Below are 72089 nucleotides of genomic sequence, written 5' to 3'. Positions count from 1 at the left end.
TGATCGGGTGTTTTACCGAGCCAGTATTGTAGAAAGGCAGGTAAATGATAGGACATAGAAAGTAGCTGTAGCTAGTTGTTCATTAATTATTCTCTGTTAGACTGTGAAGAATTAAGTTGTTTTCTTCCAATAGTGACCTTTTGGGATATTTCTTTGTATTTCGATTTTTAAAAGAGTACAGCTTGGGGTAAATGTTTTATGTATTGCTCGTTTAAATTAGTTAAGGAAGTGAGAGTTTATGCCATGTCGTAACAGTTTGGGGGCTTTCGTCCGAGATTTGAGCTGGTTTAGACAGATATGAATACTAAGCATCCCAATAGATTTAAACAATTGCAGGTTAAAGGTCTAGATCATTTTATAAAACGTAGATGATACAATATGATAATTTTCTGGAATTTGTGGTTGATTAATTTAGAAGTGAGAGAAATGCCTCTTAAAATTGCTAAAAAGGTTGTGGGACTTAAACATGATTTTCAGATTTGCAAAAAAAATTTGAGAAGAAAGGAAAAAAACGCCATAGTTATAGAATTAACAAACAAGTTGGATGTGGATTGAACCAAGCAGAAATGTAAAGCTAAAACTGTAACGGAATTAATCAAACAATTAGGTGTGTCGGTGGAAACAATTAAACTACAATTGAGGAGAAGGGTGTTAGCAGATAAACAAAGCAGGAGAAATGAAAGAGAGAAGGAGAGAGAAAAGAAAGAGAGAGTAAAGAAAGAGAAGAGAATGAGAGAGAAGGTTCTTGGCTGAGTAAAAGGAGAATATAACGAGAGAGAGAGGGAGAGAAGAAAGGGAGTGACATAAAGTGAGAGAACTTGAACTTGAAAAATTGAGACAGAGTCAGCAAAGTCAAGTTAACTGGTTGGCGATTAAAAAGGAAAGTAGTGAAATATACAAATATGTGAAGAGTCTGCTAAATTTTGAGGAGAATGATGTTGAAGCTTACTTTACTTCATTTGAAAAAAATGCCTGGGCAGAATGGGTGGCCCGAGGATTTATGGGTAATGCTAGATTAGACTAAACTGGTAGGCAGAGCAAGTGAGTATTTGCTGTGCTGTCAGATGAGAGTTGAAGAGATTCTGAAGAGGTTAAACAGGCTATTTTAAGTATATGTGAATTGGTACCACAAGCATATAGATAGCGGTTCAGAAACGTAAAGGAGGAAACAGGTCGGACTTATGTTGAGTTTGAAAGACATAAACATAGACATTTAGGTAGATTGGTGCATGCTTTAAAGACAGATAGAACCGATGAGACTAAAAAGATGGTTCTGCTGGAGGTCTTTAAAAATAAATAATTTCCAGAGATCATAAGAATTCACGTGGAGGAACAAAACGTTCGGGAATTGAGATTGGGAGTAAATTAGCAGTTGAATACTTGCTGGTGCACACGACAAGCGTTCGGCCAGAGTTTCATCCTGTGGGGGATGAAAGTTGGGACAAGGGGAGATCTTGCACTAACAAAGAGTAGGGAACACTGGTAAGACTTTTCCAAGGGTTACAAAAAGAAGCCCGAGAGAGTGGAAAGGTGGTGTAAGGCCTCAGGTGTTTTCACTGTAGGGAGAGGGATACAGACAATTAAAGTGCCAGTGGTATCACTGGGGCAAGTGGAAACGGTATTTACACTGCCAGAAGGAAGAACACGTAAAGTCACAGGGCTGGTCATGAAGAAAGGCACTATGGGAAAAGATGTGGTTATAAATAAGCTCAGCCAGTGGCGTCAGTGAAGGTAGCAAAGGAGACACCAAGAATAGCTAAGGAGGAGCAAGAGAGTGCAAAGCCTAGGCAGGGACTTGGTATGGAGTTAGCACCTGATCTCTGTAAAGAATTCACCTCTGTGGATAACATTTACTCAGAAATAACGGAGGGTGAAGGGGAAGAAATTATAATTTTGAGAGATACAGGAACTAACCAGTCGTTTGTAGTAAGAGATGAGGGAATTTGCATTTTTTCTCACCTTTTTAGCCGAAAGTGTAGAAAAAGGATGGGATAGACGGACAGAATTTAGTGTTGCCCTATTTCAGATTAGGTTGGAGTGCAAATTCATGAAGTAGCATTGGGAGTGATTGATAGATGGTCAGTTCCAGGAAATCAGTTTGTTCTTGGGAACGATTTAGCAGGGTTCAAGGTGAGAGTGACACCCCTGTTGTGGAAAAGCCAAAGGAATTCCAAGAAACCGAGGAGTTAAAATAGAAATATCCTGATATTTTCCCAGACTGTGGAATAACAAGATCCCATCATCATAAGTCACAGCACGAAGCTAAATCTAAAGACAAGGTTGAAGTAGTTGAAGTTCAGTTAGCGAACACTCTGTTTTATGTCATGTTGCAGGAAAATCCTGAATAGGCAGAGGGTCAGCCAGAGGTGTTTGGTTCTGAAAGGAGAAGGGACTTGCAACAGAAAGACAAAACGATAAAACATATATATGTAGATGCGTATCCCGAAACGGAGGCAGCGACTATTCCTGAGGGTTATCATCTGAAAGATAGAATCCTGACACAGAAATGGAGACAACCTCCTCTGCAGGTTAGGGCAGAGGAGAAATGGGCCGAAGAGCATCGAATTGTGTTGCCAATGGCAAAGAGACAGGCGGTCTTATGGGTAGCACATTAACTACTTGTAGGAGGACACCGAGGGGTACGAAAGACTCAGATTAAGCTACAGAAATATTTTGATTGGCCAGGAACGAACAAGGATGTGGTTAACATTTGCCAGATGTGTCACACATGCTAAATATCAACTACGCCATAGGTGGTAGTAAAACTAGCATGTTTGTTGCCAACTCCCGCATCTGAAAAACATTTCACACGGGTTATAAATGTTTGTGTAGGTCCTCTTCCGAGAAGTAAAAGTGGGAACCAGATCTTGTTACCATAACGGATGTGTCTACCAGATTTCTGGATTCAATCCATTACGGAGTATCAAGGCATGAAGTGTAGTATGGGCTAACCAAAGATATTCAGTTGGAGCAAGGTCAAATTTTACTGCTAAGCTGTTTGAGGAGGTTGTGGAGAGCTGAGGGAAACAGCACTTTAAATCAAGTGCGTATCATCCTGAATTCCAGGGAGTTTGAAAAAGGTGGCGTCAGATCTTGAATACCATGTTGAGAACATACTGTCATGAATACCCGAATGACTGGGATAATGATATCCCATCCATATTATTTACCATTAGAGATGCCCCAACACGAATCTACTTAGTTCACTCCATTCGATTAAATATTCGGGCATGAATTGAGAGGCTCTTTGAAATTCACTAAAGTAAAATTGAAATTTGTAAATCTCACACTAGTTTATTTATCGGATGTGAGGAAGAGATTAATCAAGTTGCTGAGTTAGCTAAAGAGGACCTAAACTGCGCACAGCATAAAATGAAGCAGTTGGAAGATATAAGTTCTGACATCAGACATTTGCAAGGGGATGACATTTTCGTACTATTGCCAGTGATAGGAGATGCCGCCAAACTAGGTTTAGTGGTTGCTATCAAACTGAGAAAAAGTTGACTCAAGAGAAATATCTAGTAAAGATACCAGATAGAAATAAAGTTGTCAGGTATGTCATGTGAATATGTTGAAACTGTATTGTACTGGAGAGAAAAAAATTCGATAAATGTGTTAGTTACTGCGCTGCAAAGCGAGGAATCAAATCCAGATGGTGAGGATTTTAATGCGCCTCAAAATACATTTTAAAATGAAGAAGGAGTGGGCTAGGTTAGGAAACTATCTGCCTTATGAACATAGAACACAGCTGAAAGGTTGTTACGGCAGTATAAAGACATTTGTAAGAATCAGATGAGGAGGACTAATGCTATTATACATGAACTATCGTAGGAAAAACAGCTCCAATAAAGCAAGACCCCCATTGGATTAATCCTTTCAAAGTCACACAGGTCCTGAAAGAGATGGAGGCCAAGGATATCATTGAACTGAGCCAGAGCAATTGTCATTCACTGATCATCTTTGTTCCTACACCAGACCATATTCAACGATTCTGCTTAGATTATTGGAACGTCAACGCCGTTAAAAAATCGGATTTGTACCGAATACTGACTATGGAGGTCTTTCTCGAGAATGTCTGAAAGCCAATTACATCACCATGATGGACTTATTGCTGGTTACTAGGTGATACCTTTATCAGATACGGTGAACTAAATTTCCACGTTTGTATCCCCAAATGGCCTATTTAAATTTAATGTGATGTCCTTTAGAATGAAGAACGCACCAGCCGCATTCAAAAGACTCATAAACAGAGTTGTCGCTGAGTTAACACACTGTGCAGTCCATTTGGACGCTGTTGTGAACTTTCGAACTTCCTGGAAAGAACACAGCACAGTTTGCAGAGTTCTTTGAACGACTACGAGAAGCAAAATTGATAATAAACAACAAAACTGAACTGACAAAAGCAAATTTGATGTTCTTGTGCGTGTCTGTGTGCGTGTCTGTGTAGTTATGTGTCCGTGTGTATAGGAGTGTGTGTGTGTGTGCATGTCTGTGTGTGTAGGAATGTCTGTGTGTGTGTTTAGTGTAATGATGGTCACCTGTAGAATCATAGAGTCCTGGAGACGTACAGTATGGAAACAAACCCTTCGGAACAACCCGTCAAATCCGACTAAATATCCCAACCCAATCGAGTCCCACCTGCCAGCACCTGCCCCATATCCCTCCAAACCATTCCTATTCATATACCCATCCGAATGCCTCTTAAATTTTGCAATTGTACCAGCCTCCACCACTTCCTCTGGCAGCTCATTCCATACACATACCACTCTCTGCGTGAAAAAGTTGTCCCTCAGGTCTCTTTTATATCTATCCCCTCTCACCCCAAAACTATGCCCTCTAGTTCTGGACTCCACTACCCCAGGGAAAAGACATTGTCTGTTTACCCTATCCATGCCCCTCATAATTTTGTAAACCTCTATACGGTCACCCCTCAGCCTCCGCCACTCTAGGGAAAACAGCCCCAGCCTGTTCAGCCTCTCTCTATATTTCAAATTCCCAAACCCTGGCAATATCCTTGTAAATCTTTTATGAACCCTTTCAAGTTTCACAACATCTTTTCAGTAGGAAGGAGACCAGAATTGCACGCAATATTACAAGAGTGGCCTAACCAATATCCTGTAGAGCGTGAGTTTTCCTCCAACAATACGTTGCTTTAATGCTAAAGTATAAGATGCTTATACCGTTCGCGAACCACAGAAGTATGAAGCTGATATAGTGAGGAGGGAAATCACTGACTTCCTCCGGTTCTCCATCTCTGTGTCATTATGACTCTCTCCCTTCCTCTGACCCCTCAGGCTCTTGTGGACTCCACTGACTACTAAAATGTACCTGACCGTCAGAGTATTCAAGAACAGAATTAACAGGAATGCAATGCAAGTGATTAAAATGATATCAAACCAGTTAAATCTCAGTCATCTGGGATCAATAAAATCCTGCTCTATACATGTTTCCGAAATGGCCACCACATCGAAGTCCAAGGTGCCAAGCCATGCTGCAAGTTCATCCACCTTATTCCTGTTGTTCCTGGCGTTGAAGTAGATACACTTCAAACTATCGTCTTGATGGCTGGTGCCATCTTGCGTCCCTGAAACTTGATTTCGGACGTCCCTACTCTCAACCTTTTCTATACTCGAACAACAGTTTTGGTTCCCATCCTCCTGCTGAATTATTTTAAACCCACCCGAGTAGCCTTAGCGAATTCCACACACCACCTCCGCCCCAAGGATATTGGTACCCCTCTGGTTCAGATGAAGACCATCCTGATTGTAGAGGTCCCACCGACCCCAGAAAGAGCCCCAATTATCCAAGAATCCAAAACCCTCCCTCCTGCACCATTTCTGTTTCTTTTTAATACTTCTGGTATCCAAAGCCCTTTTATTAAGTTTATTAAAATGTTTCATTTCCTAATCTACTTCCCAGAAATAATTCTTAGAATTGTGGAACCCGACTGTAGCGAAGAAGTCTGTCAGTCCGTCAAGTTGGTTTAATGAAATCTCGAAAAAATATGGTCTCTTCCCAGGTAGTTGTTAAAAGTTGTGAGGTTTCCTACCTCAACCCTCCCAGGCACTGAATTATCATAACAACACCACTCTCTGAGTGAAAGCCGTTTCTTCAAATTACTTCCAAGCCTTTTTATATTTACATTAAAATGTATGCCCTTTTGGCATCTGTCAAATGCCTGTCCAATTTAGTTTTCAAGATCTTCCAATGCGCTTTGGGCAGAAATGGCGAATGCTTGATCAGTGACTTCCGATTTGCACTTTACATTCTGTCTTTTTCAGTTAATTTGCTGCTGATTTTGGTTCTTTCGCGGAAAAAGTGTGGTCTTTCAAACTGCACAACCCGCTGTCTGTTGACTATGACAATGTCGGAATCACTGTTCATTCTCACTAACAGCATGCTGTAGCGATTCACAGACCATTACGACACCGGGTGCTTCCTCTTCCTCGGCTCTGTATGCAGTGCTGCCTCTGTCCTGATGCATGTAGCCAAAGACCGTCCTTTTTTCTTTTGATCGTTCTGCTACCATTTGCTGCTGGAAACTGACGAGTAAATATTGGACAAAGAAAGCCTTGGCTGTGGTTTTAGCAGCAACTGTCATTCTGCGCTGGTCAAAAATCATTCCATTCTATTTTTGGTTGGAACCTAGGAGGATAATTGACAATGTTCCGAGGTTCTGCCGGGCAGAGAAAAGTTATTTTATTGATCCCAGATGGCTGAGATTTAACTGGTTTGATATTATTTTAATCACTTGCATCGCATTCCTGTTAATTCTGTTCATGAATACTCTGACGGTCAGGTAAATTTTAGTAGCCAGTAGAGTCCACAAGAGCCTGAGGGGTCAGAGAAAGGGAGAGAGTCACAATGATACAGAGATGGGGAGCCGGAGGAAGTCAATGATTTCTCTCCTCACTATATACATCAGCTTCATACTTCAGTGGTTTGTGCACGGTACAAGCATCTTAGACTTTAGCAGTAAAGCAACGTATCGTTGGAGGAAAACTCACTTTTCCTGGCGGCAGAAATGCTGAAGGATTTGAGCTGCAGCACGAACACATTATTTTATGCACCTCCTCTGCCCACATTCAGAACGAAGCTCAGAACGCAACTGGTCATGTAAATTCTTTACTTATGATGGAAATACGATTGAGAGAGTTTGGAAGAGCGATTCGAAATGACCGACTGGCTATGAGTGATGGGTTCACCTGGAACACTTGGTTTTCACAGACTGCCCTGTGGATGAATGTTGAAGACTGGCACGAGGTGTCTCTGCCTTCCCCCTGCATGGGGTGGGCGGGGGGGGGAGGCGAAACGGTGCTGCACCATGATGATTGTCAGACTCTCTCGTTTTTTACAACAAGGGAAAGGCTCTGGGTGCTGATAATCTCCTCATTTGAGTTGCATATTGGAGAGGCACATTTGTTTTCGACAGAGTTTATTGAGTCCACCTCCTGTCTACTTACTTCACAAGGATATTGTTCTCTCTCTCTCTCTCTCTCTCTCTCTCTCTCTCTCTCTCTCTCTCTCTGCCTCTTACTGTCTGTCTTTGTTCCTCTCTTCCTCTCTCGTGCTGACCCCAGCTCTCAGTTTCTTGCTCAGTCTCTCTTTATCTCTGTTTGTCTCGCTCATGTGTCCCTCCCTCTCTGTATCGTTCTCTCCCTCTCTGCCTGTCTACTAGTCTGTCTGTCTCACTGTCTCGCTCTTTGTCTCTCTGTCTGTCTCTTTCTCTGTCTGCCTGTCTCTCCCTTGCTCTCTGTGTCTTTTCTCACATTGACCATGTCAGACACTTTTTGTCTCAGTTTAGCACATGTCCGCTTGCATTGACTCAAATCCAGTCCTGACCCCTTCATTTCCTGATCTTTTCCAAGGCAGTGAATTTCCGAACTCCAAGTGCACAGACACAGTTGGCAATATGTTTACACATTACTGTAACTACGTCTGCTAGAGTTTGATCATCTCCCATTCCTGTCACTGTGGCTGTGCGTGAAGTGTGTTTCATGCGTACCCTTTCAGTGTGTGAGGATCTCCGTGTATCTCTCTGTGTGGGAGCGGCTTCATTGACTTTGTGTGGATCTCACTCTGTGTGTGAGTGCCCTTTGGTTTTTGTCGTCCCTGAGTGTGACACATTATGACTGTGTTTATGCATCTGTGTGTGTGTATGGGTGGATGGGTGAGTTTCGCTTTGTGCATATTGGGAAGTACTTTGGTAACTGGCAATTCACGTGTTTATGTACTTGGAAATGTTATTTAGTCTTGTATGAGTGTTTTCATGAAGGTGTTTTATGCCGGTGTATATTACTATGCCTGTGTAATGTGCATATGTTGTGTTTGTGCCTGTGTGTATGCTGTTGTCGAGTTACAGTTCTACGACTGTGTGGTTTTGTGTGTGTGTGTGTGTGTGTGTGTGTGTGTCTGTTACTGTCAGCATGTCATGATGGTTCTGTTATTCGATGTGTGTGCTTCTCTGAGTGTCAGTGTTTTATTGTGGGAATCCGGGGTGTGTCTCTGTCTAGTTGTGATCATGTTTAAGCAGATGAGTGTGTTGTTCAGACAGTGTTTTGCCGTCTGTCTGTGTATCAAGATCTTTCTCTGCCCACACCCTCACACGCAAACATACACATAGACGCAGAATCACACCCATGCAGAGAAATACAGTCAAAATGAGACATAAGAACATGCTAACCAACAAAAACAACACACATAAGCGTACACACATGCAATCCACACACATGGACAGATGCACAATAACACAGTCAAACTGAAATGTGTGAACACATTTCTCTATATCGATGTGACTCTCTTTGTTTCTGAGTCTCGCTCTCTGTCTATATATTTTCTATGTGGTTGTTCAGTAACTGTGTTTGAATGTGCTTGTGTGTGCATAAGAAGTTTTTGTCAGTTCTTGTGGGTTGGTGCGTAATATCTCTTACTCTCTGTTCGTTTACATCTGTATGTGTGGGGATGTGGCTGTTATTCTGTGTCAGTGTAGAGATGTGATCCTATATCTCAGTATCACTATATGTCTGTGTGTGTGTGTGTGTGTGTGTGTGTGTGTGTGTGTGTGTGTGTGTGTGTGTGTGTGTGTGTGTGTGTGTGTGTGTGTGTGTGTGTGTGTTTGTGTGTTCGGCATTTACATGGGTGTGTTGCTTTCTCTGTAAATTTGTCTACATTTGTATGTGTGCATACATATGTATGTATACGTGTGTGTGTGCAGATTTGCTCTGATATCTGTGTTTGTGAGGGCGTGTGGGTGTTTCTGCATATATGTGTGTGTGAGAGAGAGTCGAAGTGTGTTTCTGTCACCCTCTGGTTGTGGTTCTGTCTTTATCTGATCATGAAACTCCCTGTCTTGGAAAACGACAAGTCGATCCGAGAGTAGGTCAAGCTGCATAGATTGCACTCAATGCCATATTTCTGGCAAGGTGGAAAATATCTAAATATTACTATCAGTAGCTCCTGTACACTGATAGGTGAACTGTTACTTCACTTCAAGGATCTAAGCCTAACGAAGCAAGACAGGGGAATGTTCAATGAAAGGCAATTATTCCGTCCACTTTTAACCAAGATGCAATATTGGAGCTGTTTGTGTTCATAAATAATTGTTGTTACATATTGAATCATTACTCCTTACAGTGTGGGAGTGTAATTTGGCCATTCATTCCATCGAATCGTTCTGGCATTTGATCATGAAGGATCTGTTTTTCAGTTCAAACCGAGCAGAGTTTCCTCATAACTTTGGATTCCCTGACCAATCAGGAACGATTATACCTCTATCTTTAATACATTTGTTATAGGCCAAATCAGACCCTCTCACAACATTTCAAGATGGTACGCCAGACCCCAACTTTTCTGAGCTAACTTGTTTTGAGCAGGTGTAATGTGAATATTCCAAGAGTGATGGAGCTTGTCAAGATTCCTCGCTTTGAAATATAACAACTTATTTACAGAGTGCCGAATATAACACAAACAAAAGAGAACAGAATACAGCCTAACAACCTATCCGAAAGCCCAACAGACTATCTCAAATTAATAAATGTTTCAAATTACTGAAAAAATCCCCATAAACACACATGTCAAAACGGGTAAAATCAAACACAGAGTCTTACAGGAGAGATGTCAGAGAGAGATTCAACATGGAACTAATTCTTCCGTGTAGCCATTCCTTTTACCAGTAGTCTGAAAATCTGACTGTTTGATAACACCTAAACAAACGAAACCAGATCAGACAATAGCTAAACAGGGAGAATTGGCCACTCCCCTATCATTGATGTTTTTTACACTTACAAGTTTTATGCCTGAGGCAGTGTCTGTTAGCTATCATAAAATTGGCCCAAAATCCCATCCAAACTGGACACCACAGAACAGTTGCATTTACAAATACTCTAAGAAAAAAAAATAAACAACACAACCTTGGTAAGGAAGCAGCACCATCACACACACTCAATGTCCTGGTCTCTACAGCCCTCTCCGACAATGATCAGTCCTTTCTCTGCTCGGTTTGAGCAGAAAGCCAGTGGCGCAGTGACACCTGCCCCAACAGCCCCTGTCACACATTTTCCCTCGATCACTACCGCACACGTCAGCACAGTCTTGCTGAGAGTCAAACCAAGGAAAGTGACAGGCTTGGATGAAGTCCCTGGCCATGCACTTTGGTCCTGTATGGGCCAACTGGTGGAGGTGTTCACTGACATCTTAAACCTCTCCCTCCAACAAGGTGAAGACCCAATCTCCTTCAAGAAGTCCACCACTAACGCCATACCTAAGAAAGCACATGCAACCTTGCCTTCCCAAATATTTTTGTTTCATCTGCAAAGTTGGAAACAGTGCATTAATTTCCTTCCTGCAAGTCCTTCATATACCCATTATGTCATGTTTTTCATGTATAATATACAAAATGGATTGCTATATGTTGGAGCTGTTTCCGTCTGTACAAATATAGTTGCGTATGAGAGCTGATTGTGTTTACATGTAATTTTATTGTGCATTGGAACTTAAATATTGTGAGTATTGAAGATATTTTTATCTAAATAATGTTGTATATTAGAAATGTTCATGTCTGTATGGAAATCCTGCTGCGTTTTGTTGCTGTTTCTATTCATACATCAATGTTGCATTAGTTCTTGTTAAAGTTGTGCTTTTCTTCTTCCAACCAACAATACGTTCTCTGACCATGTGGGTCTGGTGCTGAGCTTTTCCAGCACATTGGGATGAAGTTGCAATCTCAGCGCAAGCCAGAGAGGCGACAGCACAGAGCAGCGATAGTCACGTCTTAGCGGTTGGGGGAATGATAAAGCTGGGACATCTAGTCTCTGGTTATTGTAGAGAGTAATCACATATTCTGGGTGAAGTGTAATCAGTAAAGTGCACTGGGGAAATAGAGAGGGTTGAAATCAGATATAGACACGATTACACTCTGTAATAGAGAGATGATTCAAAGGAGAACAATGGGGAGAGGATTAAGTAGACAATAGGCGAGGATTAACTGGAGAGTAAAAGGGAGAGAGCTCAAACAGGAAAAGGGGAGAATTAAAGATAGAAAAGGGAGAAGATTTATTAGAAATTAACAGGGGAGAAGTATCTTAGGAATAAGAGGAACAGTCCTGATTACAGGGACACAGGAGGAGAGATGATAAAGGGGAAGCTGTAGAGAGTGTAATGAGGTCAGCCAAATAGATGACATTGAAGATGAGTTCTGTGATTGATACTGATAACCTGGTACAATCAGGGACGCCTGGCTAACAGATGTACACAGGAGTGTCAAAGGCAATGCTCACTCTATTACCCTCCTTTGTGCTAGCTGCGTCAGTGTCATGTTCTATGCAAGTGTAAACGCTGTGTGACCTGATGATGGATTATCTGCCTTTGTGGAACTTGAGAGGATATAATACAGAGCAGTAGGGAGAGTGTTGAATGCAAGGGTGTGATGTGTTTTTCAATGAAGGGGAAAGGGGAGGGGATTTAACACAGAGTATTGGAAAAAGAATTAAATAGACAGAAATAAGGAGGGGTGAATACAGGATAGCAGGGGCAAAGTTAAATACAGAGGAACAGAATGGGTTAAGTACGTTGTGGAGAGGATTAAATCAAAAGTAACAGTGAGAGGGCTGATTAGATGCCAATAGGGAGAAGGTTGAATACAGAGTGAAGATTAATGATTGTCATGTGTGCAGTTTAATAACAGCGGGCGAAATGGAGAGTAATTGTGAGAAGATTACATGCAATGTTTTGGGGACAGGGTTCAACAGAGAGCAACAGGGAGTGGGTTGATTATAATGGAAAAGAGAGGGTTAACGACTGGAAAGTAGAGAAGATCAAATAAAGACAGCGATCGGGTTGATTAATGAATAGTAATGGAAGCCAAATGCAGATTAATAGGAACCGGAATAAATACAAGGTAGTGAAAACAGGAGATAGGATACTCATCAACACTTAAATACAGGCACAGATAATGAGAGAGAGAGAAAGTGAAAGACAGATTAATCAGGAGGGAATTAAACACTGGGGAAGAGAGTGGATTGCACACAGGATAATACAGGTGCTTAAATACCGGGGAATAGAGAACGAATGAAATGCAGAACAATAGAGAAGATTTCCAGCTTTAGTCAATGTTGGGGGGAGGAACATTGCCTTCCGATGAGCTACCAAATGGTCACATCCTTTCAAATTCCCAAAAGTCAACATTGAGCCTTGCTCTCACTCTGTCTATTGACACAATTAGTTACCTCCCTTTTGCATTGCCTCCCAGGGTCAGTTCTCTCCACATCAACGACTATTCCGCATTCCCAATCCAATTGTCATTGAACCTCACACAAATTCCCATTCCTCACACTTTCTCTTTACCTCATGCCTTCCTTTTTCAAGTAGAACAGTGTGGACTGACGTAATGCCCATCTGCGGTTCTCGTCCTGAAATGAGAGCGGATGAATGGCCTTCTGCTGCTCCCCTTTGCCATCGCAAAAAGGCTGAATTGCTTCCTCCAATTCTTTTGATATTAAGTCATCCTAGTCTGACATACTGAGAAACTAGGCCACTGGTTTCAAACTTCCACCTATGGTCTCCATTAGACCCCTCCCACACTAGTGATGATCGCCTACAACGTCTTCCGTATGGCAGAAGGTACAGAAGCCTGAACACACAAACCAGCAGGTTCAGGAACAGCTTCTGTCCAGCTGTTATTAGACTATTGAATGGACTCTCTTGACTTAAGTAATGCCTCCCAGGATCACTTCTCTCCACCTCACCGACTATTACTCGTTCCCAATCCAATTGTCATTGAACCTCACAAAAATTCTCATTCCTCACACTTTCTAACACTGATGTCTCTTGTCCGCACTGTGCATTGTATACTGCATGCCCCGTCAAAATATTCTTTTCTGTACATCGTTACTTAGTATGGTCTGCCCGTACTGTTCGTTAACAAAGCTTTTTCCCTGTACCTCTCTGCATTTTACAATAAATCAATCAAAGCGAATCAAATTAAACTCAGCCATGCCGATCAGATGCCCTAAATTTTCCCATTTGGCCCATATCCCTCTAAACCTTTCCTATTCATATCCCCATAGAGACTTCCCAAAGGAGAAGGTGACTACACCAGAAATGATGGGGACCAGAGGTGATAGAATCTTCACTGACTTTTTGTTACCTGTATTCTTTTAATAAAAAAGTTGTTCGAGCTGTGAACTGAGAACTGTTTGCTGAGAATAACTTGTGGCCTTTGAGACTGCTTGGGGTAAAAGGAACAGACTAAACGATCTTTATTTTGTTTGTGAAACCAGGCCTTGGGGCTCATTGTCGGATGACTCTGGCTGAAAAGGGTTTCTGCTGACAGAGTGACCTCGGGAAGAACGCCCTGAAGATCAACAAATCCTTTGTTTTCAGTTCATATGACTGGAAGCGAACTGACAGTGTGGCCTCGCAGATGTTCCTGTCCTCTATCACGGAGGTCTTGGACGACAGCGGATGGGAGAATCTATACCAGCAGTTACCACTGGATGAGCTTCCCAAGGCCCTCAAGTCCTTAGAAAAGAGTCCAATTTCCAGAAGTGATGGCTTGCCACTTGAGTTGTTTTCACCTCTGTGGCAGCCGCTGGACATTTACAACAGTATGCGTCGAAGACGTAACCTATGTGAATCCAACAGGAAAGTTATCATCCCTCCCATCTACAATTCTAAGGAGGACAGAAAGGACTGACGAACGGTTTCACTGCTAAATGTGGTTCCCAGAATCCTCTTTGAGACGACCGCCAAATAGGTCAGGTCTGCTGTGGGATCAGTGATTCACCCCGAACAAACCTGTGCTGTACTGGGCAGGATGATCTCTGAGAGTATCGCACTCCTCAGCGATGTAATTGTCTATGTATGGGATAGTGAGGTTGGAAACCTGCCTTATCAGCCTGGACCATGAGAAGGCCTTTGACAGGAAATTGCACACCAACACATGGTTATACTCTCCAAAATTGGCTTTGGGAACGAGCGCTGCAATTGGATTGGCCGGCTCTGCACCAAGAGCGTTGGTGCATTCTCAGAAAATAGGTGGGAATGAGAAAGTTTCCCGATCAGTCCTGGAATCAGGCAATACTGCCCGTTGCCACCTTTCCTGTCTGATTATTGTCCAAGAGGTGACTGAATAATTGTTGTGATTAATTAGCTATTGCCTATCCACTGAGAACTCAATCCATTTTTACCAATTTATGTCTCAATTCCTTGTTCTTCTCTTTATTTGTACTGAGAGCTCTGCGTTTCAAATTCAATTTATTTTTTCTCCATCTAAGCAAACAATTTAAACATTTTATGATCATTCTTCCCAAATGCAATGATATTGTTACACAAGCTGTCTCATTTTCTCCGTAATTTTTGGAGAAAGTACAAGAAATTACTTCATCTGTGCTGTTGTATCAATCCAATGCTGCGACATGTGATAAATTAATCCATTCAACGTACATTGTGGCTTTAGATTCTGGGGTGGTTGTGACCAGTTAAAGATCTGATGTAGTCCCTTAGTCTGTTTCTGAACAAATACATCGCACATCATCATAAAGACAAAAGCAAAAAAAAAAAGATTAGGTTTCGACAGTAACTGCATCACTTATCGCATATGTTCCCGAGGATCTTCTGAAAATCAACTATTAACCCGTTGGCAATAACTCTGTCCCTAAATCTGTGAGGTACGGGAGGGAAGTGTTCAATCCTGAAGACTAGATTTCAGACATACAACATCGTAAGAGATGCAGGATGCGATTCTGTTGCTTTTCTCTTTCACTCAAATATTGTCTACTTCCCATGACCAACTTCGTTGACTTCCGAAATGAGATTGATCCCAGATTCCCAAACATCTGTGAGGTCTGACTGAACGTTCCTCAGTAACTGGAGCATGTATCCCCAGCTGGGAAGCAATCCTCATCCAATTGAAACCAAAAAAAGGAATAATGTATTCAGATCATCCCAACCTGAGAAACATTTCCAGTAACAGAGATCTCCAAAGCCCTTCCTACTGGAACCTATGTTTCCAGCCACATGTTCTTCGGCCTCAAAAGCAATCGGAGTTACCCATGGATCACCTTTTCAATTTCTGCGCAATTTGCTAATTTCGACTTTCAAAAATGCATTGCTTTTTCTCGTGGTAATGATTGTCATGAGGTCAACCAGCTAGACCTTATTGGATATTAAATCCCTGACTGCGGCTGTTAATCGGGGACAATCAGGGAGACAGCTGATTCTAAAGGGTGAATGCCAGGGATATTGAGATACTGAATACCTGATTCAGTGACAGGCTTCTGTCAAAGGCACTGAATTTGTAAACCAGTGATTATCAATGACAGGATGCCAGACTCAGAAGGGTCTTTTTGCCACCAAACAAAGTTGGTGCCAATGTGTACCAGGACTTCGGGCTCTTCACTTTCCACACTTGCCCGCTTCCACCCTTGTTCCACCTACAGTCCACCCCATCAAAAATTGTGCTGAATGTTTTTTCTGGGATTTACTCAATCCGAGGCACTGTTGAGACAATATACCATCCTGGACTCTGTCTAGTCAGAACTGATGATTCTGAAAGCGTCAGTCCGTCATTTCAGCTTTGTCCACTGCTGCTAATTCATGTTAACACATGAGCAATGGACATTATAAATCGGGGGGGGGGGGGGGGGGGGGGCGGGGGAGGGGAACCGGGGCGTTGGAAGTTCACGTCTATGCGAGTACAGCATCAATTCACCAGAATGATAGCTGGGCAGCAAGGGTTCAATAATGAGGGACTGAAATGATGCAAACCCAGGACTGAATTCCTCAAATTTATAGGGGGTGAGATAAGTAAAGTTTTCAAGAGAATAATGGAAACTACTGGCATTGAATGGAACGAAAGGCTTCTTGTTGACTCTTGATTTAAGACGAAGATAAGCATAAGATTATCAATGATCTGAAATCATTCCAAGACTGAAATGAATGAAAAATGCCTCACGTATCTCTACATTATATTGCACAGACTATTTCGTGCTCATTCACTCACTGAACCTGTCCTTCCACTTCTCAGCGTGCCTATCACCTCCTTGTCTTTTACCGTCCCACCCAATATTGAGCTGTTAACAATTGTCACACATGATCCCTTATTTCATTCATTGATAGAGATTATTCTTTTCATTTCCAACGGCCGCCAGGACATTAACCGCCTCAACTTGTCTACCCCCTCCTCCACTTCAACCTCTCTCCCTCACAACGCACAGCCATCCAATCCCTCTGCTCCAATCCCGATCTCACCATCAAGCCAGCAGATAAAGGGGGAGCAGTAATAATACGGCGCACTGACCTGTACACCACTGAAGCCAGACACCAACTCAAGGATACCTCTTCCTACCACCCGCTCGACCATGACCCACCCCACGTCACCAAACCATTATCTCCCACCCACAACTTCCAACCTCATAGTCTGGGAACCCTGCACTTCCCGATTCTACCTCCTTCCCAAGATACACATGCCTGACCACCCAAGCCGACCCATTGTCTCAGCATGCTCCTGCCCCACTGAACTAATTTCGACCTACCTCGACACTGTCATATCCTCCCTAGTCCAGGAACTCCACACAAATGTTCGAGACACCACCAACAGCCTCCACCTCCTCCAAGACTTCCTTTTCCCAGGCCCTCACCACCTTATCTTCACCATGGATATTCAGTCCCTCTACACCACCACCCCCATGACCAGGACCTCCAAGCCTTCCGTTTCTTCCTCTCCCGACGTCCCCAACAGTATCCTTACACCAACACTCTCCTTCATTTGGCCGAACTGGTCCTCACACTTAACAATTTCTCTTTCGAATCTTCTCACTTCCTCCAGACGAAAGGGGTAGCTATGGGTACCCGTATGGGCCCCAGCTATGCCTGTCTCTTTGTTGGCTACGCAGAACAGTCCATCTTCTGTAATTACATTGGCACCACTCCCCACTTCTTCCTGCGCTACTTTGATGACTGCATTGGCGCCACCTTATGCTCCCGCGAGGAGGTTCAGCAATTCATCAACTTCACCAACACACTCCACCCTGAACTTAAATTTACCTGGACCATCTTTGACACCTCGCTCCCCTTCCTGGACCTGTCCATCCCCCTTAATGACGACCGACTTGACACCGTCATATTTTACAAACCCACCAACTCCCACAGCTACCTGGATTACAATTCTTCCCAACCTACCTCCTGCAAAATTGCCATACCGTATTCCCAATTCCTCCGCCTCCGCCGTATCTGCTCCCAAGAGGACCAGTTCCATAACAGAACACACCAGATATTCTCCTTCTTCAGAGACCGCAATTTCCCTTCCAGCGTGGTTAAAAATACCCTCCAACACATCTCATCCACATCCGTCACCTCCGCCCTCAGACCCCATCCCTACAACCATAACAAGGATAGAACGCCCCTGGTGCTCACCTTCCACATTACCAATCTTCGGATAAACCAAATCGTCCGCCGACATTTCCACCACATCCAAACGGACCCCACCACCAAGGATATATTTCCCTCCCCAGCCCTTTCCAACTTCCGTAAAGACCGTTCCCTCCGTCACTCCTTGGTCAGGTCCAGGTCCTCCTACAAACCACCTTCCCATCCTGGCACCTTCCCCTGTCACCGCAGGAATTGAAAAACCTGCCGCCACACCTCCTCCCTCATCTCCATGCAAGACCCGAAAGAAACATTCCACAACAATCAAAGTTTTACCTGCAAATCCACAAATATCATTTATTGTATCCTTTGCTCCCGATGCGGTCTCCTCTACATTGGGGAGACTGGACACCTTCTAGCAGAGCGCTTCAGGGAACATCTCTAGGATACCCGCAACAATCAACCATACTGCCCTGTGACCCAACATTTCAACTCCCCCTCCCGCTCTAACGAGAATATGGAGGTCCTGGGCCTCCTTCACCGCCGCTCCCTCACCACGCGACGCCTGGAGGAAGAACACCTCATCTTCCGCCTCACTTCAACCCTAGAGCATCAATGTGGACTTCAACAGTTTCCTCATTTCACCTTCCCCCACATCAGCCCATTTCCAAAATTCCATCTCAGCACTGTCCCCCTGAATTGTCCTACCTGCCTATCTTATTTTCCAGCTATCCATTCCACCCTCCTCCCTGACCTATCACCTTCATCCCTTCCCCAGTCACCTATTGTATTCTATGCTACTTTCTCCCCACCCCCACCCTCCTCTCATGTATCTCTCCACCGTTCAGGCACTTTGTCTGTATTCCTGATGAAGGGCTTTTGCCAGAAACGTAAATTTTACTGCTCCTCGGATGCTGCCTGAACTGCTGTGCTTTTCCAGCACCACTAATCCAGAGATTATAAATGGCTGTGTCTGGAGAAATGATCGTTTTAGCAATCTCCAGTACCAACCTGACAACGTGACGATGACACATTTATTCCTGCTCTCTGTTTTCTGTCCTTCTTCAGTCCTCACACCATTTCCTATTTCCCCATCATTACAGGTCTTATCTCAACAGTGACATCTGCTCAAATATTTGCAGAATTTGACATTTCTGCACCCCCGTGTGTGCAAATCCCTCCCTGGCCTCAATCCACCGTCTCACTTGAAAATGTCCCATCCCATTATTAGTCAGATGTTTTCGACTTCTTCTCTGTGCATGTGCAATGCACTACATGGAACAGAGAATACCTCATCCCCATGTGCTGCTGCACAGATCGTGTGTGTCTCAGAGTCAGCTCTGAAACATGTCCAGGACACTTGTATCCTAGTATGAGGATCGGTATTGACTGGAACTTACATAACCTTTGAGAGAATTTGTCAGAGTCTAATTTTACTTGTTTCAATTCTTGCTGAATTGGAGATGTTATATTTGATTCAGAAGCTGTATGCGTGCAAGTTGAGGAATTGTATTACATTGTTGGGTTTATTACAATTTACAATGTGTCTCTTCCATTCACCAACTACAATTCATTCACAGAGCAGCCGCTGCTAACCAGGGAAGCCACATCCCAGAATTAAGTAGAACGTTTCTCAGAAATACACTCAACAACCGTAATTTAATTCCCAAATGATCAAAGGCAAGGGAAGGATGAAACAGAAATAAAATGAGATTCCAGTGTTGGATAGATGGTGTTGGGGTATCAATGCTGGTATACAATGTGGCACAGTGGCTCAGTGGTTAAACCTGCTGCCTCACAGTTCGAGCGGGTGTGTCTGGGTGGGATATTCTTTGCAGGATCGGTGAGCCCTGTGATGGGCCCTGTGAACTGCTTCCACATTGCAAGTATTCTATGATTTTATTCAACATACATTTTCTTGTGTTTGCCTTTGACCGATTGAGATTTGTATCATCCTTTATTCCTCAGTTCTCACAATACTCTCTGACAACTGGGAGTTCATTCACTGCTTTCACCTGCTTGTTACAATTCGTAAATAAATGTAATGAACCACATTGTAGTATAAGTCCCCCAGGTGATGCCTGAAGGTATAAATGAAAGGCTTTAAGATTGTATCACCGCGATATTGAGTACAGAGAGATTGCACACACAAAGAGATTCAGACAGAAAATGACTTTTTCATGTTATCATATACAGAAAATATTTGACACGATCCTTCTGATTGTAACAATTCCCGGTAAGTGCTTTGAACCATTGAGGTTATGTGAATGTGTGTGAGGATTCATTGCGGGTTCAGTCTGCTACTGACAATGATACATGGGCATGTTGTGCCCAAAGGTCATGCAGTGACAGGCAATCAGTTATTTCGTCTCAGATTATCGTCACACCATGGAATCCCGATCATCACAGATTCCGCGGGAACTGCCTGGGAAATTATTCATCTCTTCTGTGAACATTCCATAAATCTCAATTTCACTTGGAGACTTCAGGGAATTTCGGTGAAATTAAGAAAATGAATCACTTTGGAAAAATATAACTGGTAATACTTTTATGTAAACAGTGCAAAATCATTTAGTTTGCGTTTGGTTCTGAATTTTTGAGTGAATAAGCATTGGGCTTTTCTCTATATCTGAAGTTAATGGATAACTTGAAATTATTTCTGTTATCACAGCAATTTGTTTTAAAAATAGCATTGGTAGTTTGGCTGCGGGTTGATGGCTTTGTGCATGATTAAACCATTGTTTACTTTTGATGCTTGCTCCCCAGGGTGGTATTAATAGAGCCTGAAAGATTTGTTGGACAGTTCTGGAATTTGTCATTAATAAAGAAACTCTTAAGTGAGAAAGCATTACTTTCACTTCAATCACTTTTGTTATTTCGTTTAGTTTCTGCAAGATCCTGGAACTGGGTGGATGAATAGATCAGTGCTCATGCGAAGGAAATTAGAGTTTTAGTAAATTCCATTGCCTTGGAATGAAAATATTGTGTTGGTCCCAGACACAAATGTTGGGACAAGGAAAACTTCTGTAGAGATTGTTTAAATTGAGTAGATTGATACTCAGGTATGCGGTGGTTCCAGGATGAAATTCACTGCAGTTCCAGTCCAGAAATGGCAGTCGCAAGTCATTTAGCCAAATGATAGATACATGGAATCTGGTGTGAATATTATATGAAGGCTGTTTTCTTTGGAACGATACTGGGAGTTGTGTCTTATAGAAAATATAAAAGTCATATCCTTTTGTTTCATTTAGGCATTGTGTTTAGAATAATGAGAATTATACACGTACTGCATGTTCATTGCCTTTCAATCTGCGTTGTACGTGCATAGTTTGGTTTATTCTATTTTGTCATCATTTCTTTTGCAATAAACTTCTGTTTTGTTGCGGAAGTAACATTTGCAGCATTGTGTGTTTGAGATTCACCAAAAGATCACTTTGTTAAATCAAAACAAATAAGATCATGATCCATCAAGCTGAATTTCTGTCCAAGATCTGCGTTGTTCTGTAATTTAATCAGCTGGCGTTAGAACAGAAATAAGGTTACTAAACACTAAGACTATACTAACTCCTGAGAAGATGATATACTCACCCAACACTTCAAATACATTGTGCCCCAAATATATCCGTCCTGATTAATTGTATGCCACGGACCCTGATCAGACATCCACACTGAGATGTGATTCCATATTACCCATCCCAAAGTTACTACTCTCTCACTCTGCACCACAACCAACGCAAAACAAATTCCCTCAGTGCCGTCATACCTGTAGTACTGGAACTACATGAGACACTGCGTGGATGTGGTTTTGTGCACCGTTCTGGTCATCACCAAGCAGTGAGGACAGAATTGCACTAAGGACAGTACAGAAGAGATTTACTAAAATGGTGTTAGGTGTTGACGGGAGGTTTACTGAAGACGTGAGGCCCACCATTTCATTCAGAAGATGATCTGGAATTCGCTGCAAAATTTGGTGGTGGCTTGAGGGAACCAACCTTAACTCATTTAAAGGGAACTTGGATCTGCACCTGAAGTGTACAAATCTTCAACACTGTGGACCATGTTCCGGAAAGTGTGATCAGTACAGGTAACACGTTTATTCAGGTGATAGTGACATGAATGACCCCTTTCTATGTCATAACGTCCGTGTATTTGTGATGGGAGTGTAGAAAGACTGAAGAGTGTTAAAGTGAATGCACTTGGTGGGGGGGGGGGCGTGTTAAATGGCCTGTGTCTGTGTTGTCTGTTTCCACCATTGGAATACTATGGAGAATTAAATTGAATTTCAGAGGGGTCTGCTACCTTGCAGGTAATCCAAATTGAAGGACGTGTAAAGACTGTGGCTGGAAGAGCTGCTCTTTTTTTGCGGTATTTTAGGTGTCAGAGCAGACTTTCGCAAAATCATGGAGATGAAATTATTGTTTGAAAACTGTTGCATTGTTTTGGAAATTTGGGATAAAGAAGTTCCAAAGCAACACAATTATAAAAATGAGGAACAGAGACAAACTTAGAGACCACTGGTCAGTGAGAGAGAGGGTGTGCGAGAGAGGGAAAGCAACCGACACTGCTTTCTGACACACCAGTGAAGCTGCACAGCTGCTACATTTGCTTTTTGAGGTCATGTAATTTTGAGCGTTGGATTACATCTAAGGAAAATTAACAGCGAAAATCACAACTTGACTTGGAGGGACCTGTGTGGGAGAGTTCACAGCACAGCAGCAGACAGGTGCATCGTTTTTAATTGTAATCTTGCTGACATTCTTTTCGTAAATCTCCAACAGTGAATAGGGTGATTTTTTTTATTGTAGATTTTACTGAGATCTGTTTCTTGATTAAAATGTTAAAATATAAAGAATAGGCACTACTTTAACCTGGAGATGTGTATTTTAGAGCAGAAAGTCTGTGGCATTTTCTGTTTCTGTAGATTTTTAAGGTGCAAATATGGCCTTTAGGAGAGCGATGTCAGATTCCTGTCGAATATGGGATATTAGGGAGAGCGTCCATGTTACTGATGATTATGGCTATAGTAAATGAGTTTGGTTGTGAATGCTACCAGATCACATGGACCAGTTGGAGCAGCAGTTAGAGGCAGTGAGGAAATTCCAGGCGTTAGGCGGTGTGATGGATGGCAGCTACAGGAAGGGACATAAACACAATACAGTCTGCTGGATGGGTTACTTATAGGTAAGATAGCAGAGTGAGGTGGGTAGTGAAGGAATTTCCTGTGGCTAGCGCAATCTACAACATATATGATGTTTTGGAAAATGGAGGGGGTGATGGACTCTTAGGGAAATGTAGCAAAAACAGCCAAGTTTTTGATGTCAAGACTGGCTGTAATGTAACGAGGACTACGTCAGGTTCCATAGATCGATTGTGATTGGGGAGTCTCTCGTCAGAGGCTCAAACGATGTCTCTGTGACCACGAGTGCCTGTTGTCTCACTGGTGACAGAATCAAGGATATCTCAGAGAGGGTGCAGAATATTCTCAAAAGGAAATGGGACCAGCAGGATGAAATTGTTGACATTGGAATGGAAAAGGACGAAATTCTGAAATGCGAATATAAGAGGTTATGCACGAATTTAATAGCATCCAGGGGATGCAGACAATCGAAATGTGGAACTTGTTTAAGGAACAGATATTGCATGTCTTTGATAGGTACGCCCCTGTCAGGCAGGGAGGATGTGATAAGGAAAGGGTGCCGTGGTTTACTACAGAAATTGCATCTTTTGTTAAGAAGAAGATGGAGGCTTATGTGTTGATGAGGTAAGATGGTATAGATGAAGCGATGGAGAGTTGCAGATCAGCAAGGCACGATTTATAAAGAGAGTTAAGAAGAGCAAAGAGAGGACGTGAGCAGTCTTTACCAAATGGAATAAAAGAGAATCCTAAAGCTTTATATAGGTATGTGAGGAATAAAACGATGATTAGGATAGGAATATGGCCAGTCAAAGACAAAAATGGGAAGTTGAATGTGGACCCTGTAGAGATCGGAGAGGAAGGTTTCTCATCGGTGTGCACTCAGGGGAAGGACAATAATGTAGTGGAGAATAATGAGATACGAGACATGAGACTAGAAAGGATCGAGGTTAGTTACGCACAGGTGTTACCAATTCTAGAAGGAGTAACTCTAGACAAGTCCGCTGGGCCGGATGGGATTTATTCAAGGATTCTCTAGGAAGCTAGGGAGGCGGTATATGAGTCGTCATTGTCTACAGGTTTAGTACCTGAGGACTGGAGGATTGCAAATGTTGTGCCCTAGTTTAAGAAGGGCAACAGAGATGACCTAGGTACTTATAGACCAGTGAGCGTTACTTCTGTTGTAGGAAAGGTTTAGGAAAGGATTATAAGAGATAAGATTTATAAACATCTAGCAAGCAACAATGTGATTTCAGGTAGTCAAAATGGTTTTGTCAAGGACAGGTCATGTCTGAAAAAATTCGCTGAGTTTTCTGAGAAGGTGACCAAGCATATAGATGAGGATAGAGCAGTTGACGTGGTATACATGGATTCAGTAAAGCCTTTGATAAGGTTTCACATGGTAGGCTGATGGAGAAAATGCAGAGGCATGGAATTGGGGGTGATTTAGCAGTTTGGATTAGAAACTGGCTTTCTGAAAGAAGACAGCGAGTGGTCGTTGATGGGAAATATGCAGTTACGAGTGGTGTCCCACGAGGATCAGTTTTGGGATCACGGCTGTTTGTCATTTTTATAAATGACTTAGACGCAGGCAAAGGAGGATGGATTAGTAAATCTACAGACGACACGAGAGTGGGTGAAGTAGTGGACAGTTTGATAGAATTTTACAGATTGAAGGAGGACGTGGATAAACTGCAAATTTGGGCTGAGGTGGCAAATGGAGTTCAATGCAGCTAAATGTGAATTGATGCACTTTGGAAAGAATAACAGAAAGGCAGAGTACTGGGTCAATGGAAAGATTCTTGGTAGTTACCAATTCTAGAAGGAGTGAAGGTAGACAAATCCGCTGGACTGGATGGGATTTATTCAAGGATACTTGGAGTCCATGTGCATAGATCTCTTATTTAACTATACAAAACGCTAAGGTGTGACCACACTTAGAATATTGTGCACAGTTTTGGTCGCTCCATTACAGGAAGGAAGTGGAAGCATTGGTAAAGATACAGACGATATTTAACAGGATGTTCCCTGGTCTGGAGGGAAGGTGTTATGAGGAAAGGCTGAGAGAGCTGGCTCTGTTCTCATTGGAAAGAAGAAGGCTAAGAGGGGATTTGATAGAGACATAAAAGATGTTCAGAGGATTAGATAGGGTAGACAGGGAAAGACCTTTCCTGGAATGATGACGTCAGCTTAAACAAGAGGGTAAACTACAAATTGGGGGGTGATCGATTTAAGACTGATGAGTGAGGTATGTTCTTTACGTAGAGTGTGGTAAGGGTGTGAAATGCCCTACCTGCTAATGTAGTCAACGCAGCCACATTAGGGAGATTTAAACAATCCTTAGACAAGCACTTGGATGATTTTGCGATAGCGTTTGGGGACGAACTGAAAATAGTTCACAGGTCGGCGCAACATCGAGGGCCAAAGGGACTGTTCTGCGCTCTATTGATCAATGTTCTATGTTCTATGTTATATCTGGATTACTCTCAGTGTCAAAAGCTAGTGAGTATAGGAATAGGAGGACACACAGACGAAAGTGTGGCTGAGCAGCTGGTGCAGGAGATATGGGCTCACATTTTCGTGTCGTTGGAATCTTTTCTGGGTAGAAGTGACCTGTATGAGGCGGACAGATTGCATCTGAATTGGAGGAAAAAAAAATTTACTGTTCGGGAGATTTGTGACAGCTGCTCAGAAATATTTAAAAGAGTAAGGATGGATTGAGGAGTGTGAGGGAATGGGAGGCGGGCGCGTTGTTTGGGGGTGGGTCGTGTGGCCAGGGTGATATTGATGAAGGACTTAATTCTAAGACTGGTACAGGTGGGAAAATAACCAAGTCCAATAGACAGGGCATGAAGGAACAAAGCAGAGAACTATGTGGGACTGACAAATTAGATTACATTTATTTCTATATGAGATACTTAACCGAGAAGGCAGATGAACTGAGGACATGGTTAGGAACTTCGGACTGGAATATCATAGCAATTGCAGAGATGTGTTTCAGGAATGGACAGGACTGGCAGCTTGAAGTTGCAGGATAGAAATCCTGCAGGAAGGAAATAAAGGGGGACAAGAGAAGAAGGAGAGTTACATTTTTGATGCATGATTACATTACGGCTGCAGTTCCGAAGGATAATCCTGAGAATACATTCAGGGAAGCTATTTGGTTAGAACTGAGAATGAATTACCTTAATGGGATTGTACTACAGATCCCTCAATAGTCAGTGGGAAATTAAGAAACAAATTTGACAGGGGATCTCAGTTCTTTGCAAGAATAATAGCGTGGTAATGGTAGGGGATTTAATTACCAAACATAGACTGGGACTGACACATTATTAAGGTTTTGAATGGAAAGGAATTCATTTAGGGTGTATGCCAAACCTTTCTGATTCACTATGTGATATATCTACTATAGAATGTGCAATGCCTGACCATCTTTTGGGATATATGACAGGACAAGTGACTGAGGTTTGGTTGAGAAAGCACTTTAGGGCAGAGACTGGTCTGTTAGTTTAAAATAGTGACAGAAAAGCATAGATCGAATCTAAAAGTTACAGTTCGAAATCGGAGGAAGGCCATTAGCCAAGAACGTTCAAAAGTTTATTGGAGGTAATTGTTCTCAGAAAAAGGGACAGCTGAAAATCGGAAGCATTCAAAAATGAGATAACGAGAGTCCAAAAAGAGTATGTTCCTGTTAGGGCGACAGGAAAAGCTGATAGGTTTAGGTTTTGGTAAAGAAAAGGAAGAAAACATTCGTCAGGTATAGGTAGCAGTGAACGAGTGAATCCTTAGAAGAGTAAACATGCAGTAGGAGTACACTCAAGAGGGAAATCAGGAGGGCAGAAAGGGGACACGAGATGATTTGGCAATAAGGTCAAGGAGAATCCAAGGACATTTATGAAATACATTATGGACAAAAGTGAAAATAAGGAGAGAATAGGACCCCCTCAAAGATCAGCAAGGCAGCCTATGTGTGGAAATGCAGAAGGTGGGGGTGATACTCAACGAGTATTATGCATCAGTGTTTACTGTGGAGAAAGGCATGGAAGATATATGACAGTCAGAAACTTTTTCCCCGGGTACAAGAGAGTGTTACAAGGGGACATAAATTTCAGGTGAAGGGTGGAAGGTATAGGGGAGACGTCAGAGGTGGGTTCTTTACCCAGAGAGTGGTGGGGGCATGGAATGCGCTGCCTTTGGGAGTGGTAGAGTCAGAATCTTTGGTGACCTTTCAGCGGCAATTGGATAGGTACATGGATGGGTGCTTAAGCTAGGACAAATGTTCGGCACAACATCGTGGGCCGAAGGGCCTGTTCTGTGCTGTATTGTTCTATGTTCTATGTTCTATATAGAATGTGCGGAAATAGATGGTGACATATTGAAAAATGTCCATATTTCAGATCAGGATGTGCTGGATGTCAAAGAATGCATAAAGTTGGATAAATCCCCAAACCTGACCCGGTGTACTCTGGAACTCTGTGGGAAGCTAGGGAAGTAATTTCTGGCCCCTTGTTGAGATACTTAAATAATCAATAGTCACAGGTGAAGAGCTGGAAGAGTGTATTTTGGCTAATGTGGTGCCACTATGTCAGAAAGCTGGTGATGAAAAGCCAGGTAACTATAAACCGTTGAGTCTGACATCTGTGGTGGATAAGTTGTTGGAGGGAATCCTGAGGGACAGGATTTATATGTACCGTGTATTTGAATATGGAAGGAGTGATCAGAGATTTTCAGCACAGCTTTGCAGCTAGGAATTAATGTCTCACTAACTTGATTCATTTTTTTGAAGAAGTAACGAAGAGGATTGATACAGGGAGAGTGATAGACAAAGTCCATATGGACTTCAGTGAGGAGTTTGACGGTTTTCCTCATGATGAACTGCTTTGCGAGTTTATACCACATAGAAGAGAGGGAGAGCGAACTATTTCTGATGCAGAACTGGCGCGAAACTGGTAGACAGAGGGTGATGGTGGAGGGTTGATTTTTAGGCTAGAGGCCTGTGATAATTGGTGTGCGAGAAGAGTCGGTGCTGGGTCCACTGCTTTTCATCAATGATATAAATGATTTAGAAGTGAATATGGGAGGAATGGTTAGCAAGTTTGCAAATATTACCGTTTGCAGTAAAAGTTTGCAGTTAATTTCCTGCTGATTTTTTTATTCTTATTCGGCGGAAGTGCGGCCTCTCTAACTGCACAACGCGCTACCTGTTGGCGATGGCAACGTCTGATATACTATTCATTCTCACCAACATAATGCTGTGGCGATTCAGAGTCCTTTACTTCCCAATGTGTTTCCTGGACATCACTCCTGTGTGCAGTGCTGTCTCTGCCCTGGTTCGTGTAGCCACAGACTGTTCTGTCTGGTTCACTGTCATTTTCTCCTTTGATCGTTTTCTCGCCATTTACTGCTTGAAACTGAAGAGGAAATATTGGACAGAGAAAACTTTGGCTATGGCTTTGACTGCAACTGGCATTTTGCTCTCTTTAAAATGTATTCCCTTCTATTTTCGGTATAAATCTGGGAAGAAAATTGACAATGTTCCGATTTTCTGCATAACAAAGTCAAGTTATTTTACTGATCCCAGATGGCTGGGATTTAAGTGGTTTGATATCATTTTAACTCCTTTCATCCCATTCATTTTAATTCTGTTGATGAACACTCTGATGGTCAGGTACATCTTAGTGGCCAGTCAAGTCCGCAAGAGATCGTTCCACATATTACTTTAAGTAAGTCTGCTGAACTTTGATCATTTCCCTTTCCTCTCTCTGTGGTTCGGCGCGAAGTGTATTCATGTGTTCAGCTCTCAGAGTGTGAATTTCTCCATGTGTCTGTGTGTGTGCCATGGGTGGGGCGGCGAGGGGAATGTTCATTGCCTTTGTTGGGATCTCACCCTATGTGTGTGTGGAGGTATATGTGTGTGTTTTGTTTGTTACCATGTTCCTATATCTCACTTTCACTGTATTTCTGTGTGTGTGTATGTGTGTGCTTTATGAGTGTGAGGGCATGTGGGTGTGTTTCTGCGTTTGTGTGTGTAAAATAGAGAAAGAGAGAGTGGGTGTGTTTCTGTGTCCTTCTGTGTGTGGTTCTGTCTGTGTCAGAGAACGTGGAATCTGAATGTAAAAATGATAAACCAACAAAACGTTGAGAAAAATGAATTTCATAGGTTGGAGACCAGTGAACACTGCCTTTGAGGTTATATTAGACGTGTGGGAAACGGTCAAGGGGAACAGCAAGGGGATCTTTATCCACAAAGATTTTGAAACGTTGGGAGACTGTGCAAACTCCAGAAATGCGTGCAGAGGGTGCTACTGTTATAGACGATGGGGATCGATATCACCGACGATCTCCAGAAGGTGAAAAGCCTGTCAGCCTCACTCGTACCTCAAAAGCCACCAAGGTAATCTCCGAGTGCGGAGGAGGATGAGACGTGCTCAAGTTTCTTCATCCAGAAGCTACATAGGGAGAGTTCTGTGCTCCGTAGCCTGAAAGAAGATGGTTTAGTGACCCCAGTCTGACATCCAAAAGATCACCAAACGCTTTTCTTCCAGACTGCATGGCATGCAGCCCACAGACCGGACAGCGCCCAAGTAATTCCTGTACTCTATCATGGAGTTCTCAGTCGGCAGCCCACAGGAGAGGCTTAACCAGCATCTGGATGAGATGACGATGGACCTTGAGTCCTTAAAAATGAGTAAAATTCCCAGAAGTGATGGCTTATCGGCCGAGTTGTATTCCCCTCTGTGGGCTTTGATTGACCAGGACCATCTGAGAGTGTACAACAGTCTACTTCGAATAGATATCGTGTGTGATCCCATGATGAAAGGTAACATCCGCTCCATCTGCAATCAGCATGGGGAGAGGGACGACTGATGAATACAGATTCCAGAATCCTGTCTGAGGTCATCTGTAGCGAGCAGGATGACTTGTGAGACCCTCGTGCTCCTCAGGGATAAGATCGTCCATGTGCAAAATGGGGAGGTGTACGCATGCCTCATCAGCCTGGACGAAGAGAAGGCTTTTTACTGGATATTGCTCACCTCCATGTGGGATGTGCTCTCCAAACTGGGCTTTGGCGATGGAATCTGAATGTATCTGACTGCTCTACACCAATCTCGGTAGCGCAGTCTCAATAAATGGATGGGAATCACAAAGATTCCTGACCAGATTTAGAGTCAGGCAAGACCGCACACTCTCTCCTTTCCTGTTACATTGTTGCACGAGAGGGCAGTGAATAATGTTTGTCCTTTTCTTATTGTTTACCTAATGTCTACGCACTGAGTACATTTCTATTGAGATTGATCAATCCATCATTCCCCATTTATGCATCAATTCCTTGTTGTTCTCTTTATTTAGACTCAGGACCTGGATTTCAGAATCAATTCTTTCATTCTCTATCTTATAAATAACGAGGATTCTGAGATCACTGTTCCCAATACAATAATACTTTCATATAATGCTATCTCATGGTGTTCATAATTTTAGAAGAAGGAATGAAAAAATGGCTCCCTGTTTGGATCTGTGCTCTTGTACTGACTCAGTGCTGCAAGATGAGACAAATTAGAATACCTACAATGTAAAAACAGGCCCTTCGGCCCAACAAGTCCACAACAACCCTCCAGAAAGCATCACACACAAATCCATTACACGAGCCAATGCAAATAACCTGGTGCCCCTGAACACAATGGGCAACTTAGCGTGGCAAGTTCACCTGACCTGAACATTTTTGGATTGTGGAAAGAAATCTGAGCCATCTCACACAGACTCAGGGAGAATGTGCAAACACCTCACAGACATTGCCCTGACGCTGGGATCTAAACCTGAGTCCCGGGTGCTGTGAAGCAGCAGAGCAAACCACGGAGCTACCACGCCGCCCTGGAAGCAGTCATTTTAATGTGCCATGTGGCTTTAAGGCCTTGACTGATTATAAACCGTTCAAGATTTTGGCATGTTCTTCCAATCTGTTTCTGATCAAATGCCTCACGCATCATCACAAATAATAAATAATAATGGTGAGCCGTCAACATTAGCTGTATGACTTAATGCTTATGTTATTGACGATCTCCCGAAAATTCACATCAAGTGCTCCAGAAAGAACCTTGTTCCCAATTCTGTGAGACATGTGAGGGAATTGTTTGATGTGGAAGGCCAGGCTTCTGAAGCAGAACGTCTTTCCAGATCCAGAACGTGTTTCTCCTGCTTTCCCCTTTCACTCACAGATTGTCTACTTCCCATACCCAGCTTCACATCCCTGCTAACTCAGCTGAATCCCAGTTTCCCAACCCTCTGACAGATCTGATCTAATATTCCATAACAGCGGTGGCATAGCTCCCAGAAGAGTAGCAATCCGCATCCAGTTATGCAGGAACCCACGATTCCGATACATGCAGATTGCACCAGCCCCGAAACCTTACCAGTAATCGAGATTGCCCCAAACCTTCCTCCAGAAACCGATATTGCTCACCATCCGTTCATATGCCCTAATGTGCACACGAAGTAACCGGGGAGCAGCTTTTCATTCTTTTGCCCGATTTGCAGAATTTTACTTACAGGAATTCATTGCTGTTTCTACTTGTCGTTGTCAGGAGGTCAGCCAGCCGGACCTGATAGGGTATGAGTTCCCTGAATGGGCCTGTTATTTGGGTCCAATCAGGGAGTCCGAGCTGATGGTAAAGGGTGAATGGTAGGGATATTGAGATGCTAAGTCCCTGAATCAGTGAAAGGCTATTGTTAAAGTTGATGCATTTCGAAATAAAGGGTGATTTATGATAGGATGCTGTACTTTGAAGGGTTGTTATGCTTCCAAACATTGCTGTTGCCAATGTGGACCAGGATGACTGGGTCTTTACTTTGCACACTATCTAGCTCCTGTCCCTGTCCAACCCCAATCCCACCCCAATCGCACTCAACAAGCAAGATGTGCTGCAGTTGTTCTGTGATGTCCTTGACCCTGCGCACTGTTGAGGCAATATACCATCCTGAACTCTATCAAATCAGAACCGAGGATTCTGAGTTAGACAACTATTTCGGGATTGTCCACTGTTGCCATTTGACGTTAACACAGCACCTACCCTGACTTTATAAACAGAATAAAACAAAAAAAAACGTGGGGAATTGAGAGACCATGTCTATTTGAGTGCAGCATTGATTGACCAGAATGATTGCTGTACAGCAAGGTGAGAAATGTCTCAAACCCTGTGTTGTGTTCCACAAATTTAGAAAGATCTGAGAGGAATAAACATTTCAAGAGAATATTGGAATTCACTCGCCCCGAATGGACAGGGAGGCTTCTTGTTGGCTCTTGATTTAGGACAAACTTACAGATCTATACATTTATCGTAGGCCTGAAATCTTTCCAAAACTGACATGAAGGAACTATGCCTCAGATTTCTCCACATGATATTGCACAGACTATTTTGTGCTCTTTCACTCACTGAACGTTTCCTTCCCCTTCCCAGCGATCTTAGGTCCTCCTTGTATTACACTGTCCGACCCAACATCATGTTAGCCAACGTAACACATGATCGCATCACCTCAGTCATTGATAGAGAATTTCAATGAGTGTGTCTCAAGTAGCAGTCCCTTTTAGGACTCATTAATACCTACCTGACTACCTTATAATGGTATATTTATTCCTGCTCTCTATTTTATGCCCGTTATCAGTCTTCACACCAAGTCCCATTTCCCCACCATTACAGGCTCTGCAGTGATCTGTAGGAGGATTTGTATTCATTTGAGCTTAAGTAACCTTTGAGGGCAATTTTCAGTGAGTATTTTACTTGTTTCAAGTCTTGCCTTCACTGAAGAAATTATGTTCGATTGAGAAATTGTATCCGTGCAAGGTGAGGAAATCTATTGCGATACTGGATTTGTTAAAACATGCAATGTGTCATCTCCATTACCAACAATCATCCCTTTACAGAACAGCCATTGATAACTACGGAAGCCACATCCCAGTGTTGATGAGAAAGTTCTCAGAGTTGGAATTTAATTTCCAAATGGTCAAAGGCAAGTGGAGGACGAAATAAATTAAAAGGAGATTTCAAAGTGGGCTGTATTGTGTCGCTTTGTTAATGCTGTTGCATAAGGTGGCTCTCTGCTGTCTCACAGTGTCAGGGGTTGGGTCTGAGTGGGATACTTTTGGCGGGTCAGGGTAGCCTCGATCGGCCAATTGGCCGACTTGCACGCTGTAATGATGTTTCGAATTTACTCAACACGCATTTTGCAAAGTTTGATTTTCACCGATTGAGATTTGAACCAATAAAACTCTGAACCAATAATACTCTGCCACATTTGGGAGTTAACTCGCCGTTAACATCTGTTTGTACAATTAATTTAAAAATAAATTGAACCACTTTGTAATGTAACAGACACCCAGGCGATGTCAGTAAGTATTAATGAAAGGCTTTAAGATGGTATCACCTCAGCACTGAGTGCTGAGGGATTGCCTGCGCAAAGAGATTCAGGCAGAAAATTATGTTTTGTATTAATCATGTGCGGAAAATGTTTTACACAATATTCCGATTGTCGCAATTCCATGTAAATGGCTTTCATGATTGAATTGCTGTGAATCTGTCTGAGGATTCGCTGCAGTTTCATGCTGCCACTGACAGTGATACCTGGCCTGTTCAGGCCACCTTCACACAAGGGAGATGAATTGGTGAATTCGTCTCACAGTGGATACTGAAGGAACTGCCTGGGAATTTGAACTTTCTTCTGCTTAACTTTTCAGCTCTTCCATGAAATTTCGTGATCTCTCCCTTTCAATTAGAAACTGCGCAGAGAACCATACTTCTCCTCCCCAAATTACTACCCCGGCAACCTTCACCAGAGTCAACCAATCCCCCTCTCCCCCTGCCAGCGCTACAACACTGGAAGTACGTGAAACGTTGGATTGCTAACAGCTGCAGTTTTGTGCACAGTTCTGATCACCAGCTAATAGTGAGGACAGAGTTGCACCGAGGAGAGGACTGAAGAGTTTTACAAGACTGTTGCGACAACGTGGAAAATACTGCAGCGCTGAGTAAAAATCCTGATCCTCCAAATCGCTCAAAACTGCTTATCTTTAACCTTTAAAATTATGCCCCCATCTCCTCTGTCAATTGTCTCATCCTAATTAATTAAAGCCAGGAGTGAGCAGCTTTGAAACGAGTCAGGCTTGGAGCTGTCATGTTGAAAAGTGGCATCTGATCCCTCCCTCCTGACCCAGTTAGGTGCTAACATCTTCCATTGCTCTTGGGGCAGAGCAGAGATTGTTTGATCAGTAATTTCCAATTTCCATTTTAACTCCTGTCTTTTCCAGTTAATTTCCTGGTGGTTTTGTTTCTCTCATGGGGAAAGTACAGCCTCTCTAACTGCACAACATGCTGCTTTCGGGTGTGGCAACGTAGGATTTACTGCTCATTGTCACTAACATCAAACTGTGGCCACTCAGCCACTTTTACTTTTCAAGGTGTTTCCTGGACATCATCCCCGTGTACAGTGCTAATTTTTTTTTTAATCAGTGCATCCACAGACTGTTTCGTCTGGTTCACCTTTTCACGTTTTATCGTTCCGTGGGCATTTACTGCCTGAAACTGAAGAGAAAACTTTGGACTGAAAAAGCCTTGGCTGTGTTTCAAGCTATGAGGAGAAAGTGAGGTCTGCAGATGCTGGAGATCAGAGCTGAAAATGTGCTGAAAATGTCCTGAAGAAGGGCTTATGCCCGAAACGTCTATTTTCCTGTTCCCTGGATGCTGCCTGACCTGCTGCGCTTTTCCAGCAACACATTTTCAGCTGTGTTTCTAGCTATAACAGGCATTTTGTTCTGTTCATAAAATATTCTCTTCTATTTTCGGTTTCATGCAAAGTGGACAGTTGACAAAATTCCATGGGACTGCTATATAAACTCAAGTTATTTTATTGATATAAGGTAGTTGGTGTTTAAATGGTTTGATAACATTTCAACCCCTTTCATCCTATCCCTGTTAATTCTTCTGATGAACACTCTGACGGTCAGGCACATTTTAGTGGCCAGTCGAGTCCGAAAGACAGAGGAAGGGAGAGCGTCACAAAGATGCAGAGATGCAGAGCCGAAGCCAGTCGGTGATAAGCCTGTTCACCATAACCATCAGCTTTATACTTGTGGTTCGTCGACAATGCAAACATTTTATATTTTAACATTAAAGGAACAACTGGTGGGAAGTACAGATATCTAGGTATTTTTACGGGCGTCTGAGAGATTTTGAAGGATTTCTGCTGCAACATAAACACTTTATTTTATGTAATGACTCTGCCCAAGTTCAGAGCGAAGTTCAGGAATGCGGTGTACCAACTGGTCATGTAAATTCTTCACTTAATGACTCAGCAAAACAACTGAGAAAGTTCCAGAGGCAGCCGCCGTGTTCCCAGTGCAGACATTGTTAATGTACGGCCAAGAATCCAGTTTTCACCATTACATGGATCTGAATGTAACACACAGCGGTGGATGTGGAAGTGTGAAACAGGATGGGTCACCATTCCATGCTCAGGAACACGCTGCTATCCCTGATTGACTGACGGATTGGCACACACGTGGTTGTACAGACATGAGCAGCAGGAAACCTTCAAGTCTGATCCTCCTCCCAGCCCAGAAGATCGTGGCGACCGTTTTTATTTTACCATGCTTACCTGAGGACAATCCACGTGCACTCCAGACTGCCACCATTAAAAACCGGAAAAGGAGTCTATCCATCTCCGCCATCAACAGTATTGAAGTACGTGACAAAGGGACAACAGGTAAGGGATCAAGAGCGACTGTCAGGGGCAGGGTGGGAAGGAAAGGAGAGATTCGAAATGACGGACTGGTTATGAGTGATGGGTTCAGCTGGAACATTGCGTCTTCACGAACTGCCCCGTGATAAAGACCAACGGGTGTCTCTGCATTTCCCCTGCAGGAGAGGGCGGAGACGGGCAGACACAGTCCCTTCTGAGCCATGATGATTGTCAGACTCTTTCTGTTCAGCTCACAATAAACACCTTATTAAAACAAGATAACGGGTCCGTGTCCTGGTGATCCTCTCATCTGAATTGGTCATTGTTCCATGCACGTTAGTTTTTTAAAGGGCTCACTGAGTCCACCTCCTGCCCACTCCCATCACAAGGATATTGCTTTTTGTCTCACTGTTCCTTTCTGTCTTTGTCTGTGTTCCTCTTTTCCTCTCTCGCGCTCTCCTCCATCCCTCAACTTTTGATCAATCTCTGTCTGTCCCGTTCTGTGTCCCTCCCTGTCTGTATTGTCCTCTCTCTCTCTACCTGCTTATCTGTCTGTCAGTCTACCTGTGTGTCTCCCTCTGCGTTCAATCTTCTTTGTCTCTTTGTTTGGCACATTCTCTGTCTCTCCTTCGCTCTCTGTGACTTTTTTCTCACATTGACCATGTCAGACACTAGTCTCAGTTTCGCATACGCTCACTTGCAATGACTCAAATCCCTTCCTGATCCTTTCATTCACTGATCTGTCCCCAGGCAGTGAATTTGCAAAATATAATATGCACAGACACAGCCATCAATATTTTGACACATTACTGTCAGTAAGTCTGCTGAACTTCGCTCATCTCCCTTTCCTCTTCCAGTGACCAGGCGGGAGGTGTTTTCATGCGTTTCGCTTTCGGTGTGTGAGCGACACTGTGTGGGGAGGTGGGGCTTCATTGCCTTCGTGGGGATGTCAGTTTGTGTGTGCGTCCCTCGGGTTTTTGTCGGTGGATATGTCGCAGACCGTGTGTGTGGGCTTCCCTTTGTGTGTATTGACATGTATTTTGGTGATATCAGATTCAAATGCTAAGGTATAATGGAATGTTATTCAGTCCGTATGAGAGTGTTTATGTGTAGGTGAGTGCTTGTATGAGGGTCGATGTTACATGTTGCTGTGTGGTTGTGTGTCTGTGTTTGTTCTGCACATGTGCATCTGTTGTGTTTGTGCCTGAGTGTGTGCTGTTGACGGTGTTACAGTCCTATGACTGTGTGTGTGTGTGTGTGTGTGTGTGTGTGTGTGTGTGTGTGTGTGTGTGTGTGTGTGTGTGTGTGTGTGTGTGTGTGTGTGTGTGTGTGTGTTACATCAGCACATCATGATGATTCGTAACTCTATATGTGTGCGTCTCTGAGTGTCAGTGCAATATTGTGTAGTCCGCTGTGTGCCTCTGCCTGGCCGTGCTCTTCTTTAAGCATGTGAGTGTGATGTTCAGCTTATGTTTGGCTGTCTGCCGGTGTGTCAAGATCTTTCTGTGTCCCCAGCGGAATCTCTCTGTACCTCTCTGTGGGTGCGTCTCTGTTTGTTTCTGAGTGGCACTTTCTGTCTATATTTCATTGTGGTTGTGGTTCCGTCACTGTGTTTGAATGTGCTTGTGTGTGTGTGCACAAGAAGATTCTGACAGTTCTTGCAATAATGGTTCTTAATCTGAGTTTGTTGACATATGTGTGCCAGGTTATGTGTGTGATTCTGTGTCTGTTGCGAGATCTCAGTATAACTGTATTTCTGTGTATGGGTATGTGTGCATTCGATATGTGCATGTATGTGTTCGTTTCTTTGTCAGTATGTCTGTGTTTAAATGGGTGCGAGTGCGTGTGTGTGTGTAGATTTGTTCTGATATCTCAGTGTGACAGTATTTCTTTATGTGCGGGTGTGTCTGCAATCTATCGGTACATAGATATGTTCCTGTATGTCTCAGTACGTCTGTTTCCATGTCTCTCTGTGTGTGAGCATGCATGTGTGAGTATGTGTGCCCACTTCTGCAGTCTGATTGTATTCCTGTGCATTTTGTGAGCGTGTGGAAATGTTTCTGTAGTCTTTGTGTAGATGTGTTCTCACATTTCAGTTTGACTGTGTTATTGTGCATGTGTGCATGTGTGTGAGTTGCATGTGTACGCGTGTCCGTGTGTTTTTGTTTGCCAGTATGTTTCTATATCTCACTTTGACTGCATTTCTGTGTGGGTGTGCTTCTGTGTGCATGTGACTCTGTGCCTGTGAGGGTGTGTGTATATTTCTGTGTCCCTCTGGGTGTGGTTCTGTCGCTGTCTGACTCCCTCTCCTGAACAAAGTGCAAGTGAACCCTTCAGCAGGTCACAATGTACAGATTGCTCTCAATTGCGTATATCTGGCAATCTGGGAAATATCGAAATATAAGTATCTATACCTTCTCCACCCTGAGAGCAGAATTGTTCTGTCAATTTTATTCTTCTACCGTCTTCCCATAACGATGGACTTCCTGACAAATCAGGACGCCATATATCTCTAGTTGTAATTCATTTGTTATGGACCAGGCCAGACCCTCTCAACACGTTTCAAGATAGTAGTCCAGACACTAACATTTCGACTTGTTTTGAGCAGGTGTACAGTGGATATTCCAGGAGTGATGGAGCTGGTCAACATTCCTCAATTTTATTGAAAATAAGATTTATTCACAGATTACCAAATAAAACACAAACAAAAGAGAATACAATCCAGAATAATTAACCTGTTGGAAAACTCAAAAGACTTTACCAACTTAATGATTTCTCTAAATTCCTGCAATAATCTCCATAAACACCTCTTGCCACCAAAGGTAAAATCAAATACAGGGTCTTACAGGAGAGATGCCAGGGAAAGATTCAGCATGGAGAAACTTCTTCCGTGCAGCTCCTACTTTGAACAACAGTCAAAAAAAACCTCACAGCTTGCTAACACCAAACGAATCAAAATCTGACTGGGCTGGGAGAATTGGCCACTCTCCCGTCATTGGAAAAATTGTTTTTACACTCGAAAGCCTTTTGCCTGCTGCAGTGTCTGTTAGCTAACATGACATTGGCCCTGCAACCCATCCAAGCTAGACATTCCAGAAGCACTGCATTTACAAACATTCTAAGAAAAAACTCCAAGGACATCAAAACCTGAGAACAGGAGCAGCAGCATCACGCATTCAATGTCCTGGCCTCTACAGCCCTCTAAGGCAATGATGACCTTAGATTAGCCATTTGGTTGAACAAATTAATCCTCATCTCAATTCAAAAGCTGGTCCCTTCGCTCTGAGGCTGTGCCGTCAGGTTGTAGTCTCGCCAACATGTGGAAAAATTGCAAGCAAAAGCTGAAATGGGAGGACGCTTCACAAAAGGAAGTACAAGGCCGATCTGAGGCTGTGAATGACAGACTCCAGGACTACTTGGAATTGATGGGCTGGAACGTGTTCAAGTATTAAGAATAAAACCAGGATGTCTAACCACCGTCACTGGCATTATTTACAAATGCGTGGAAGACTGCATATTGAGTAAGTCAATCTCAGTGTTCCCCAAGTGTGACCTTGTACGATCCAGGAAATCCACTCCCGACTGAGACGAGACAGGCAAGATTCAAGTGGGAACAGCCAGATTTAAATAGGGAATCCAAATCTGATCATCACAGGGCCATCAGGGATGCTAAGAGGGAGTACCAGACGTGAGAAGGCTATACCTACTAAACAGATCCTGCCGACTATGGCAAGGACCAAAGAACATTACGGGATGCAAAGTACAGCAGAGAAAGATAGCAGACAAAAAAACACATCCCTCCCTGAGGCGCTCAATCCTTTCTCTGCTCGGTTTGAGCAAAATGCCAGTGGCGCAGTCATGTCTGCCCCAAAAGCCCAAGACACATCTGTTCCTTCGGTTACTGCTGCACATATCAAAACAGTTTTACTGAGAAGCACCACAAGGAACGCGATGGGCCTGGACAGAGTCCTGGTCATGTGCTTCCATACTTTGCAACTTGTGGAGGAATTCACTGCTATCTTCTAACTCTTCCTCCAACAAGCTGAAGTCCACATCTCCTTCAAGAAGGCCACCATCATCCCTATACCTTAGAAAGCACATCTAATGTCACAACTTGCCATCCCACCTTTTTTTTGTGTCATCTGCAAATTTAGCAACAGTGTATTCACGTACTTCCTGCAAGTCATTCATATACACGTTATATCATGTGATATGTTGAAGCATTTGTGCCTAGACAGATACTGTTGTGTACTGGAACTGATTGTGTTTACATGGAATATTATTGTGCATTGGATCTTAAGTTTGTTTGTATTGAAGACTTTTGAGTTTATATCACATTTTGGGTTGTTTCACATTACAACTGTTCCTGCTTGTATGTAAATCCTGTTGTATATTGTAGCCGTTCATATTTATACATCATCACTGTATTAGTTCATGTTAAAGTTGTGCGTTTCTACTTCCCATCAGTAATACTGTATCTGATGGTGTGGGGCTGCTGCTGAGCTACTTCAGCTCTTTGAGATGGATCTGCAGTCCCAGCATTGGGCAGATCGGTGGCAGCACAGAGCAGTGACTGTCGCGTTTTAGCGGATATGCGAGATGATCATGTCGGGAAAACCGTCTCTGGTTATCGTAGAGGTTAAACACATATTCTGGAATGGAGGTGAGGGTGGAGGCCATTAATTAAAGAACAATTTGAAAAGAGGGATGGATAAATACAGAGCGAGAGATGGTTAAATATTGCAATAGGGTGAGAATAATGGGGAGAGAATGAATAGACTACAGAGGGGGGTTAAGTGAAAAATAATAGGGAGAGAGTTAAATGCAGGAAAAGGGGAGGGTTAAAGACAGAAAAGGGAGAGCATTTAAAGTAAATTAATAGGGGTAGAAGTATACATGGAATAAGCGGGTGATGCCAGATTACAGGGACACAGGAAGAAGGTTAATTCAGGGCAAGCTGCAGGGATTATACTGAAGTCAGCCAGATGGATCTCATTGAATATGAATCCCCTGTTTGGGGCTGTTACCCTGTTAACATCTGGGAGTTCTGGCTGACAGATGTAAACAGGACTGTCAGGGGTTCTGCTCAATCAATGAACCAGCTTTGTATTGGCTGGGTCAGCAGCATGTACTATGCAAGTGTGAATGCAGAGGGACATAATGATGGATTACTACCTTTGCGGAACGTGAGAGGATATAATACAGAATAGGAGGGAGAGAGTTGAATACAGGGGAGTTACGGAAGGAGAAAAGGAAGGGTCGTTAACACTGAGTAACAGAAAAAGAAATAAATATAGACTAATGAGGAGACCGTTGTATACAGCGGAGCAGGGACATGGTTAAATGCAGAGGAATAGAAATGGCTAAATCCAGAGTGGGGAGGATTAAACAAAGAACAATAGTGAGAGGGCGAATTAGTGAGTAATAGGGAGAAAGTTGAATACAGAGTAAAGATTAATGGTTGGCATGTATGCAGTTTAAATGGACCGGGTGTTTTAGAGAGTAAGTGTGAGAATATAAAATTCGCAACAGCATTAAAAACACAGTAAGAGGGAGAGGGTTGAATGAAAAGAAACAGAGTCGGTTAACTACAAGGAAATTGAGAAGATCAAACACAGATTGATTGGGTTGAGTAAAGAATAATAGTGGAGGCTAAATTAAGACTGAAAGGGAGAGGAGTAATTACAAGGGAATGAAGAATGGGGATGGAACACAGATAAAGGCTGAAATACAGAGAGAAAGAGAATGGAAAGACAGGGTTATCGGGAGAGAATTAAACACTGGGGAAGCGAGTGAATTACATACAGGTTTATAGAGATTATTAAATAATGGGAAATAGAAAAAAAATGATGAAATGCAGAGTAATAGAGTGCAATGAGGTTTAGATGGAGAGGAATTTGTTAAGTGGGTATAAGAAAATTTTCGGATTCAGTATGTGCATGTCCCGACGAGAGAAGGTACAAAACTTGACCTACTCTTGGGAAATAAGGGAGGGCAGGTCACTAAGGAGGAGCACTTTGGCGCCAGCAACCATAATTCTATAAGTTTTAAATACTGAGACCAGCTCTAAAAGTTGTAGTTCTAAATTTGAGGAAGGTTAATTTTGATGGTATTAGGCAAGAACTTTCAAAAGCTGTTTGGAGGCAGATGTTTGGCGGTAAAGGAAAGCCTGGAAAATGGGAAGCCTTCAGAAATAAGATAGCGAGAGTTCAGAAAAAGTATATTCCTGTTAGGGTGAAAGGAAAGGCTGACAGATATTGGGAAGGCTGGATGACTAAAGAAATTGAGAGTTTGGTTCAGAAGAAGAAGGAAGCATATGCCACGTATAGACAAGATAGATCGAATGAATCCTTAAAAGAGTGTAAAGGAATTAGGAGTATATTTGAGAGGGAAATCAGGAGGGCAAAAAGGGAACATGAGATAGCTTTGGCAAATACAATTAAGGAGAATCCAAAGGGCTTTTACAAATACATTAAGGACAAAAGGGTAACTAGGGAGGGAGTAGGGCCCCTCAAAGATGAACAAGGCAGCCTTTGTGTGGAGCTGCAGGAAATGGAGGATAAACTCAACGAGTATTTTGCAACAGTGTTCACTGTGGAAAAGGACATGGAACATATAGAATGTAGTGAAATGGATGGCGACACCTTGAAAATGTCCACATTATTGTGGAGGAAGTACTGGATGTCTTGAAATGCATAAAAGTGGATAAATCCTTAGGACTTGAAAAGGTGTACCCTCGACCTCTGTGAAAAGCTAGGGAAGTGATTGCTGATCCCTTGCTGAGAAATCTGTGTCATCAATCTGCTGGAAGACTGGAAGTTTGCTGAAGTGGTGCCACTGTTTCAGAACGGTGGGAAGGACAAGGCAGTGTACTATAGAACAGTGAGTCTGACGTCGATGGTCGGCAAATTGTTGAACGGAATCCTGAGGGACAGGATGGACATGTATTTGTAAAAGGATAAAAATAAAGACTGCAGATACTGGAAACCAGAGTCAAGATTAGAGTAGTGCTGGAAAAGCACAGCTGGTCGGGCAGCATCCGAGGAGCAGGAAAATGGACGGTTTGGGCAAACGACCATCATTAGGAATACAAGCAGCATGCCTGCAGTGTGAAGAGATAAATGAGAGAGGGTGGGTGTGGGGAGAATCTAGCAGAGAGTACAATAGGTGAAATGGAGGTGGGAATGGAGGTAATAGGTCAGAGAGGAGGGGGAGTGGCTAGGTGGATAGACATGTAGGATAGGTCATTGGAATGGTGCTGAGCTGGCAGGTTGGAGCTGGGGTGAGGTGCGGAAGGGGAAATGAAGAAACGGGTGTAATCCACATTGATGTCAACCTTCCAGCTCAGCACCGTCCCTATTACAGTCCTACCTGCTTTGCTTCCTTTCCACCTATCCACTCCACCCTCCTGTCTGACCAATTACCTCCATCCCAACCCACATTCACCCATTGTACTCATCATTGCTACCTTCTCTTCCCTCTTCTCTAACCAATTACCTCCATCCCCACCTCCCATTCACCAATATACTCTATGCTACTTTCAACCACCCAACACCTCTCTCATTTATCTCTCTACTCTGCAGGCATCCTGCCTCTATTCCTGATGAACGGCTTTTGCCCGAAACGCTGCCTGAACTGCTGTGCTTTTCCAGCACCACTCCAATCTAGACATATGTATTTGGAAAGGCAAGGACTGATTAGTAATTGTCGGCATGGCTTTGTGTGTGTAAAATCATGCCTCACAGACTTGATTGTGTTTTTTGAAGAAGTAAAAAGGAGAATTCATGAGGGCAGAATGGTGGACCTGATCTATATGGACTTCAGTAAGGCGTCTGACAAGGTAGCCAATGGGGAACTGGTTAGATAAGTTAGATCTCATGGAAGACAGGGAAAAATAACCATTTCATTTAAGAACTGGCTCAAAGGAGAAGACAGAGGGTGATGTTGGAGGGTTCATTTTCAGACTAGAGGCCTGTGACCAGTGGACTGCCACAAGGATTGGTGCTGGGTCAACTCCTTTTCGTCATTTATATAAATGATTTGGATTTGAACAGAAGTGGTATCGTTAATAAGTTTGCAGATGACACCAAAAATGGAGATGTCGTGGACTGCGAAGAGGGTTGCCTCAGAATACAAATGCATCTTGATCAGATTCGCAAATGGGCTGAGAAATGAAGGATGGTGTTTAATTTAGATAAATGCGAGGTGCTGCATTTTGGGAAATCTTAGCAGGACATATGCAATTAATTGTAAGGTCCTAGGGAGTGTTGCAGAACAAAGATAACTTGAAGTGCAGGTTCATAACTCCTTGAAAGTGGAGTCACAGGTGGAAAAGATAGTGAATAATGCCATTGGTATGCATCCTTTATTGGTCACAGTATTGAGTACAAGATTTGGGAGGTCACATTGCGGCCATAAAGGACATTTTTGTGGCCACTTTTCGAGTATTGCGTGCATTTCTGGTTTCCTTCCTATCAGAAGGATGTTGTAAATCAGAAACGATTTACAAGAATATTGTCAGGGCTGGATGATTTGAGCTATAAGGAAAGGTTGAATAGGCAAGGGCTGTTTTCCCTGGAGTCTAAGGAGTGACCTTATCGAGGTTTATAAAATCATGAGGGGCATGGATAGGATAAAAAGACAAAGTCGCTTCCCTGGGCTGGGGGAGTCCAATACTAGAGGGCAAATGGTTAGGGTGAGATGGGAAAGATATAAAAGAGACCGAAGGGGCAACTTTTTCACAGAGAGTGGTATGTGTACAGAATGATTTGACAGAGGAAGTTGTGGGGGTTAGTACAATTGTAACATTTAAAAAGCATCTGGATGGGTGTATGAATAGGAAGTGGTTGGAAGGAAATGGGCGGGATGCTGGCAGGATGGAGCTGGATTCAGTTGGGATATCTGACCACTCCCTCATTCCCCATCCGAAAGCCATTGCACCTCATATAACCCCCCACTACTCATACTTACCCTTTCTCTCCTGCCTTCGTGTTTTTCATGTAAAGCAGTGTGGACTGATATAATACCCTTCTACTCGTCTTGTACTCACATGAGCGGGGACATGTGGATTTCTGCTGCTCCTCTTTACTTTCTGAAATTAAACTTAATTGCCTCCTCTCTTTACTCTGTATTGAACGTTAAAAGTGGCTTTTTTTATTCATTGATGAGATGAGGGAGTCACTGGCTTGTGCCAGCATTTATTGTCCATCCCTAATTACCTTTAGGGCAGTTAAGTTTTAACCACATTGTTGTCGGTATGGAGTCACATGTCGTCCTGACAATGTAAGGACAGCATGCGCCCTCTCTAAAGGCTATGACCGCAAATGAACCGACACTCGGCAGATTTGTGGTCATCCTTGCACTCTTTGCTTCCAGACTTGGATTGAATTCAAGTTCCCCAGAACATGACCTGGGCGCCTTCATGAACAGTCCAGCGATGATTCCACTAGGTCATTGCCTCCTCCTGTTGAATGACCTCTTCCTGTGTAACAAGCTGGAGAAGGGACTGAATAAAAACCAGTAGAACTGCGGATGTTGTAAATCAGAAACAAAAACAGAAATTGCTAGGAAAGCTCAGCATGTCTGGTTGCAGCTGTGGAGAAACATCACAGCTGTTCATATGGGACAGGACAGAGAAGGGGTCGAATGGCCTCCTACCCGTCCAGTGCTATTGTGTTTGTCTATGCTAACAGGACACACATTTAATCATTGAAATCTAAGTAATTCCATTGAATTAAAAACAAGATTTGGGGTGAAATGTTCAAGTCTCTGGCTATCTGTTCTGTTGAACAGTGCTTCAAATAAGGATTGCTTGCATTTTTCGAAGTATTGCAGCTATTACTGTTAGTTAGTGGGATATTTATGGATGCATGTTATACTGTTAAGTAGTGAAAGGGGCAGGCAAACGGCAGATCATGTAGGATGTGAGAAAGCTTTCATCAGGTTGACAAGGAGTGATAATACAAATAAAGTGGCCCTATTCTGGTGTGGATATATTAACATCAAGAATTGGAGATGCACTTTTATTTTTGGGAAGTAGGAAATTGGGTAGTCTTGTAAAAAGCCATACAAAGTCCAGTTAGAACACAAAGGTCCGGGAAATGTTGCGAAACCTTTATAATTGACTGTTTCAGCCACAGTTGGGGGAAAGAGGTCTGATTTGAACTCTTCGAAAGAGAAACGCTTGTAATGGGTTAAAATTGAGCTCTGCCCACTTCTGAGCACCACACTTTTGGAAGGATGTTAATGCCTTGGCATGGCTCTGACAGGAGATTCATCGTCATTGGGAGATAACAACAGGCCATTCAGCCCCATGAGCCTGTTCTGGCAATCAGTGGCTGATCTGTAAGTTAACATTATACACCTGTACTTGTGCCTTATCCCTTAATACTACGCTTCACAAACAAAAACTATAACACATTTAAAATTAACAACTGATCCAGAGTCTATGCTGTTTGTGCAAGAGAGTTACAAACTCCACCAGCTTTTCAGTCTAGGAGTGCTTTCCAACATCGCTCCTGATCGCACTGGCTCAAATTCACAGACTATGTCCCTTTGTTTGAACTTAAAAATCACACAACACCAGGTTATAGTCCAACCAGGTGTTGTGTGATTTTTAACTTTGTACACCCCAGTCCAACACCGGCATCTCCGAATCATCCCTTTGTTTGGGAAGCCCCAAACAAAGGAAATCGTTTATCATTATCTACAATTTGTCCGAGTCTCTGCAGAAACAATGCCTGATTTGTACGTTTCCACTTCATAACTAAATCCCTGAAGGCCAAATATCACTCTTACAAATGTCTGCTCTACTCCCTCCAAGGCCAATATATACTTCCAAAGTTGTAGTGCATGGCACTTTCCGCTCACAGTATTTCAAGTGAGATTTTAAAAACAGGTTTTCTATAACTGCAGCAAAACGTCTGTGGCCTTATAGAGGATGAGAATTTCACTGTCAGCACAGCATTTCATACCAATTCCAGAGGGCAGTTAAGAGTCAACACATTGCTGGAGTCACATACAGCTCAGAGATGGAAATGTGTTGCTGGAAAAGCGCAGCAGGTCAGGCAGCATCTAGGGAACAGGAGAATTAACGTTTCGGGCATTAGCCCTTCTTCATTTCCTGAAGAAGGGCTAATGCCCGAAACGTCGATTCTCCTGTTCCCTAGATGCTGCCTGACCTGCTGCGCTTTTCCAGCAACACATTTCCATCTCTGATCTCCAGCATCTGCAGACCTCACTTTCTTCTCACATACAGCTCAGAACAGGTAAGGATGGCAGTTTACTTCCCTAGTGGGCATTAGAGAAACTTTACTTATTGATCTCTCCACCTGAAAAATACTGAGGTAAAATGATTCATCGGCATGTTGACGATTTCTCTGTAGACACTGACAATATACCCGTAAACTTCATTTCTGATTGATCTGATCGACTTGTTTACTTATTGGGACTCGTTTTACACTAATAGTGAAACTGGTTTATTATCTTTGAAATACAAGACAGATAAATATCCAACTTTACAAAACCGGTCTTTCCCTGGAATTTCCCGATTAACATTCCAGTTCTGAAATGCCTATGCTCACTCACTAGTTTAAAATCCTCGATTACATCTTGTCGAATAGGAGATCGGGCTGTTCTTCCTCCTCCCAAGGTTCCTCCTTATTTGTCCAGATATTCTCTGGAGTGTGTGGGGGATCTCTCTGGTGTGAGTGGCTTCTTTTAGCGATGATGTGGAGGTGCTGGTTTGGACTTGCGTGGACAAGGTCGTAAATCACACAACATCAGGTTATTGTACAATTTATCTGAAACCACATGATTTCGTGTGATTTCTGACCTTCTTTGAGCTAGTTATTCAGGTCATTTGCAAATTCATTAGCTTAGCAATATTCGAATATAACAACGTAATTAGCATAATTTAAATTCAGTTTCTATTTCAGGAAGGATGTTACATAAGACAGTTTTTGCTATTTTAAGTTACCCTTTTTAATAGACCCATCTCAAAAATAGTTCAACTGAAAATCAGATCGTGGTCCACCCCAAATATTGTGACCATGTCTCATCAACAACCCATTCAATGGGCAATCAAGGTGAAGGCTTGTATATCAGTCTGGCTTGATTGAATTTGACAATGGATGCTGCGAGCTTCCTGCTTTAATGTCTCAGTTCAACTGTCTTATTAACACTGGTTCAATGTAATCAATCAAGATTTTGGGATTGTGTACCTGGGCCTACCACATCTACTCCACTACCAACACCAGGATTCCTGTTCCAGGTTCACAACGCTGCTGCTATAGACACCACTGATGGCGTCTTCCTCCACCGTCACCGCCACAAGGAACAGAAGACCAAGATGAAGACGAGAGAGAAAAGAAGAAAGAAGTTGCGACCAGCCTGATGATCAGAAGCGAATGGACTCAGGGGTCTAATGACTGTCTTCACAGCCACCAGCTCCAGCTGAAAAAGAAAATTCACGTTGAAGAGGACAAGGGAGATTGCCAAGCACCCGAGTGTTTCACCTGTGGATTGAAACTGGAGAGGCTGGATTTGATTTCAGATAATCCACTGATGTCATGTTAGTGTTCTTCTCTGACCACTGCCTCCTGCTGGACTTCAAGGGAACGTGGAATCTGAACGTGAAACTGCTGATCCCAGAAAACATGGAGGAGATAAAAAGGGTTCCACAAGTTGGAGAAACGCGAAGCCCCTCTTTAAGTCTCCATCAGATTGGTGGGAATCTGCCAATGGGAACATCAAGAGGATATTTATACTCAAAGTTTGTCTAAAGAAGTGAGAGAAATGGAGAATACTCCGGAAAAGTGTGTAGAATCTACTATGTTGCAGACGGTTGGGGTTGATGCCATGAATGATCTCCAGAAGGTGAGGAGCCAGTAATCTTCACTTCAGAAGCCTCCATGATAATCTCCCCATCCAGACTCCACACTGCGGAGAAAGATGAGATGTGCTCATGCTTCTCCTTCTCGGAGGTGCACTGGGACAGCAATTTGCTCAGCAGACTGAAGAGAGATGATGGCTCAATACCATCTCATAGTCTGTGATCCTCAGGATCAGCAAATCCTTTTCTGCCAGACTCCATGACATGAAGTCCACAGACAGTGTGACCCCTCCATCATTACAGTCCTCTCTGTGGAGGTCAAAGGCAACTGCACATGGTACAAGATGGACCAGCCATTATCGCTGAATAAGATGACCAGAGCCCTCGAGTCCACAGATAATACTACACTTCCCCGAAGTGATGCCTTACCAGCCGAGTTGTGTTCACCTCTAAGGACCACTCATGTGGTTGGTACTCCCTTTTGGCATCTCTGATGGCCCGATGGAGGTCAGACATCGATTCGCTGTATACAACTGACTCTTCCCACTTGGATGTTGCCCGTCTTGTCTCCAGTAGGAACGGATTTCCTGGTTCACTCAAGGTTTATGTTTGGGGAACAACCGGATTAAATTCTTCATAACGCAATGCTGCGCGCATGTTCCCAAGATATCCGTGATGGTGGTGATGTGCTCATTGAGGTTTTCCGCTCGATAATTGAACACGGTACAGTCTACCAATCCCAAGCAGTCCCAGAATCTGTCATTCACAGCCTCAGAGCAGCATTGTACTTCCTTTCGTGAAGAGTCCTCCCATTTCAGTTTGTGCTTGTGTGCTGTTTCCACACGCAGGAGAGACTAAGGTCTGAGCGCACAGCCTTCGAGTGAAGGGACCACCTTTCGAACTGAGATGGAAATGAATTTCTTCAACCAGAGGGGGGTTAAACTGTGGAAATCATTGTCACAGACGGCTGTGGAGGTCAGGACACTATGTGTGTGATGATGATGCTCCATTATAAAGGTTGTGTTGTCCTTGGTGTATTTCATGGAGTGTTTGTCCTTCAGCGGTTCCAGGGTGTCTAGTTTGGTTGGATTGTAGGGCCAGTTTCATGATAGCGAATGGATACTGTCTCGGGAAAAGAACTTTCAATTGTTAAAGCATGTAGAATGAAAGATGAGTGGGAATTCTTCTTGCTCAGCTTTTCTCTGGTCTGGTTTAATTTGGTTTGGTGTTACAAATCAGTCAGTTTTTCAGACTGCTGGTAAAAGGAACAACGACATGTTGTTCGATGTTGAATCTCTCGCTGACATCTCTCCTATAATAACGTGATTTTGATTTTTCCTATTTTGCCTTGTGGTATTTATGGGGATTGTTGCAGGAACTTGAAGCAATATTTAAGTTGAGATCGTCTGTTGGGTTTTAGGATACATTAAGTTATTCTATATTCGGTTCTCTTTTGTTTGTGTTTCATTTGGTACTCTGTAAATAAACTCTGTTTTATGTAAAACTGATGAATGTTGACCTGCTCCATCACTGCGGGAATATACATTTTACACCTGCTCAAAACCAATGGCAAAATGCGGATCTGGCCAACTATCTTGAAATATTTTGAGAGGGTCTGGCCTGGTCCGTGATCAAAGTATTAAAAATAGAGAAATATGGGATCTTGATGGATAAGGGAATCAAATGTTATGGGAAGAAGGCCGGAGAATAGAATTGAGAAATGGTTCCTTCACCAAAAAAGGCAGAGATGACTCGATGGGCTGAATGGCCTAATTGCGCTCCTACATTGCATGGCGTTATGATCCAATGTATAACAACATTTATATATGGATACAAATTGCTCCAACATGAAAACAAATGTATATATTGCATTCTTTGTTGAAACATGGATGAAACAACCGGAATCCTGCCATTCATTGAAAATTCCCCTGTCTTGCTTCATTCATTGTATGTAGGTCCTTGAACTGAAGTAACAGTTCAACTATCAGTGTGCAGGAGGTACAGATTCTGATATTTAGATTTTTCCCAGGTTGCCGAAATGCACAATTGGGAGCAAACTGTGCACCGTGACCTACTGAAGGGTTCACTTCTCCGTTTTCAGGAGGAGTTGTATAATCAAACAGACACATAACCACACCTCGAGGGATCCAGAAACAAACCCACGCCCTCACACACACACATACACATAAAAGGAGAAGCACACCCACACACAGAACTGCAGTCGAAGTTAGATATAGTAACACAATGACAAAAAAAAACACATGGACATGCTCACACATTCAACTCATAAACATGCACACACACACACTCGCACACACAATAATACCGTCAAAATGAAATGTGAGGTCACACAAACACAAAGACTACAGAAACATTCCCACACCCTCACACCGCACACACAGGAATACAATCAGAGCACAGAAGGGGGGCACATCTACTCACACATGCTTGCACGCACACACACATGAACATAGACGTACTAAAACATATAGGAACACACTCATGTATGGACAGAATGCACACATCCACGCATAAAGAAATACAGTCATACTGGGAGAGAGAAACCAAGCTGCACAAGCGTGTGCATGCACGCATGCGCTTGCACGCACATACATACAAACATACAGACATAATGAAAGCGTTAGGAACACACCTATGTGCATACCGAATGCACACATATCCACACACACAGAAATACATTCATACTGAGCTATAGAAACACATCTCCACACAGACACAGGATCACAACCACACCTCACACACATACAGAAACGAACTCAAAGTAAGAGACATGACACATCAATCTGCAAGAATTGAAAGAAACATCTTATACATATACACAAGCATATTCAAACACAGTTCCTGAACCAAACCACAATTAAATATCGATAGAGAGCGACTCACAGAAACAAAAAGAGACACACCCACAGAAAGGCATAGAGACATCCTGCTGAGGACACAGAAAGACCTTTACACACGGACAGATATTCAAGTACACTCTGAACAATACACTCACCTGCTTAAACAAGAGCACAGCCAGGCAGAGACCCACCCCGGACTCCCATAATTATACACTGGCACTCAGAGAGACACAAACACATGGGGTCACAGAACCATCATGACATGCTGACAATAACAAACACACACACACAACCACAACCAGTACCACATCGGCACACTAACATACACCTACATAAAAAACTCAACTTCACAGAACCCCCATACAGAGTGAATAACATTCCCAAACATATAAACACATGAATGTGAAATCACAGAAACACTTCCCGATACATACAAATATAAACCTACACAAAGATACATAAACACATTCATAATGTAAAACACTCCAACGGCAAAAACTGAGGGACGCACACACACAACGTTGGCAGTATTAGGCAAGAACTTCCGAAAGCTGATTGGAGGCAGATGTTCACAGGTAAAGGGACAGCTGCAAAATGAGAAGACTTCAGAAATGAGATAACAAGGATATGGAGAAAGTATATTCCTGTCAGGGTGAATGGGAAGGCTGGTAGGTATAGGGAATGCTGGATGATTAAAGAAATTGAGGGTTTGGTTAAGATAAAGAAGGAAGCATATGTCAGGTATAGACAGGATAGATCGAGCGAATCCTTACAAGAGTATACAGGAAGAAGGAGTATACATAAGAGGGAAATCAGGAAAACGAAAAGGGGACATGAAATAGCGTTGGCAAATAGAATTAAGGAGAATCTAAATGGTTTTTGCAAATATATTAAAGACAAAAGGGTAACTAGGGAGTCAATAGTTTCCATCAAAGATCAACAACGCAGCCTTTGATTGGAGACACAGAAAATGGGGGAGATATTAAATGGATATTTTGCATCACTAGATATTATGGAAAAAGGATATGGAAGATATAGACGGTAGGGAAATAGATTGTGACATTTTCCAAAATGTCCAGATTAGAGAGGAGGAAGTGCTGGATGTCTTGAAACGGTTAAAGGTAGATAATTCCCCAGGACCTGATCAGGTGTACCCGAGAACTCTATGGAAATCTAGAGAAGTGATTGCTGGGCCTCTTGCTGAGATATTTGCATCATCGATAGTCACAGGTGAGGTGCCGAAAGACTGGAGGTTGGCAAACGTGATGCCACTGTTGAAGAAGGGTGGTAAAGACAATCCAGGGAACTATTGATCAGTGAGCCTGACCTCAGTGGTGGGCAAATTGTTGCAGGAAATCCTGAGGGACAGGATGTACATGTATTTAGGAAGGTAAGGACTGATTAGGGATATTCAACACGGCTTTGTGCATGGGAAATCATGTCTCACAAACTTGATGAGTGTTTTGAAGAAGTAACAAAGAGGATTGATGATGGCAGAGCAGTAGATGTGATCTTTATGGACTTCAGTAAGGCGTTCGAGAAGGTTCCCCATGGAAGACTCGTTAGCAAGATTAGATCTTATGGAATAAAGGGAGAACTAGCCATTTTGACAGATAACTTGCTCAAAGGTAGAAGACAGAGGGTGATGGTGGACGGTTGTTTTTCAGACTGGAGGCCTGTGACTAATGGAGTGCCACAAGGATCGGTGCTGGGTCCTCTACGTTTTGTCATTTACATACATGATTTGGATGCGAGCATAAGAGGTACAGTTAGTAAGTTTGCAGATGACACCAAAATTGAAGGCGTAGTGGACAGCGAAGAGGGTTATCTCAGATCACAACAGAATCTGGACCTGATGGACCAATGAGCTGAGAAGTGGCAGATGGAGTTTAATTTAGATAAATGCGAGGTGCTGCAATTTGGGAAAGCAAATCTTAGCAGGACTTATACACTTAATGGTTAGGTCCTGGGGAGTATTGCTGAACAAAGAGACCTTGGAGTGCAGGTTCATAGCTTCTTGAAATTGCAGGCGCCGGTAAATAGGATAGTGAAGAAGGCGTTTGGTATGCTTTTCTTTATTGGTCAGAGTATTGAGTATAGGAGTTGGGAGGTCTTGTTGCGGCTGTACAGGACATTGGTTAGGCCACTGTTGGAATATTGCGTGCTTCTCTGGTCTCCTTCCTATCGGAAAGATGTTATGAAACTTGAAAAGGTTCAGGAAAGATTTGCAAGAATGTTGTCAGGGTTGGAAGAGTTCATCTATAGAGAGAGGCTGAACAGACTGGGGCTGTTTTCCCTGGAGCTTTGGAGGTTGAGGGGTGAACTTATAGAGGTTTACAGAATTATGAGGGGCATGGATAAGATAAATGGACAAAGTCATTTACCTAGTAACAGGGAGTCCAGAACTAGAGGGCGTAGGTTTAGAGTGAGAGGGGAAAAATATAAAAGAGACCTAAGGGGCAACTTTTTCACACGATGAGTGGTACGTGTTTGGAATGAGCTGCCACAGGATGTGATGGAGGTTGGTACAATTGCAACATTTAAGACGCATTTGGATGGTATATGAATATAAAGGTTTTGGAGGGATATGGGCCTGGTGCTGGCAGGTGAGACTAGATTGGATTGGGATACCTGGTCGGCGTGGACAGATTGGACCGAAAGGTCAGTTTCCATGCTGTACATCTCTATGACTCTATGACTCTATGACACACAGAGTGACATCCCCACAAAGGCAATGAAACCCCAACCCCCACATAGAGCACACACAGTCCCTCACACAATGAAAGGGAAACACATGAACACACCTCCCTCCCAGCCACAGCGAGAGGAAAGGGGATGATCAAAGTTCAGCAGACTTACTTAACGTGTCAAAGTATTGCTGGCTGTATCTGCGTACATTGTATTTTCCAAAATCAATTCCTGACGAAGGATCAGTGAATGAAGGGATCAGGAAGGGATTTGAGTCAATGCAAGTGAGTTGTACTAAACTGAGACAATGTGTGAAAAAGACACAGACAGCGCGCGAGAGAGACAGAGACAGACAGAGAATGAGCTAGCCACAGAGACAAGAACGATAAACATAGTGGAGGACAGAGGGAAAGACAGACAGATAGGTAGAGAGAGAAACAGAGACAGAACGATACAGGCAGGGAAATACACAGAGTGAGACAGAGAAAGTGTGAGAGAGACTGAGCAAGAAGCTGAGAAGTGGGGCACCTCACGAGAGAGAAAGAGAGGAATAGACAAAGACAGATAGAAAGAGGCAGAGAGACACAGAAAACAATATCATTGTGCATGGAGTAGACAGAAGGTAGACTCAATAAACTCTTTCAAAAGCAAACGTGCTTCTCCAATAACCAATTGATATGAGATCATCAGCACCAGGAGCCTTTCCCCTGTTGTAATAAAGTGTTTATTGTGAGCTGAACAGAGAGAATCTGACATTCATTAGGGTACAGGAGGGACTGTTTCTGTCCCTCCCCCTCCTCCTCTGCAGAGGAAATGCAAAGTCCGCTCCTGTTGGTCTTGAACACTCATCCACACATCAGTCAGTGAAGACCCAATGTTTCAGCTGAACCCATCTCTCACAGCCAGTCCGTCATTTCGAATCATTCTTGCAGCCTCTTTAAATCTTGCCCTGCCCCTGACAGTCACCTCTTGCTCCCTAACCTGCTGTCCCTTTTCAAGTACTTCAGTATTGTTGAAGTGGGATGTAGACATTTTCTTATTCAAGTTTTGGGTGATGATGTGCCGAGCGGCGGGGCTACTCGGGTGCACAGGGAAATGCGGGTTTGATGGTACAATTGGATGAAGCCACGATCTTCTGGGCCGTCAGCAGGATCAGATATGAAGGGCTGAATAGTCTGCGGCTGTTCATTGTCTGTGTGTCCCTCTGTGTATCAATCCTTCAGTCAATCAGGATTAGCAGCCTGTTCCTGAGCCATCCTGTTACCTGACCACCTGATAAACCGCTCGGTGTTATATTCAGATCCATGTGATTGTGCTGATGGAATCCTGACCGTACATGAGCAATTCCTGCACTGGGAACACTGCAGCTGCCCCTGGGGCTCTCTCTGTTGTTTTGCTGAGTCATTTAGGAAGAATTTACTTGACCAGTTGATACACCGCATTCCTGAACTTCGTTCTGAACTTGGGCAGAGTCGCTGCATAAAATAATGTGTTCGTGCTGCAGCTGAAATCCTTTAGAATTTCTGCAATGCGTGTAAAATCGACGAGAGTCCTGTCCGTCCAACGATATGTTCCTTTAATGTAAAAGTGTAAGACGTTTGCACCGTACACTACCCACAGAAGTATGAAGCTGATGGATATGGTGAAGAGGGTAATCACTGACTTCTGCCGGCTCTCAATCTCTGCGTCTTTGTGACTCCCTCCCTTCCTCTGACCCCTCAGTGTCTTGCGGACTCGTCTGGCCACTAAAATGTACCTGACCGTCAGAGTGTTCATCAAAAGAATTAATACAAATGGGATTAAAGGAGTTAAAATGATATCAAGCCACTTAAACCCCAGCCACCTGGGATCAGAAAAGTAACTTGACTTTGTTTGACAGTACCACAGAACATTGTCAGTTTTCCACACCGGTTTAAACCGAAAATAGAAGGGAATGCTTTTCGAACAGACCAGAATGGCAGTTGTAGCCAGAACCACCGCCAAGGCTTTCTCTGTCCAATATTTCCTCTTCATTTCCAGGCAGCAAATGGCCACAAAACGATCAAAGGAGAAAAGGACAGTGAACCAGACCGAACAGTCTGTGGCTGCACGAGCCAGGGCAAAGACAGTACGGCACACAGGGGTGAGGTCCAGAAAACACCTTGGGAAGTAAAAATTATTGAGTTCCCACAGTATGATCTTTGTGAGAACGAACACCATATCCGATGTTGCCATCGCCAACAGGCAGCGCGTTGTGCATTTAGAGAGACCGCAATTCCCACGTATGCAGACGAGAATCACCAGAAAATTAGCTGAAAGAGACAAGAAGTAAAATGAAAATCACAAATTAATGATCAAACATTCTTCCGTCGGCCCAGAGAGCAATGGAAGATCTGAGCACCCAACTGAGTCAGTTGGGAGGTTTCCAATGTCGAGTTTGAACAGGACAGGTCCAGTGGCCTGACCCATTTCGAAAGTGCTCACTCCTGGGTTTGACGAGTGTGGGCAAGCGATCAACAGATGACAGGGTGGTATAATTTTTACGATGAAAGGGAAGAGGTTTCGAGGGGATCTGAGGAAAAGGTTTACACCCAGAGAGTGGTTGGAGTCTGGTAAATCAGTGCCTGGGAGGGTCGTGGAAGCAGGAAACCTCGCAACCTTTTAAAACGACCTTGAACACTTGAAGCATCATAACATTCGAGACTACGAGACTAGTGCTAGAAGCTGGGCTGAGTGTAGATTTTGTATTGGTTTGAGAGCACAAAGTGGATGGAACGCAGGGCGTCTTCTGGTTCTTTGATTATAAGAATTCCTTCTGGGAAACAAGTTGGAAAGCGAATCGTTTTCAAAAAATAAATGAAATATATTAGAATGATGAAAACATGAGACAGAATCAGATATTACTGGCAAAAGCCAACAAATATGGCAGCATCTGTGGGGAGAGAAACAGAGTTAATGGAATCACTTTTCATCAGAACATCTTCATCTGAATATGGGCCACTGAACTCAAACATCATCACAGGTCTCTTCCCGCACAAGCCCCTATCATTGCAACCAAAAGACAGCGATTCATTTCAAACAAGGAATTGAGATTTAAACTGTTGATATTCACATACTATGAAACATTTGTTAGACTGCTCTACCAAAGGTTCTATAGTCGGTGAATACAGGGGCATAGTTGGAGCAATTAAGATGTACAACACAGAAATAGACCCTTTAGCTCAAATTGTCCATGCTGACCCGATATCCAAAATCAATATTGTCCAATTTCCACCCATAGCGGTCTAAACCCTTTGTATTAATTTACCCATCCAGGTATATTTTAAATGTTGCAATTGCAGCAGCTATTATAATTTCCTCTGGCAGTTCATTCCATACACGCCACTCTTTGCATGAAAAAGTTGCCCCTTAGGTCTCTTCTAATTTTTTCTCCACTCACCCTAAAACTATCCACTCGAGTTTTGGACTCCCCCCAACCCAGGGAAAGGAACTTGTTTATCTACCCTGTCCTTATCCCTTATGTTTGGATAAACCTTCACAAGGTCACTCCTCAGTCTCTTATACTCCACGGAGGAAAGCCCCAGCCTTTTCAGATTCTCACTATAGCTCAAAGTACTCTACCACTTGCAACGTCCTGATTAACCATTTCTGAATCCTTTCAAGTTTCAAGACATCCTTCCTTCTGGAGCGAGACCAGAATTGCACACAATATTCGAAAAGTGGCCGAACCAATGTCCTGTCCAGACAAAACATTGTCTTTGAATTCCAATACTCAATGCTGTGACGAATAATGGAATGTATACCAAACGTCTTCTTCACCATCCTGTCTAACTGATACATCATTTTCAAGGAACTACGAACCTGCACTCCAAAATCGTTTTGTTCAGCAACGCTCCTCAGGGCCTTACCATTTACAGTATATGTCCTGTTCTGATTTGCCATTCCAAAATGCAGCACCTCACATTCGTCTAAATTAAACTCCATCGGTCAATCCTTGGCCAATTGGCCCATCTGATTAAGATCCCGTTGTACACTGAGGGAACCTTCTTCGCTGCCCACTCCCACTCTAATTCTGGTGTCATCTGCAAACTTCCTAACTGTATCTCCCGTGTTCACATCCAAGTCATCTATATGAATGAGGAAAAGCTGTGGATCCAGCACTGATCCTTGTGGCACATCACTGGTCACAGGCCTCCAGTCTAAAAAACAAACTTCCATCACCAACCTCTGTTTTCTACCTCGAGCCACTTCTGACCCAAAGGCTGGGTTTCCCTTAGTTTAATGTGATTTAACCTTGCTAACTACTCTACCATGAGGAGTCTGGTTCAACGCCTTCGTGAAGTCCATATCCATCACGTCCAAAGTTCTGCCTTCATCAATCCTCTTCGTAACTTCTTCAAAAAACACATCAAGTTAGTGAGACATGATTACCCACGCAGAAGGCCATGTTGGCAGTGCTTATTCTGTGTTTTCCAATCAAAATACATGTAAATCAGGGACAGCCCTGAGGATTCCCTCCAACACCTTCCCCACAGACGTCAGACTCACCAGTCCAGAGTTCTCTGGCGTTTCCTTACCACATTTCTAAAATAGTGGCACCACCTGAGCCAACCTCCAGTCTTCCAGCATCTCACCCATGGCCAGCGATGATACAAATATCTCAACATTGGGACCAGGAATCACTTCCCCTAGGTCCCAAACATTTCTAGGGTACATCTGATCAGATCCTGGGGATTTATCCACCTTTATACGTTTAAAGACGTAAAGCACCGCCTCCTCCGCAATAGGGACATTTTTAAAGATGTCACCATCTATTTCCCCACATTCTGTATCTTCCATGTCTTTCTCCACAGTAAATAATGATGCAAAATACCCAATTTGTATCTCTTTTAGTTCCACACACATCTCCTGCCTTCCTGATCTTTGAGGGGTTCTATTTTATCTTGAGTTACCCTTTTGTCCTTAATGTATATATGAAACCCCACTGGTTTCTCCTGAACCCAATTTGCCAAAGCTATCTCATGTCCCCTTTTTGACCTCCTGATTTCCCTCTTAAGTATACTCCTACATCCTTTATACTCTTCTCGTATTCACTCGATCTTTGCTGTCTATATCGGAAATATGCATCCTTCCTTTTCTTACCAAAACCTCAATTTCTCTCATCATCCAGCATTCCCGAAAGCTACCCGCCTTGCTTTTCACCCAAACAGGAACCTACAGTCTCTGGACTCTCGTTGCGTCATTTTTCAAGGCTTCCCATTCTCCACCTGTCCCTTCACCAGAGAACATCTGCCCCAGTCAACCTTTGAAAGTTTTTGCCTGGTACAATCAGCATTGGCTTTCCTATCATTTAGAACTTCATATTTTAGTTCTGGTCTATGCTTTACCATTAGAATATTTAAACGAATAGAATTATTATCGTTGAACCCAAAGTGCTCCACCACTCACACCTCAATCACTTGTCCTGACTTATTTCCTTAGAGTTGATCAAGTGTTGAGCTTTCTCTCAGTGTAGGTACATCCACATACTGAATCAGAATTTTTTCTTCCACACACTTCACAAATTCCACTCCATCTAAACCCTTAACACTACAGAAGTCTGAGTTTGTGTCTGGAAAGTTAAAATTACCTCCCATTCCCACCCTATTATTGTTACAGATAACTGAGATCTCCCTAAAAAAATGTTTATCTCAAATTCCCGCTGACCACTGTGTTCCTGGGCGGTGGTCTGCCATACAATCCCAATAAGGACATCGTTGCTTCCTTATTTCTCAGTTCAACCCAAATAACATCCCAGGACGTATTCCGAGGAATACAGTCGAGAGTGTGATGCTGGGAAAGCACAGCAGATCAGGCAGCATCCGAGGAGCAGGAAAAGCGACTTTTCAGGCAAAGGCCCTTCATCAGGAATGAGGATGGGAGCCTTGGGGCGGAGACATAAATGGGAAAGGGGTGGGACGGGGGGAAGGTAGTTGAGAGTGTGATAGGTGGATGGCGGTTGGGGTAAAGGTGATAGGTCAGAAGGAAGGATGGGATGAATAGGTGCGAAGAAAGATAGACAAGTAGGACAGGAGGGCGGTGCTGAGCTGGAAGGTTGGAACTGCGATAAGTTTGTGGGGAACTGGAAAGAAGAAACTGGTGAACTCCACATTGATGCTGAGGATTGGTTGTTGCTAAGGCATTCTTCCTCCAGGCGTCAGGTAAAAAGGGAGTGACAATGGTGCATGCCCAGGACCTGCATGTCCTCGGCAGAGTGGGAGGGGGAATTGAAGTATTCGGCCAAAGGGCGGTGGTGTTTGTTGGTGCGAGTGTTCCAGAAATGTTCTCTGAAGTGCTCTGTGAGGAGGCGTCCTGTCTCTCCAATGTAAAGGAGATTGTATCAGGATCAATGGATACAGTAAATGACATGTGTGGAAGTGCAGGTGAAACTTTGATGGATGTGGAAGGTTCCTTTGGGGTCTTGGATGGAGGTGAGGGAGAGGGTGTGCGCAAGATTTGCTGTTGAGGGTAGCGCATAAAAGGAGCACCTCTCACAGCCACAATATTTTCCTACCCTCCAGAAGGAATTACCTAGAATTGCCTGGTCAGTGTAATACAAAAACCATGAGTTGTTGCAATTGAGAATTTATTATTATTTGGAGGATAATGCTAACAAAGCTGAGAAAGGTTTATTTCATTATGAAAGACACAAACCAGGATCTAAGCTCGCCTCTGTGATAATAAACTGAGGATTTGATAACTCACTGAATCTCTCATAATTGTTTTGGAAAGTAAACAATTCTTTGTCATGTGTAGCAAATGTTCTAATTTTGCTTGTAAATTCAGTCAGCAAATAATACAAAACACAAGTAGAGAAATGTGACTTCTTAATTGCATTCTCTGCATTATCTGGCTCAAATAATTTTGGAATGTGTTTGTTGATATTTTGTGAATAAAGTCCTCAATGCAAAACGAAACAGGCAGTTCACTAATGCAAGCACTGAATGTGACAGCTTTAGTCCATTGTATAATAAAATACAATGTGATAAAAATCCGGTCTCTCTGTTCAGTTTAAATCGGGGCAATTAACATTTGAAGTGATAATCCGAATACTCAGCAGTTCACAGACAGTACAAGATTTCACAATACTTGTCTGAAAAATCCTTTATGTTTGTTATGCAAATAATTCAAAAAAGTAAGCAATATTAACCTAATGAATTAATAAATCCTTATGTTCGAACCTTGGTCAATATTATTCCTCCCCATGTAAAATTGCTTCATGCATTGTAAAAATTATGAAGCTACAACATTTCTTCAAAAATCAACTGGAAGATAGCCACAGCCTCTGGAACTCACTTTAACAATCCACAGTGTTCCAGTGGTAGAAAATGGACAACACAGAAACAGGCTAGTTAACCAACCAAGCAAATACACGTTGACACTCCTCAGTCTTTCTGAAATCCCGCAGAACTATACGAAACTTCTGGCACTTAAATAGGTCATTCATGCCTGCATCAACTGAATAAACAAGCTACCTGTTCTGATCCGACTTTACAGCACCTGGTCCGCAGCTTTGAGGGTTTCTACACCTCACGTGCAGATCTGAGTTCCCTTTAAATGAGTTAAGTTTGGTCACCTCAAGCTAGCACCCAAACTGAGCAGTGAATTCCAGTCGTACTATCATCTTCTGAATGGAAGGGTAGGCCTCATGTTTTCGATCATCCTCCCGTCAATTGTTCTCACTCTGTGTCGGGGAGACAAGTCTCCATCGAAGACCCTTTTTATTCTGTCTATCCCAATCACATCAAATATCATTTGCCTCGATTTCGGGAAAATAAAACTGCCATTCTCGTAAATCTCTTCTAAACACTCTTCAGTGCAATTCTGTCCTCACAGCTGTAAGCCACCCAGTGTTTTACATAATTTCCGCATTTCAGGTCTGGCAGGTAGTGAGGGAATTTGTTTTGTGTTGTCTGTGTGAGTGAGAGGGTAGTAATTTGGGAGGGCTAATATGGAATTACTTCTCAGTGTGGATGTCTGATCAGGATCTGGGGCATATAATGGATCTTGACAGATATAGTTCGGGCACAATCTATTTGAAGAGTGGGGTTAGTTCATCAGTTCCTCAGGAGTTAGTCTGTGTTTAATAGCATCACATCTGTTCTGACACCAGCTGACTAATTACAGAAGAAACTAGAAACCAGACAGAAAACCAGCTTGATGGATAACTACCTGATTTGTCTTGATTTAACACAGTGATCGCTTGCTGAGTCGCTAACATGCAATGCTGCAAATATTGGGGTTTCCACAACAAAACAATTTTATTGCAAAGGAAGTGACGATAAACTAGAACAAATCAAACGACGTACTTATAACGCTGATTCAAATGCAATGATACGCAGTGCATGCATAATGCTCATTAACCTCAAAACAATCCATAAATGAAACAAAAGGACACGACCTTCATGTATTAAACAAAACATGACTCTCAGTACCGTTCCAAAAGGAAACAACTCTCATATAGTATTTACACCAGAGTCCCGGTATCTCTCACTTTGTGAAATGACTTGCGACTGCTTTTTCGAAACTGAAACTGCAGTAAATTCCTTCATGGAGCTACCGCACACTGGACTGCCAATATACTGTGCTTTAAACAATCTCTTCAGAGCTGTTTCTTATCCAAGACTTCTGTCTAGGACCAACAAAACATTTTCAATCCAACGCAATGTAATTTACTGAAACTCTCATTTACTTTGCATGACTATGGATCTATTCATCCACTCAGTTTCAGGGTCTTGGAGGAACTGAAACAAATGACAAAAATGATTGAAGGGAAAGTAAAGCTTTCTCAGTTCAGGGTTTCATCCTTAATCGCAAATTCCAGAACTCTCCAACAAATCTTTCAGTTTCCATTAATTCCGTGCTGGGTTGCAAGCATCAAAAATAAACAATGATTCACTCATGCACAAAGCCAATCAGCCTGTAGCCAAACCTCAAACGCAATTTTTAAAACAATTTTCTGTGATTAGAAAAGTAACTCTAAGTTAACCATTAACTTCAGATGCATAGAGAAGAGGCCCACTGCTTACTCACTCAAACAAAAACCTCAAGCTAAACGATTTTCCTCTCTCGACATAAAAATAGCACCGCTTTTATTTTCCAAAGTGAGTCCCTTTCTTAATTCCACCGAAACTCTCCGTAGGCTCTGATTGAAATGAAGGTCTCTGGAAGGATCACAGAAGAAATGAACAATTTCCCAAGCAATTACTACGAAATCTGAAATGAAGGGGTTTCCACGGTATGTATTTAATCTAAGCCTAAATTACTGATCCTCTGCCACTGTGTGATGTTTGGGCACGACATGCCCATGTTTCAATGCCAGTGGCAGAGTGAACCCACAGAGAATCCTCACACAGGTTCACCCGACTTCAATGGTGCCAGGCACTTACCAGGAATTGTTACAATTGGAAGTGTTACATAAAATAGTCTCCGCACATGTTGAACTGAGAACGTCATTGTTTGCCTGAATCTCTTTGTGTCGGCGATCTCTCTGTCCTCAATGCCCAGGTGACATAATCTCAAAGCCTTTCATTTATATCTGCTGGCATCGCCTGGGGGACTGTTACATTACAATGTGGTTCAATTCATTTAGTTAATAATTTCAGCAAACAGGTGACAGCAGTGTGTTAACTCCCAGTTGTCAAAAAGTATTTTTAGAACTGAGGTTTATTAGATGATACAGATCTCAATCAGTCAAAGGCAAACATTGTAAAATGTATGTTGAATAAAATCATAGAAACCTTACAATGTGGAAACAGATCAATGGGACCATCGAGTCCACACTGACCCTGCAAAAGTTGTCCAACCCAAACCCTCCAGCTGGACCGATGAGGTGGCAGGTCTGACCACTGAGCCACTGTGCCAACCTATATAATAGCATTGACATCCCAACACCATCTATCCAACTTTAATATCTGATTTTATTTCAGTGTCATCCTTCCCTTGCCTTGGTCTATTTGGTAAACAAGTTCCAGTTTTTGAGTGTCTCTCGGAGAAATGTTCTCGTCAAAACTGGGATGTGGCTTCCCTAGTTATCAACGGTTGTTCTATGAAGGGATGATGTTGGTTAATGGAGCCAACACATTGTTGGTTTTAATAAATCCCACATCGCAATAGAATTCCTCACCTTGCATGCATACAGCTTCTGAATCAAATATAACTTTTCCAATTAAGGTAATGATTGAAAGAAGTAAAATAAGTCACTGAAAAATACCTTCAACAGTTACACAAGCTCAAATCAATACAGATCTGTAGAAAACTTTACGCATCTCAGACCCTTCTAAATTTGAGGAATTCACTCCTGGGTTTGAAACATTTCACTCCCTCATTTTTGAACCCTACTGTCCAGACATCGTACTGATCAATCGATGCTGCACTCTAATGGACATGGACTCTCAATACCCCAGTAGTTTTTTTTTCCTATTTGTTTTCAAGTTGAACGCGTGTACTGTACCTTTAAGAGAGAATAAAGGCTGTTTTGGCTGTCGGAGTTTGCAGACAACTGTCATGTGACTGACCAGCAGTCTCAGAGTGTACTGGAAAATTGAAAATATGTAACATTTGGCTGCTTTGTTCACAACAGTTTTAATTTCACCAACCAGTTTAAACTGTTCCCCACAATACTAAAATGCAACCATATTTGAATTTTCATGTTTTGACAACATTGAAGCAATAAGATGGTCTGATCTTTGAGGAACACAAAAAAAACAGACATTGTGAAAGCCAGAGAGATAGCGACAAACTGCCATCTCGAGAGAAACTGCTATCCAAAATACTCTCTATCAACAGTACCTTTTTCGCATGAAACATCTTTGTAGCAAAAGCCTGAAGGGTACACAGGTAGATCTGCTGAAAGAATGCAGACACTGACGATGACAGCCTGGCTGGTTTTGAAAGGTAAGTTGACGTAATTTTAAGAGGAGATCTTTTTTTGTGCATCAGTATATTGTCATAGAGTGAGAGGTAGATAACAAGCCTTTAAGAGAAAAGAGGTTCAGAGTTGTAAATCGTTGTTGTTTAATGTTCACTTTTAGCGCTAAAGGATCAATAGATATTTTTTATCTTTAAGTCGTGGAAGTGAGTTCGTTGTCACTCATACTTTAGCAGATGACGAGGCGGGGTGAACTTTTCTGGCAGTTTGATTTAATTTGCAGGCGGGTCCACCACAGTGTTGTAACAGTTTACGTGCTTGTACAGGATTTGGTCGCTTTAGGCAGATCCAGTCTGAGCTTTGGACAGATCTGAACAGATTTGGGGTAGAAAAGATCCCAGCAGATTTAAACAGTTGTCGATAACGGTCCTAGATTGTTTAATTTGGGTGACTTGTGTTTGCTTAAATTAAAAGTGGGAAGAAATGGCTCTGAGGATTGCTAAAGAGTTTCTGGGGTTTGAAGAAGATTCCCATATTTGCCAAGAATGTTTAGAGGGACATAAAAATACCATACTTTTAGAATTAGCAACGAAGATAGAGTTGGATTTGACCAAGGACAGAAGTAATGCTGAAATTTTAAGGGAGTTATTCAAATAATTAAAGTTGTCAGAGAAACAGACAAGCGCAGTAGACTTCGAAAAAATCAGATTACAATTGTGGAAATTTAAGTTTGAACTTAAGCAAAGAGAGAAAGTGGAAAAAGAAAGGGAGAGAGAAAGAAAAAGAGGTAGAGAAGAAAGAGGGAGAGAGGAAAATGAAAGAGAGAGAAGGTTCTTAGCTGAGCAAAGAGAGAGCAGAAAGGCAGAGAGAAAAAAGAGAGAAAAGCAAGACAAAAGGAGACAGAATTTGAACGTCGAAATTATGACTTAGTCAGGGAAGTAAAGTTAACAGGATGGAGATGAAGAGAGAAGGCATTGATATTTAAATTGTTAAAACAGCTACATTTTGATGAGAAAGATGTTGGAACCTTCTTTATTTCGTTCGGAAAATTGGCCAGGCAGACGGAGTGGTCAGAGGATTTGTGGGAAATGCTGGTTCAGACTGAGCTTGTTCGGCAGAGCTAGTGAGGTATTTTCAGCAGGTCAGATGAGGGGTCAATAGTTTATGAAGACGTCAAACAAACTACTCTGAGTGCTTATGAACTTGTACCCCAAACGTATTGACAGCGGTTCAGAAACATAAAGAAGGAACTATGTTGATAAGGACTCATGCTGAGACCGAAAGAAATAAATGTGGTCATTTTGAAAGATGGGTGCAGGCCTTCAAAATAGCTGAGACTTATGAGGCTCCATGCGAGACTATTCTGCTGGAGACGTTTAAAAACTCACTTCCAGAAATGATTAGAATTCACGTGGATGAACAGAAAGTTCAGAACGTGAGCAGAGCAGCACAGATGGCAAATGAATACACTGCATAAAACACGATTTAGCTTCTGGCAAGAAGTTCACCCTGTGAGGGACAGGCATTGTGAGAAGGAGAGATGCTACACTAACAAAAAGTAGACAACACTGGTAATTGTTTACCACAGGTCAAAAACAAGAAGACCAAGAGAATGGAAAGTAGGTGAAAGCCCTCCGGTGGTTTCACTGTAATAGAGTGGGACACACAAAATTATAGTGACGGTGATTTCAAAAGTGCACTTGGAAATGTGTTTTCACTGCCAGAAAGTAGGAAACGTAAAATCACAGTGCTGGTCATTAAATAATGGAACTGTGGAAAAAGATGTGTTAAAAGAAGTTAAGCCAGTGGAATTAGTGAATGGAGTAAAGGAAACCACAAGAAAGTCTTGGAGCTGCAGGAGCCTGGGCAGGGGCTGGGTATGGAGTCAGTGCTTGAGCTCAATAATGAATTTGCCTCTGTGGGTAAAGATTAGTCAGAAAAAAACAGAGGGAGAAGGGAAAGACGTTGTAATTTGGGGAGATACAGGATGTCACCAGCCTCTAATAGTAAGAGATGAACGCATTTGCACTCTTTCTGACCTGTTACCCAAGAGAGTGGTCATTTGTGGGATAAATGGACAGAAATTCAGCAGTCTCCTGTGTAACATCAGGTTGGAGTGCCAACTCAGGCCTGGGGAACTAATAGTGGGAGTGACCCACAGAGTGTCAGTGTCAGGAATCCAGGCTGTTGTTGGGAAAGATTTAGCAGGGTCCAAGGTGGAAGTAACACAGCTTATTGTGGAGAAGCCCAATAAAGACCAGGGAACTGACGAGTTAAAAGAAAAATGCCCTGATATATTTTTCCAGAGTGTGCAGTGACAAGATCCCACTATCATGAGTCACAGCATGAAGCAAGAACTAAACAGAAAGATGAAGGATTTAAGGTTCAGTTAGTGGAGGCCACGTTTGATGTAATGCTGCAGGAAATACCTGGATAGTTAGAGGGTGAGACAGAAGTGGCTAGTCCTGAAAGGCTAAGAAACTTGCAACAGAAGACGAGACAATTAAATATATTTATGTTGCTGTGCACTCAGAAAAGGAAGCAGAAAATATTCCGGAGGTCTATTATCTGAAAGGTGGCATCCTAAGATGAAAATGGAGACGACAGCAGGTGAGTGCAGAGGAGAAGTGGGCCGAAGTGCAACAGATTGTGTTGCCAGGACCATACAGATAAGACGAGTTATGGGAAGCAAATGAATTACTGTAGGAGGTCACTTAGGTGTACGAAAGACTCAGGATAAGGCACAAAAGCTTTTCTATTAGCCTGGAATGCACAAGGATACGGTTAACGCTTGCCATACATGTCAGACATGCAAATTGTAGGTAAGCCACAGGTAGTAATAAAACCAGCAACTCTGTTGACAATTCCTTCATTTGAAGAAATAATCACGCGGGTTATGATTGATTGTGTGGGTCCCCTCTGGAGAACTAAATTGGAAAACCAGTTCCTGCTAACCATCATAGATGTGTCTACAAGATCTCTGGAAGCAACTCCATTACAGTGTATTCCGTAAAAAGGGTGGTTGAGGAGTTAATAGCATTCTTCATGTAATATGGGCAACCCAGAGAGATTCAGTCAGACCAAGAGTCTAATTTTAGTCCGAGGCTGTTTAAGGAAGTCATGGACAGCTTAGGTATAGAGAACTTTAAATCAAGTGCGAATAATCCGAAATCTCAGGAAGCCTTAGAAAGGTGGCATCAGACCCTGAAGAACATGTTGAGAGCATACTCTCAGTATTATCCGAATTATTGCGATAGCAGTATCCATTCTTACTGTTTGCCATTAAAGGTACCCCAAACGGAATCTACCTACTTTGAGTTACCATTCAGAGATGAAGTGAGAGGCCCTTTGAAATTAATTAAAGAGAGATCTCACACTTGTATTACGTATCAGATGTGAGGAAGAGATAAATTTGAGCAGGTGAGCTAGGTAAACAACACCTAAAGAGGGCACAGTATAGAATTAAGCATGTGGAAGATAAAAGCACTGAGATTCAGATCTTTTCCCATGGGGATGACATATTAGTACTGTTACCAGCGATAAGAGATCCCTTCAAAACTAGGTTTAGTGGTCCTGAACAAATTGAGAAAAAGCTGAGTCAGGTGACCTGCCTGGCAAAGACGCCAGATGGAAAAAAAAAGCGTATCAGGTATGTCATGTGAACATGTTGAAGACTTATCATAATAGGGAGAAGGAATTGGAGAAACAGGTGTTATTTACTGCCCCACAAAGTGAGGAACCAAATCCAGGTGTTGTGGAATTCGATATGCCTCAAGATATATTAAATAATGAGGAAGTTCTTGAGAAGTGGGATAGTTGAGTAAACTATCTGTCTCAGGAGTCAAGAAAATAGTTGAAATGTTTGTTACAGCAGTATGAGGACATTTCAGGAATAAGTAAAGAGGACTAATGCTATTTTACATGACGTAGGTGTAGGAAATGCTGTTCTCTGAAAAGAACACCCCGATAGGCTTCATCCTTTCAAAGCTGGACAGGTCCAGAAGGAAGTGGAGGCGATGCTAAATGAAGTTATCATCAAACAGTGTCAGAGCAAGTGGAATTCACTGATCGGGTTAGTTCCCAAACCTGATGGGACTCAACAATTTTGCGTGGGCTATTGGAAGTTCAATGCTTTAACAAAATTGAATTCATATCCAGCAGTGAGATTGTAGGAATGTAGAGAGAAAGTTGGACAAGCCAGTTACAACACAAAGTTAGACTTACTGCGTGGTTATTGGCAGGTACCTCTATAAGAGACAGCGAAATACATTTCTGCGTTTGCCGCCCCAAATGGGCGTTATCAATTCAAAGTGATGCCTATTGGAATGAAGATATATCAGCCAAATTCCAAAGACTCATGAACAGAGTTGTGGTTGGGTTAAAAAAACTGTGCAGTCTATTTGCACAATGCAGTCATCTTTACTGGGTCCTGGAAAGACCACGTGGTACAATTGGCAGAGGTCTTTAAACGACTACAAGAAGGAAAACTAGTTGCAAACTTAAACAAAACTGAATTCACGAAAGCAGAGGTGGCGTTCTTTAGACATTACCTCGGCCATCGAAGTCTAACCCCACGGAACGCTAAGGTGAAGACCTTTGAGGAATTTGCACAATCAAACTCGAAGAAAGGCGGGCTTCAATATTTGGGACGATGCGGATTCATCCGGAAGTTTGCTCCAAGCTTCAGCAGTGTCATGGCACTGTTAAAAGATTTGCTGAAAAAGAACACAATTTCGGTGGACAGATCAAGGCCAGGAGGCATTTGACAATTTTAAACAATGTTAACCATCGTGTAGTTTTAGCGACACAGAAAGTTTTGAAACCCTTCAAATTTGTCATCGACGCTCGTCACACAAGGGTTGGAGCTGTGGTACTAAAGAAAGGGGATGGTGGGATCAAACTGTCAGTTGGTCACTTTTCAAACAGACTCAAATCCCATCAAAGAAAATACTCTACGATCGAAAAAGAATTATTGGGTATGGTACTGGCCTGACAGCATTTTAATGATTCTGTCACAAACAATGTGGCGAAAATGGTTGCGTACACAGATCATAATCCTCTTACGTTCTTGGAACGAATTACAAACAGGAATATGAGATTATTTCATTGGCGTCTCATGTTGCAGACTCTTAATTTGCAAATCGTGCATGTTGCAGGATTGTAATAGCAGATACGTTATCACGGATTTAACCGACAAACGAGATGTAATTGATTAGATATCAATGTTTTATATATGTATGGACAGAAGTTAATATGAACATAGATTAATTTTTGAATAAAAGAATTAGAATCCCTACAGTTGGCAAAGACGCCATTTGGCCCAACAAGTCCACACCAACCCTCTGAAGAGTATCGAACCCAGATCCACTCCCTTACACCTATTATTCCTCATTTCCTCTCAGTAATGCAACCAGTCTGCACACCCTGAACACTATGGGCAAATTAGTAAAGCCAACATTATGGACGAAGACACCAGTCATTACTCAAATGTTTCTTAATCAGATTTTAAGTCATCAATCCCAGCACTTTCGAGTAATTAATTACCAGGCACCCATTGTATATTTAAACAAATAACGTAACTATTTATTGAATGCACAATAACTTCAGCATAGAGAAAATTGAACGGCAAAGTAATTTAATTAATGTCTGGCGCCACCCTGACAGGCAACATCTACCTGAGGATTCAATTACAACTCAATGACTGCCATCTATTTCAGCATAGTGTAACTTCCAGACTTGCCAGAACCTATTCTCATGTTTGTGGGATCTCATTAACAGCCAACTTCTGCTATCTGGTTAAACACGATGCTCTTCTCGGTGGTCTCTCTGTCTACAGGAATCAAGACTGATCCTACGATTAGCCTCCGTTCCTGGCCTTGCAAACAAACAAATCTGGTTTGGTCTGTTCCTTTTGCCACAAGCTGTCTCAAAGGCCACAAGTTATTTTTGTGAGAAGTTTACAGTTCACACCAGTTTTAATGAAAAAAAAAGTTCTGTGAAGGTTCTATCACCTGTGCTCCCCGTTGTTTTGGGTATGTTACTCATGTTCTTCTTTGTGATGTCTGGATGGGTATATGAACAGGAGCGGTTTAGACGGACATCGGCCAAATGGGACTGGATTAATTTAGGATATCTGGTCGGCATTGATGTGTTATACCGAGTTCTTTCTGTGCTGTACATGTAAATGATTCCATGACTCAAAGTCTGAATTTAGTTTCTCAGCCATTTCTTTTCTCCCATTGTACTTTTGCCCATTTCTGACTGTCAAGGAATTACGTTCACCAATTTTGTTTTCTTTGAATACTGATAGAACCTTATGCAGAAAAGTTTACTTTGATATGATCTCTGCCAGCTTACTCTCATACTCCATTCTACCGCTTCTTAATCAAACCCTTTGGTTCTCATTTGCTGACTTCTAGTGTGTTCCCAATTGTCAGAGCTATACTTGTTTCTTCCACTTGTTCTGCATCCAATACTACCTCTAACTTCCATCGTCAACCAAGTTTTGGCCACTGTTCTGTTTGCACTCTGACGTCAGACAGGAGGAGACAATTACTGTAGTTGAACACGCTTGTCGTTCATGGTAACGACACTGGGTTTGAAAATAGAAACAGGGAGATTAGGAAGAAATCGCAGGAGAAGGTCAAGCAGTCAGATTGGCATCAGGAAAATGAAATCATGTCTGACTAATTTATAAGTTTTTTTCTGAGGAAATCTCAACTTGAGTGGATGGGGGGAGCCAGCAGATATATTTAATTTGGACTTCCGTGTAGATTGTAAAGGATACCTCACAAAAGCTTAAATCAGAAGATAAAATCCCACGATATTCGAGGTTGTCCATCAGTGTGGGTACGATATGGATAATAGACAGGAAACAGTGAGGGTTATAAATGAATCTGTTACAGGTTGGCAACTCGTGATCATTGGAGTTTTACAGGGCAAACAGCTTGGAGGAAGAAAATTGATCTACTGTAGGCAACTATGCAGACGACAGAACATAAGTGAAATGGCCGGTTGCAAGAGGATTACCAACAGTCTACAGAGAGATATTGGCAGGTTAAGCAAATGTGTAAAGAGATGGCAAATGGAGTATAATGT

Source organism: Chiloscyllium plagiosum, unplaced genomic scaffold, assembly GCF_037043375.1.
Source record: "Chiloscyllium plagiosum isolate Xiang-an unplaced genomic scaffold, Cpla_swu_hap1 HiC_scaffold_40, whole genome shotgun sequence".
NCBI classification, from domain to species: Eukaryota; Metazoa; Chordata; class Chondrichthyes; order Orectolobiformes; family Hemiscylliidae; genus Chiloscyllium; species Chiloscyllium plagiosum.
Note: the sequence above shows the minus strand (reverse complement) of the source record.